At 37.7% G+C, this 72,089-nt stretch overlaps 2 protein-coding genes across 3 annotated transcripts; both read left to right on the top strand.

Moving 5' to 3' along the window:
• The first annotated feature begins 21,429 nt into the window (after positions 1–21,429).
• Positions 21,430–36,272, top strand: LOC114285346 (Amino acid kinase family protein). 2 transcript variants are annotated; one of them, XM_082886449.1, is made up of 7 exons: positions 21,430–21,858; positions 33,592–33,739; positions 33,829–33,882; positions 34,429–34,520; positions 35,058–35,284; positions 35,561–35,737; positions 35,911–36,272. In XM_082886449.1, exons 1-7 carry the CDS (start codon positions 21,623–21,625, stop codon positions 36,018–36,020), a joined length of 1,044 nt encoding a protein of 347 aa, XP_082742575.1. In that variant the 5' UTR covers positions 21,430–21,622; the 3' UTR covers positions 36,021–36,272. The 2 variants fall into 2 exon arrangements, with proteins under 2 accessions (XP_082742575.1, XP_028084197.2); XM_028228396.2 differs by having other exon boundaries at positions 21,441–21,855.
• A 4,476-nt stretch (positions 36,273–40,748) lies between these two features.
• Positions 40,749–55,758, top strand: LOC114285345 (putative Histone-lysine N-methyltransferase ATXR5). The gene is made up of 8 exons (XM_082886441.1): positions 40,749–40,869; positions 42,881–43,114; positions 43,227–46,823; positions 46,956–47,036; positions 54,321–54,550; positions 54,630–54,730; positions 54,851–55,063; positions 55,293–55,758. The coding sequence occupies exons 3-8, from the start codon at positions 46,466–46,468 to the stop codon at positions 55,450–55,452; spliced, it is 1,143 nt and encodes a 380-aa protein (XP_082742567.1). The 5' UTR covers positions 40,749–40,869; positions 42,881–43,114; positions 43,227–46,465; the 3' UTR covers positions 55,453–55,758.
• The last annotated feature ends 16,331 nt before the right edge of the window (positions 55,759–72,089 follow it).

The raw sequence follows: 72,089 nt of genomic DNA, 5'->3' as shown, positions 1-72,089 counted from the left end.
TGGCATCGGCCGTCCCATTGGAATTTCTTTCCTTTCTTCAGGAGACCAAAGAGTGGTTCACAAGTCAAGGTTAATTTTGCAATAAACTGTCTTATGAATTGCACTTTACCGAGAAAGCCTCGCACCTCCTTTTTAGTCCTCGGTGGTGGTATTTCTAAGATGGCCTTGATTTTGGAAAGATCGACCTCGATACCTCTTTGTGTGATCAAGAACCCCAGCATTTTCCCTGCTGTAACACCAAATGTACACTTTTGAGGATTCAGCCGCAACTGATACTCTCTGATCTATTGGAAGAATTTCTGTAAGGCAGTGTAGTGGCCCTCACTTTCCTTGGACTTGACAATCATGTCGTCCACGTGCACCTCAACCTCTTTATGGATTATATCATGCAAAATCATGGTCGCAGCCCGTTGATACGTAGCCCCAGCGTTCTTCTGCCCAAACGACATCACCCTATAACAATAGGTTCTCCACGAGGTGATGCAAGCAGTCTTCTCCCGGTCTTCAGGTGCCATTAACATCTGATTGTAGCCTGAAAACCCACCCATGAACGAGAGCAGCGCATGCCCAGTAGTGAAGTCCATTAATTCGTTGATATGCGGCAGAGGAAAGTCGTCCTTCGGACTAGCTTTGTTCAAATCCCTAAAGTCCACACATACTCGAATTCTGCCATCCTTCTTCGGCACAGAAACTATATTGGCCAACCAAGTTGGGTATTCAGATACCAGTAAGAACCCTGTGTCAATTTGCCTGGTGACCACTTTTTTGATTTTCAGCGCCCAGTCCGGGCGGATCCTTCGGAGTTTCTGCTTAACAGGTCGGGCCTCCAGGTCAAGAGGGATCCGGTGCTGTACAATCTCAGGATCGATTCCAGGCATGTCTTGGTAGGACCACGCGAAAACATCTTTGAAATCTTTTAATAAAGCGACTAAGTGCTCACGCTCCTCCAAAGACAACGTGGACACGATCTGGACCAGCCGCAGGTCCTTCTCAGTACCAACATTAATTGTGGTGATTTCATCAACCAAGGGTTTAACAAACCTCTCCTGCTCTTGATCAAGCAAATATTACAAAACCGGAGGAATTTCTTCCTCGCCGTTTTCATCAAAATTTTGAAAGTCTTTATTAATGTAATAAATTAAAGGCACAGAAAAGTACTCGGAAGCCACAACCGTACCATTCTCATTAATAACATCCAGTCCATCTGATTCCTCTATTACAACAGACTCAAAGGAAAAAGAAAAAGATGACCTGGACAGGACAGTGGCATCCGGGTTGTCACCCCCAAGAATACCGGACTCAGACTCAGACGAGCTGGAACCTGATTCCGACTCCACAAACCCGGTGGAATCAGATTCTGGCTCACTACCTAACCTGGTGCTACTTGACAAAAAGCCCTCCTCGTATTTCCAGACGAGGGAGGGTGCGATGGATGTATCTAGAATGTTTGAAGATGGGCTCGCAGTCGCTTCATTCCCAATCATAGAAACTGAGAAGTTATCCCCCAACCACTCATGTACGATCTGAGGATCTGAGAGTAGACAAGCAGTGATACCCCCATTTCAATCTTTCTGCTCTCGGAATCCTCCTCCTTGCACTGTTCAGCCTCAGTTTGTGGGTCTGTCTGCTCTTCGGCAACATCATCCCCGGACAATTGTAAGTCAAAGAAAATCTCAAATCCTGGCAAGCGCCGCCTCTCTGCATTTAGCCGTGGCTTTGGGAAGCTGCAGAACGGGAAGTCTTCCCCCTCCCGGACAAAGCGTCCGTTCAGGGTACCCTGGATAGGCCGGTGCACCAACTCATAAGGCTTCCGGCTTGCTTTGCTCTGGCTCTTCCAGCCATCTATTTTCCTTTCCTCACTCAGTCCTCCTTGGTAGGCAGATAACCTAAACCGAAGGTATGTGGGTTATGCGGCACTACGGCTGATGCTGCAAAGCCTTTCCAGCTACTTCACTCTAAGCCCATCCCAGGCATGTGTTGTAGCTTGTTCGTAAGGTAGACAAACTGTGCACTGACGTATAGCCCTTCATCAATAGCTAGTATATTCTGTACAACCCGGGCCTCAACTAGGGTGAATCTTGACAAAAACATATCCTCTGCGCCATGCTCGATCTCTAGAACTGGCGTAGAAACCTCTGGCGGCGGATGGATTGAAGAATTTCCAAAAACGATTGCCACCCTCTTCCCGTGGGGGTACTTCAGCATTTGATGCAAGGTGGAAGAGACGGCTTTCACATGGTGCAGCCACGGCCGCCCCAGGAGTAGATTGAAGGTTGCGGGAACGTCCAAGACATGAAACTCAATGTCCCATTGCCCCAGACCAACCTGAGTCCGAATCTGCACAGTCTCCATCACCTCTCGGCTGGTATTATCGTAGGCCCTTATCACCTGGGAAGTAGGCACAAAATCCGTGGGCTTCAACCCAATAGCATATGCCATTCTCGACGGACACACGTTGATAGCAGATCCTGTGTCAACAAGGACCACCGGCACCCATTTCTCTCTACACTCAACAGAGATATAGAGTGGTTTGTTATGATTTGACCCCTTAGGCGGCAGTTCCTTGTCAGTGAAGGTCAACGTTGGGGAAGCTCCTCCTGGAAAAACCAACACTACCAACTGTTCGGGCGTGGTATCGATTGAAAGTTTGGCCTTATCCATTGCAGAAAAGACAGCTTGTCTATGAACTCTTGAGGCCATCAGCAGTCCCCAGATGGAGATGTCTGCTTGGATTTTTTTAAGTTATTTCAATACAGCCTCCTCCTCGAGTAGTTTTTCCTTCTTTCTCCTCTTCTTTGTCCTTTCCGAACGTCTCTGGTTGATCCAAGTGTGGGCGCTTGAAATACCACCCACTCCTGGTCATGTGATCACCCTCCTCCACATACCAGGTATCATCTGGTTGGTTCCGCCCTCAATCGTTGTCGGTGTGGGCAAGACGTAAGTCGTCATCTTCCCACCACATCCCGTTGGCGACCGACAGACAGATGTCCGGTCCCATTGCAACTATTTATGTGCTCACAGCATGTTCCATCCCCTCAGGGGCTTTGGCCTTCCTAGCCCTCTCAAGATCTTCGATCTTTTCCCGCTCAAACTGTTTCAGTGCAGCCTGTTGTTCAGTCTCTTCTGTACTCAAATTGCCTAGATCTTGAGCAAAATTCTTAACACCGGTGCTCTCCGGCGATGTCTGCTGACTCTCAGCCATTCCAGCCACTGCTGATGTTCTCATTCCTGATTGCCCCTGTTCTGGCTGAGGATCTTCAACAACATCCGGCTGGTCACTGAGCCACCCCATATTCTTTGCTGATCCATCTAAGTCGAACCAGTTAAAGTTGACATCCCCGGAGTCCTGCTCTTCAAGGAACTGCAGATCTGCAATGCTCTCTTCCAGCTCTGTTAGGTCATCTAACCCCAGACTAGGTCCATCCCCCCGAACCATATTGATCTCTGTCCCAACCGGCAACTCTACCATCGGCCTAACCTGATCTGTTGATGTGATATAACCACTCGGGTTGTACGCAAAGCTCTCAGACCCCTCGGGCTCTAAATCAACATTCCTATCTACCCCCAAAGTCGACCCAATTCTATCTTCGATAGTCACCACCACCGGTTCAGGTTGGGTTTGGAAAGTGCTCAACATGCACAAGTCTGTGCTGTCCGGGATGAACACCTCAGGCTTGGGGTAGGTGGGAGGGTGTGATATATATGCTAGGGTCGTATGATACAACCCCAGTTTGGATCAGGTTGACACGTTTAGGTGATGGAGCTTGGTTATGTGGTGGGAGAGGGTTGGTTGTGACATTTGGTTTTTCTGGAGGTGTGATCACCCTATTGTCTACGAGATCCTGGATCTCATGACGCAATCTATAGCACTGGTCGGTGTCATGACCATGCTGTTGGTGAAAGGTACAATATTCGGCTGGGTTATGGGAAGCATGAAGTTTGTCTGGTAATGGCCCCGGCTCCAGGGGCTTCAAATGCCCTTTCCTGATCAGAACTCCCAAAGCTTTAGACAGGGGCATGTATAGTGGGGTGAAGGTTCTCTGGCCTCGGGGTGGATATTTAGCTGTTTGCGAGCTACTTCCAGACGCACCGGTGAATGGTGTGGCTGTAAATGTTTTTCGAGGGGTGGTGGTGACCATGCCCACATCTGAAGTCCTAGCAGCTACAGCATTACTCGTGCCTGCATTCGTACTGCAGGAAAATGCCCTCTTGAGCTGCTCTCTCTCATGGTCAATCAGACCCTGCTTCATGGCGTCCTCAATATGTACCCCAATCTCGTGTAAATCCACAAAGGTGGGAAGAGGTAAGACGATCATCTTTTGCATCAGTTTGGGTTAGAGATTGATCACAATCATCCGTATCTGATCCTTGTCGATCGGCTTGGTGGTCATCATAGAAGCTTTAGCCCTCCAACGGGTTACAAAGTCTAAGAAACCCTCTTTTGGCTCCTGTCTAGTTGTCTTGAGATCACGAGTTGTGATCTCGATCTGTGTGTTGTAGGAGTATTGAGCTACAAAGGCCTCAGCCATCTCCTTCCAGCTTCTCTTGACAGAATCTTCCAATTTCGTGTACTAGATGGCGGCAACACCCAACAGGGTTCAGTCAAAGAGTGATAGTTTCTGGAGTCTCGTCAAGCCCATCGGGCGCAAAATATCTGAGAACAACCTCAGATGAACCATAGGGTCCCCAGAACCGTCAAAACGGTCTATGTGTGGCATCTTAAACCGGTCCGGAAACGTCAACGCAGAGTCGGTGTATCCATCCTCTATGTCTGGAATGGAATTCACACCTTGAGCCCTCTTGAATAGCTTTTCAAGCTTACTGACCTTCAGGGCGGTTGGGTTTATCTCAGATTCAAAAGGTGTATCCGTTGAGAAGGCTGGCGTCTTTGAAATCTGTGGTAGAACTGGTGGCGGGACTTGCCTTGTTGGAGTGTCTGTATCATCCTGGACGTTTGTAGTATCCCCGAGTGTTGGAATTCTAGGTGGGGGTAGGGGTGGATGTGAAGCAGATGCTTCGGCTTATTGCGGTTACGGTTGCTGTTGCTGTTGTTACGGAAGTCTGGCAATCAGTTCTGCCTGTTGAGCCATAATCTCTGCCCGACGTGTGGCAGCCTCTACTTGGCGGGCAGCATCCCGCTGCATAGCTTGCATAGTCTCTTGGAGCTAACGCATGATCTCCTCCATAGTTGCCATAAGGTGCTGATCTAACTGAACAACAGGTATATCTTTTTCTGCAGTAGAAACGGAAACTTCAGCCCGACTACTCACTGGAGGGGTAGATAAGGACCACTGATCTGGTAATCGCTGTATTGATGAACTGCGCCTTACTGACCTCCGCCTAGAAACCGGGGGTAATGAAAGCAACACTGGTTGCCCGTCTATCAGATCCTCGGGTCGATGAAGTCTTCGACCTCTGATCCAAAGTGCTTGGGGAATATCTGCGTGGTCGAAAGCAATTATGCTAAACTACCTTGCCAAAAGATAAATAAAGCATAATAAGGAAACAATAAGCAGAAAAATGGACAGCATAACGGCTTAAATTAAGACAACACACAGTTGACATTGGTAAGCTGAACACACTGTTGTTGATACTGATCACTGTCCCCAAATCACTGCCTCGAATCTGATACCCTCAGGTAAAACTGATTCTCCAAAATATTGATGCCCACATGCCTGATACCCAGACTTGCAAACTGATACATGCATTCCTGTAAAGACACATTCTAAAAGCACATAGCAAGCAAGTGAGAGCCAAAACAACCCTCTAGAGGGATAGGGTTTCCCTGTCGTATCTTGTCAGGAGCTGGGGTTTCACTACTCACACAGCGGTTTCAAACAACCTACAATCGGGTAAGTAACCTGTCCTAGTTTGGAATGGTCACTATGGATTCCGATATGCACTAGGTCGAATGGTCAAAAAGGGGCTTCGGTGGAAATAGAGGTTTGTGTTCCCGTCGTGGCAGAGCCCGCAACCGGTCAGCCTTATGGCACGCTTTTCCAAGCAAGCCTCCGGCAAACCATTTAGGAATAGCATACCGCAAACACGATGTCCTAGACGCACCAATGCAAATGCAATGCAAAGAAACACATAAGTGTAAACAAAACAACATATCATGATGTTCGAGTCAAGTTCTCTAACTCCGTAGTAGAGTCGCCAAAAACTGTAGACCGCCCGAACTCCGCGCCGCGTGCGAGGGCTCAAATCGCTATTCTTAGCTACTACAGTTCGGACTCATGTCACGATTTTGAATCTAATCTCACAAAGTGCAATGTGAGACTGATAAATCACCAAAGAGTCCAAATCCGGTAAATCGTTTTGGAAAACAGATTTTTATCAAGAAGTGCCAAACATGGACTGCTTTGCCAGATTTCAGAGTCGCCACCTAAATATTTTGTTTTGTGAAATCTAGGAAACCCTGACTCGTGCCTAAGGCCACGTGTCCGTCATCACCAAAGTTGCCTCGGCTCGGGAATTTGGGTACGAAGAGGGAAGGTCATGAAATGAGCAACCCCGCTCGCCCGATCAAAGGATCGGCCTCTACTAACAAGATATGTTGTTTTAGAAAACACATGTGTTCTTATTTCGATTATTAATCTAGAATTACTATGTGATGCGCACAGCATACAAGTATAGACTAAATCACTCAATTTGGAACAAAACAACTTATGTTTGTTTTTCCAAAATGGTTTGAAGTTGCCACTCGCAAGTAGGCTAAGATGCGGATTTTGCCACCCTCAAGTGGGCTTAGAAAACAACATGATTTGGCACTCTCAAGTGGGCTTAAAACTCACATTCCGATGAATTATTCCAATTCAAGCAATAAAGCCTTCATCCACAGGCATTCAAGCAGTTATAGCAGTTAAGCACATAGCCTCATGGCAAGCATGCTAAACATGGCAACACTTACATGCATGCAAGGATGCTAAAGCATAAAAGCTTACCTAGTACTCCGAGCCAAAACAAAAGCTATGTTAGAAATCAATGCATGATCCAAGCTATGTTAAGAATGCCTAATGCAACACATGCAAAATGCAACTAAGATAGGCTCGGTTATTCTAAGATGGCATATGAATGCAACACTCGATAACATGCTTTGAAACACGTATTCAAGTAAGTATTGAAATTCAATGCAGTTTGTATGATACGCCGAGCCCGGTGCATGCAAGACAGATGAATGATGCACGCATGCGAAGCATAAGTATGCTAATTGAAAATGACCCTAAACTAACCATCAAAAGCGGTTAAGTAAAAGGGAGAAAGAAGTGGGGGTTGGAAGACATGCATCACACACGCGCACACTTATTACAAAATTTGCCCTCTTAACGGAGGGTCCGAATAATAAGCTAACTAGCTAATCTAAACTAATTAAACTAATTATTACAAAACAAAACTAATTAACTAATCCTAGTTAACTAATTAAAACAAGCTAGTCAACTAACAAGTTAACTAACTAGTTATTACAACACAAATTGAATAGCTAAGGGTATTAACTAATTAAGTACAAAACCAAAGCATTAGCTAGCTAAGTAAAGAAACTAAGTAAAGCAGTAAAAGAAGAGGTTCTCAGGGCGAGAAGTGCATGCATGCTCGGTCGCCTCATTCGGAAATCCATCGCGATGCCCCAACTTGCCTCTGTTTGCATTTGTTCTCAGAACACTGTACAAGCTTCCAGATAGCTTATATTCCATCATGGGGACCTCCAGGAGGGTGGCCAACCAGTTGTTGGTGGTGTAGACCACCTGCAGACCACTTACCTTTGTTGTAGACCAGAAAAAGTGGTCGGCCAGCCACTTTTACGGGTCTGCCAACAACTTATTCTGCCACACTTTCAATTTGCTGCAACAGAGAACAAGAAGGGGCATGGCAATGTATTTGCAAGATATGTGTGCACAACCACTCTTCCTATCATTTCATGAGCTCAAGGGAGTGTAGTTCTCGACTCTCGGACCACCAACCGAGCATCACAATGCACGATGGCCGAGAAGCCAAGATTGCACAATCAATATGAATGAATGCACAAAATAATACATAAAAGCCTTAACCTCTATCATGCATGATCAAGAGGGTCGGGCGACCGAGAATTGAGGCACGTTTCATCACTTCAAGTATGAAACGTTCCTCGTTTCTCGTGTTTGGGTCAACGCTCGATCCAAACACATGAAATGCAACATGATCAACTTATCAAAGCTAATGGCATGCAAACAATGCTAATGTAACCTGAGCATGCAAACACTAATGCAATGCAACATGATCAACTTATCAAAGCTAATGGCATGCAAACAATGGTAATGCAACATGAGCATGCAAACACTAATGTAATGTAACAACATGCAAACAACATGCTCTTCTATGAGTGCTAGAATGGCATGCTCAAGATTCTATCATGCAAACAATGCATGCATAGCAAACTTAAAAGCTAAGGCCTCAAGGCAAATAAAGTGCATCATACACGAGGCATGCAAGATAATGCACAAGTGGCCAAACCAAACATGGACAGACCTGAGATACTTCAAAACAGTGGCCAAAACTCAACAAAACCTAGGCACAAAGAGCATGGAATGCACATTCAACTCATGGCTCGCAAGTAAGGCATAAAGGTACAACTTTCAAACACATTGAAGAGTGACATGCATGAGAATATGGAAATGCTACATGCTCTAAAATGAAGTGTTAAATGATGCCAAATCATCCAAACAACACAAATGAGGCATGCTAGAAGGCCTACAGCATAAGACTAGTTAAGAGCAATACTTAAGAAGCATGTAATACTAAGCTTAAACTACTAAACCAGCTTTGGATAGAGCTTAACCGTGCCAAGTTAAGGGTCAAGAACATACTGAAATGGAGCTCAAGAGTTCAGGCAAACATGCATGCACATTGGCTCACAAACAAGGCATGAAGACACAACTTTCAAACACATTGAAGGAGTGAAAAATGTGAGAGTATGGCAATGAAATGTGCTCTGAAATCATGTGAGAACCGAGGCTATATCATGCAAACATCACATTCCAAGCATGCTAGAGACTCCGAAACTCAAAGCTAATGAGCAAGATTGTACCATGGCAATACAAAGCAAGACATGCATGACCCAAAACACTTAAAACATAGCTTAAGCATGGCAAAAAAATAGATAAAATCATGCTGGAGTGTAGTCAAAATAGGCTAGAATGATGGTCCAAAGTATAGAGCATGTTGGGCTAGGAATGAAGAATTACACTATAAGTGTATGAACCACTAAAGAGACAACCAAACCAGCCAAAAACAAAGTCATATCAGGTCCAAAAAGTCACAAAAACAAGCTTAAACAAAGCCACAAAGGAGTGTAAAAACATGCTCATTTGATAGGCCCTCCATGCATACAAACAAGACAAGAGGAGAGGGGACCACCCCCTCTCATTTCAGGCCTCAAAACCACATTTCTACCATTGAAAATCCGCTGGATTTCAGTGTTAAAAGGCCAAGAGAAGATGATCTCAAAGGCTTAAAGAAATGGCTCAAAACAAAGCAAAATAAGGCATAAAAGGGGGTAGACCAACCCCAACACTAAAGAGACCTTAAACAAGCATTTCAAACACTGGAAAATAAATCTTTTTATAGTTGAAAGCTAAGCTCAAAAAGCATGCAAAGATGGCTCGAAGAGTAACCAAAACAAAGCTTAAAAGAGGGGAAAAGGGGTTACCCTTGAAGCACTGCAACAACAGCACCTTCTTCAGCCCAAAACCAGCTTTTATGACCCAAATACCACCTCCAAGAATCTCAGCTCAGAGATGGTGGTGTGTGGCTAGGAGTTGTGGTGCAAAAGTGAAGAAACAACACACTTTAAGGCACAAATATATATATATATATATATGGAGAGAGGAATATAGAGAGGGAGATATATGTAGCTCCAATGAAATTTTTCTGAACCTGGAAAAAGGAGAGAGAGCCTCCCTTTTATAGAACTCCAAGCTTCAAGCTTCTTGGAGAAACTAGAAGCTTGGTGCAATCCCTCCATACACGTGTATGGAGGATGCAATCTGTGCTCTCTAGCTGGCACAGCTGGCATCCACAAACTCTGCAGAAAATGCAGGAAAACTACCGACCACTTGAAATGGTCGACCAGCTACATGCACTGGTCGGGCGAACAGTGAAAGTGGACTCCAAGGAGATAAAGTGGTCGGTGGGGGGGGAGGGAGGGAAGGTGGTCTACACCAAAAAAGCAAGGTGGTGGTATGGTGGCCAACCACTTTTGGTAGTCCAAAGACCACCATGACCAGTTGGCCGACTAGAAAACTGGCTGGCGGGGAAGAAAAGTGGTTTTCAAGGAGAGAAACTGGTCTCCAACCCTCATTCCACCCTCCAAGCAAGGAAAACAAGGTTTGTGCCAAAAAAAAACCAAAAAGGATACAAGACAAGAGTTCGGGATCGTGGCGCGCAGCCGAAAGTCTCGAAAACTAGTCTACGGGTACCAAAAGTGGTCTACGAGGGAAAAGTGGTCTCCAAGACCTCTGTGTCCCTCTAGACCAAGGCAACAAGGCATGGTTCAAAAACCAGGCCAAAAGGAGAACGATAAGCGGTCCCGAGACAAGGCGCGCGGCCGAAGGTTCCGAAATCGGAAACTAGCCTACAGGAGGGAAAAGTGGTCTACAACCACAAAAAGGTGGTCTATAGACCTCTCTCTCCCTCTAGGGAAGGTCAACAAGGCTTGGTCCACGGACCGAGCCAAAACACAAAGAGTTCAGAGGCCCGGAGGCAAGGCACTCAGCCGAAAACTCGAAACGAGCACAAACATGCACAATCACCGAGCGCTCAATCAATGACGTCTGAGTCTTAAGGTCAGTCAAAAATAGGGTGTCTGCAATATGTAAGCCGAAAGTGAAAGGCCGAAGTGGTGGAGTTAAGGTACAATAATTTAATTATGAGTTTATTGTTATAGTGTGAATTGTTTTGATTTGTACATCTTGAAAAATAGTAAACGACCTCGATAAATTATGAAATTTGATCAGAGGCATGTATACATGATTCTAGACAACTTTTGTGTTTTAACTTTTTATTAAAAAGATCAATTAGAACTTATAATCGGATGATCTTGGTTATTGTAGTTTTGATTCATTTTAGCAATGCAGATTTCAGAGGCTGTTTTAACCCACGGAATGAGCTCATTTTTATTGGTTTCGCATAAACTGAAGTAAAAGATTATTCTGAACACTTTTTTTTGTGTTTTAAACTTTTCCGAAAAAAATCATCTTAGAGCAGTTTCTGTTCGTTTTCAGCTTCAGATTTTTTGGTTGAATTTTGTCTAGGTTCTTCTATCAAATTTTTCTCTCAACTTGTTCAGTTTCTACTAAATTCGTTCACATGGTCTTTTAGGAAATTTAATTTTGTACAAATTTTGTTCTTTGAGTTTTGGTCAATTCGAATTATTTAAGCATGAAACGGTACATTTTTATACTTCTTGAGTAAGTTATTTATGATTAAATTATACTAACTTTATTTTTTTGCAGGATAGTGGGTCTTACTAACTTTTTTATGCAGGGCTAACCCACCATATTTTATTTCTATTTTGTTTATTTTATACTCAATTTATATTTCGTTGTATACGGGCAAGAAACTAAATGTCACCGTATCTCGGGAAACTACCCATTCGTCTCGGTATGGTTAGAACTACTTGTCTTGTAACATAACAAGCATTAAATGTATTTTTGTTTGTGTCTGGTGGCCACGTGGGTGTTAAATCTTGTACTCATACCAGTATACCTGTATACTGACTCGTTTTGTCTCTTGGCAACTCGGGTGCGTTCTGTTTGAGAGCAGCTGAGCTTCTTTTGCAGGGTTAGTTGGGGCTACGGTGGTGACGTGGAATAACTATAGTTATTGGACATGTTGTTTGGACTTCTTTTGTTTTCTTGAGCTTAGGATTGATATTAGTTTATGTATTTAATATTTTTTTTTAATGACCTTAGTATTTTGATAATTTGTCATAGTTTGTAACTTTACATTATTTAAGTTGTTTTCACTAGTTATTGTTACTTTAATGTTGGAGGTATTGGATAGTTATGAAATTATGGTAGATGGTTTGGTTGGCATTTAGTTTTTTTGTTTCATTCCTAGGATTTGGATGATGGAATATTGATTGGGGTTTAGTCTTAATTTAATATTTAATTGTCTGAATTTTGGGACGTGACACCAAGCTAGCCATAGTATTTACTAATTTTCTACTCAAAGCATCCGCTACAACATTAGCTTTACCGGGGTGGTAGTGTATTTCAAAGTCATAATCTTCCAAAAACTCTATCCATTACCATTGACGTAGAGTCAAATCTTTCTGGGAGAATAGGTATCTAAGTCTTTTGTGATCGGAGAAGACTTCAAATTTCTCATCATATAAATAATGCCTCCAAAGTTTCAAAGCGAAGACAATGGCGGCAAGTTCTGAATCATGTGTCGGGTAGTTTCTCTTGTGAGTCTTCAATTGGCACGAGCCATACACTACCACCTTTCCCACTTGCATCAAAACACACGCTAACCCCTCTCTAGAGACGTCACAGTACACGGTATACCCCAAGCCACATTCTGGAATGATAAAAATAGGAGGGGTAGTCAATCTAAGCTTTAGTTCTCAGAAAGAGTTCTCACAAGCTTCATTCCAAATAAATTTTCACTCCCTTACGGGTTAATCTAGTCAATGGTGATGCTATAGAAGAAAAGTTCTTTACAAACCGGCGGTAGTAACCGGCTAAACCAAAGAAACTACAAATTTCAGAAGTGTTTTTAGGTTGTTCTACCTTTGAGGAATCCACTATAACCCCGTCTCCCGAAACTACGTGACCCAAAAACTTCACTTCCGAAAGCTAGAACTCACATTTTTCGTATTTCGCATACAGATGGTGTTCTCTGAGAAATTGTAAGATGATGCGAAGATTCTCTTCATGCTCTTCTTCGAAAGACGAATAGATAAGAATGTCATCTACGAAGACGACCACAAATTTTTCAAGAAACTCTTGAAAAATTCGGTTCATTAGGTCTATGAATGTAGCTGGTGCATTAGTTAAGCCAAATGACATGACCAAGAACACGTAATGACCATATCAGGTACGAAAAGTAGTCTTGGGGATATCTTCCTCCCTAACTCGAATTTGGTGGTAACCTGGCCTTAAATCTATCTTCGAAAAACAACATGAACCCTTGAGTTGATAAAAAAGGTCATCTATTCTGGGCAAGGGGTATTTGTTCTTAATCGTAACTTCATTCAATTTGCGGTAATCTATATACAATTTTAATGACCCGTCTTTCTTCTTTGCAAACTAAGCTGAAGTTCCCCAAGGTGATGTGCTAGGGAATATGAAGCCTTTACTTAATAACTCTTGCAATTGTTCTTTCAGGACAACCAATTCAGCTGGAGAAAACTTATATGGAGACAAGGAAATGGGTGATGTACCCGATATTAGATTTATAGTGAACTCAACTTTTCGGTGTGGAGGTAATTTAGTGAGATCTTTAGGAAAGACATCAAGATACTCACATATTACCCTTGGAAACCCATCCCGGATTATACCACCTCTGCATCTATAATGACTACTAAAAGAGAAACAAACTCACCTCGGTCACATGGATGGTATGATCGGAGTAAGGATTTATCATTCCTATCCCCCAGAAATGTGAAACAATCACCGCCTGATATGCATACTGTAACTCTCCTATGATAACAATCTATAATAGCTCGATAAGTAAACAACAAGTCCATGCTGAGAATAACATCAAAACCTAGTATTTCCAACAACACAAAATTAGACAAAAATTGTTGACCCGCCACCTCAATTACACACCCCTAACATCCCTAGGTCAAAGTGACTTTACCCTCGACTGGTGACTCAACAGTGAGTAAAGATCTTAGTTGTTTACTTTCTAACCCCAACAATGATGCAAAAGAAGTTTCCATAAATGAGTGAGATGCCCCAGTGTCAATCAACACACTAGCCTAAGTATTGAAAATGAGAAATGTACCTCTCACAATTGACAGTCCCGAAGTCTGCTTTGAAGTGGTGACGGCATACACCCTTCCTTATGACCTCTGTTCGCCCAAGTCACCACTTTGAGCATAAGTCTGTTGTACAGATTGCGCCGAGGTGGCCCCATGTGCTGCCCTAGACGTTTGGCCTGACTGAGCTGGCTGATAAGACTGTCACTGTCCCTGGCCCATCTGAAAGACTCCAGACTGTTGAGATCCTGCCACACTTGTAGTCCCCGCTCTCTGTTGACAAAACTTCTTCAAATGCCCCGATTGACCACACTAATAACAAGACGGTGACTGACCCCTATTTTAAGATTGGCCCTGTGGATGCGCAGGTTGGGACTATGTTCCACCTTTTTGTCCACACTCTGAAGCTTTGTGACCTACTTGGCCACATCTATAGCAAGCACCGCAGATTCGACCCACACTCCCTGAACTTTCACCCATCGTAGAATCAGAAGATTTGGCCGGTTGTGGGGGTGATTGAAATGATAATGATGAACCCCTAGACTTTTTGGAAGAGCCCGCAGCGCCCTTGGATTCAGAATGCTCCGTCCTCTTCAACTTTTGTCTTGCCTCCCCTGCCTCTACCATGATCTCCACATGGGCTGTTGCTTCAACTCGGTGATCATAATCACGAATCATATTACCTACCACTTTCATCAAAATTTTTGGTCTCATCATCTTTTCAAATTCAAGGCATAGGCGTTCTTCCGTAGCTACTAGTTCGGGCGCAAAGCGAGATAGATTAGTGAATGTGGCTTCAAACTCAGCCACCGATTTATCAAGCTGTAACAGCTCCTCAAACTGTTTTCTTAGTCTCTCCCTAGCAGTGGGGGGGGAGAAACTTTTCTTGAAAAGCTTGCACAATTGCCTCCCATGTGGGTTCAACTCGATTCTTGACGTACTTCCACCATTGTCCATCCTCCCCCTTCAATTGATATGCCGCTAATGCTACCTGCAACTCATTCTTACGGATATCCAAAAATTCAAATGATTGGACAATTTGTTCTAACCATTCATCCTCTTTTATCAGGTTGGGCCCACCGTTGAACTTGGTAGGGTTTGAAAGGAAGAACTCTTTTTTCAAAAAAGAAGCTCTAGTTTCCCTTTCAATCGTCCTAGCCACTCGCTCGGCTCTAAGTATCTCCATAGACTCTCGAAGAGTCCCTACCATCTCCCTGACCAAGGCCCCCATTGCATCTTGGACCGGTGAGGTGGGCAAATTGTTTTGACCCATTCCTTCTTTTTGTGAAAGGATCTTGGGTTGGGCTGGAACATTTCAGCCTCCTCGACGGGGTTTACCGTGACCCCTAACATGCCCAGACATCCTATAAGAAAGAGAGACGATATTAAGTTCAAGACCAACTTTCCACACCTAAGTGCCCAACTCAAAATTTTCATACTTTACACACAGTCCAAACAAGTGCTTACACAAGTACCCACTTTCATGTAGAACAATCCACATAGTCAAACAATCACATGAAGCATATACGAGTCGCCCTCTTAGGATACTAGCTACCTCCATGGCAATCAAGTACCTCCAAATGAAAAGAGCATTGGTCAGGTGCCTTTCCAAAAGCATCTCGATGAATGCAATGAATAAAAGCCATATCATAGAAGTGTAACCCCATACTCATATAACCACATAAATACACAAAACACACAAGGCACCCAAGCGCCCATCCTAGCCTAGGAACCTACGGTGACAGTTGTCACTTCCCACGAGCCCAAGGTATTCAAAAATCTAGTGCTCTGATACCAATTTGTAACGCCCTGCCATTTCTCACATGAATACACCACAACAAGCATAGCAATATACAAAAAAATCATCTTTCTCATTGAACTAAGATTCAAGAAATTACAATTTCAAGGTTACATTTCCAAGATACTTTAGACTTATTCCCAAGTTCAATGAACAAGATGACATTGCCAAAAAGAAAATCCCTAAAGGCATACAAGACAACAACAAAATAAATTTGAGAGTCTTGATACAAAGCTTCAAGCCTACGTAGAAAAATATCTTCGAGCTATCAATCCCAAACTGAATAACAGCATACTTCAAGTCATCACTGTGGTGGTATATCATCATGTCCTGAAAATTTAAATAGGGTTGAGCTATATTGCCACTAGGAATACATTTAACCAAGTATTCAATCATTTGAATAAGCATATAGCACCATTGAGACAAGACAAGATAAGTAATTAATATACATCTACAAACATAGTTAATTATGTAAACGAACGCACAGTTGGATAATCACATTTCCATTTCATACCAATCATTATCATATCAGATAAGAAAGCATACCATGAGTCCTCCATAAGAGTCCGAATCAAAATAAAAGTCACTTTTATTTAAAAACCATCCCCACATTTGTCGACTATTAGACGGCAGGACGTGGGCACCCAAAATCATCCATTTTTTTTCACTTTTACTAGCTACAATACGGCAAGACCAATGGACAACCAAAAACATTTTCCCACATACGTCCGGCGATAAGCTCAGACAATATAATTGGGCACCTTAACTCCCCATGTGGGTACCAACACACACAACCACATCAAAACCGACTCTTAACCTGGACTCATGCTCAATTTGCCAAAATTTAATTCAATCAACAAGTATTCAACATTGTATGAGATGAAATACATACATAACATTCAAGAAGAATCAATTCCCAAGCCTCAATTTCAATACCATAGCATTATTCATATATTTCATCTCTTTATTATTCACAACATCTCAAGAATTCAAAAAAAATTCAATCTTAATACTATGTTCTTCTCAATTTTGGAACTAGGGTTTTATCAAATTTCGGGCTTTCTCCCCATCTTCATAGATAAGTATCTTCTTAACATTAATATACATATGTTGAGAAAAGATTTGGAAAAATGTTAATAAAAGTTGAGTAATATGTTCTCTTTGTATGAAATAAGAGTTTATCTAACCCAATCGGCAAATTAGATTTCAATTCACAATAATACCATAGATACATCTTCAAAACAAAGAAATACTAAGTTAAATGTAACCCTACCTTAAGCTATGTGCAAATAGACCAAGCTTCTAAGAGAATCTTTCGTAAAAGTAGAATCCAATCGGTAAGAAGGAAGATCTCCACTTGTACTTCACTCCTTACAAGTGATTTAGGTTGGATCTTAGAAGAATGAGGAGTATTTTGGGGTAAAAACTTAGGGTTTTTTAGAAGGAGAAATAAGAAGAAGAAGAAGAAGAAGAAGATAGAAAGAAAGAAAGGAGTAAGAAAAAAGATCTAGAATGTCCCTTTTTAAATTGTTGATTTCGTGCATACCGCTTGAACGAACAACACAATTGCGAAATGATCGCTCGAGTGATCATTCCACCGCTCAAGCTAAAAATGAAAATTCTAGGAAGTTTTGCAGAGCCACAATGAAACTACTAAGAGTTCACATTCTGCGCTCGAGCGGTCTTGCTTGCAAACTCGCAAGATACTGGGAGCAACGATTTTCCGCTCGAATGACACTTTCTTCGCTTAAGCAGTCACTTAAAACAAGTTGTCACAGTATTCATTAATCTGTACAAGAAGGTGTCTGCTTATAAAGTAGAGATAAAAAGAAAAACTAACTAAGTCTTAGGAAAAAGAATGGCAAGAATGCCCCAGTCTAATTGGGCATCTACAAGCATGGCTTGGGCCTAATCAAGTCCTGCTTTGATGGCTTGGATGGATGAAGGGCCATTTTCAATTTGTGAAAGCATGGTCCTTACTTTCTGACCAAGTTGGTCCTTTTGTTGTTGCAGTAGAAGTCTTTTCTGCCTGACAATGGCTAGTTTTGCCTTAAGCCTTGACTTCTCAAGTGCCAGCATTTTATCTTGCTCAGAGATATTTAAGGAGGTTTGATGAGTGAGTTTGAAGGAGGAGGATATGGTTTGGGCTTTGGCTAAGAAGTCTTTTTGGGATTGGATGTCCTAGGAGCAGGTTTGAACCATCTCTAAGAAGGTTAGCCATTCATTAATGATTCTGACTAGCAGTTTTAATTGAATGTAGTTGAAAGGATTTGGGGAAACATTTTGGACAGCAATAAGGCAGGCCAAGGCTTCCTCAGGTTAGTTAAGGGCAATTTCTTCAAGAGAAGTGTTGATGAGGTTAATAAAGTTGGTCAAGACTTGTTGGACCTCATATTGGAAGTGGTGAAGCCTCTGGGGAAGGGGTGATATGTGGTCCAAATTTTGTTAAAGAATGGCAATTTCTTCCCATATGTCTTGAGTTATGGTGATGGACTATCAACCGTAAACAGTTAGGACTTAACAAATGATGGGAACTGAAGAAGGTAAGGTTAAGAGTGTTGCATGTTCATTGGTATGAGGTGGAATAGGTGCTGGTGGAGTTATGAGTTCCAGGGGTACGATTTTCCCAATTGTGGAAGCTGAGCTGGCTCAAGATTGGTTGGAGTGAGAGACTCATATGTAGGGGAGTTAATAGTGTCTCCAGTATCTTGGGTTGGGGTTGCTTCTGTGTCTGCAACTTTGGGGTTTGTGACTGGTTCATTAGTTGATGAGGGTGGTTCAATGAGTGTTTATGTCCCTGTAATAATGAGGAAAGGGTTAGTAGAATAAAGTAAAGAAAAGATGCAGAGCAACAGTTTGAATTATACTTACCATGAGTGGTTTGAAGTCCAGGTGGAGGAGACTTAATGGTTTGATCCTTTGAAGAAGTTTGTAGACTAGAAGGAGATATTTGACCATTTGTAGATGGGTCAAGGCCAATCCTCTCTTGTTACATGACGGAGGTTTGAGAATTAGTGGAGTCAGATGTTAATAGATGAGAAAAACACTGAAGGGAAGTTGATAGGCACAGTCTCTCCACGATAGAGGGCTTTCATTGGAAAAGCTCCAAGGGTAACATCCCTAAAGTCAATGGGGGTGGTTCGGAATGAGAAGGTGGAGCAGGTTTTTTGGTGTTTGTATGTTGGGCTTATTGCTGGATAGAGGGATATGAGTCTGATTAGTGGTATTAGAAGAGTTGGTAGGGGTCTCCTCATCATCAACAGTGGTGGATATGAGTATTCTTCTCCTCTTTCTCTGCAAAAGGGGGAAAGATGGGATCAAGTTGCAATGAGAGGAAGTACAATAAGTAGATAACAAGGAAAAGTACTTGATAGAGTTGGTCTGGGGGTTCTGAGTAGCTTGGCCAAGTATTCGACTGAGTGGAATGTCCTACTCATTGGGATTTGCTTCAGGCAAGAAGGCAGCAGAGGGCTCTTGTCTTTTCTTGGTTCTTGTCTCTCTTTCATTGGTAGGAGATCTGGTGGTCCCTTCACCTTTTGTGCCATTTGTGCTTGTGTTTGAAGGGCTGTGATAGAGGCTTCCATCAATTTAGGAGCAGAAAGAGTGACCTCAGGGTTGATAGTTGGGTCCATTGGGTCCTTGGAAGTGAATTTGTTTAAGTTAAAAACATTTGGTATTTATTTAACTTAAACAATGGGGCATTGTTTGTACCCATTTTTGTTGGATTGTGTCGACAGGTACACCAGTCAGGTAATGACATATGGTAGAGTCAAGATAAGGATCTTTATCAATCAGAGGATAACTATCACCAATGAAAGTTGAATCCTGTGTGTAGAGTTGCCTAAGTAGTGGAGCAGTTATTGGCAGAGTCATAGGTTTAATGGGCAACTTGCAAGAGGAGTCATGCACGAAGTAGGTGTTTCTCTTTGTTAAGGAAGGGCTAAAGGTGATAATGGACACGTGGCATCTTGTAGGAGGAGCCATTCGATAGGCAAAATGGAAGATTCAGTGGAGCTTAAAAGGGGCAATTACAGCAGTTATGCAACAACAGTTGCAAACTTGAAGCATAATGGGATCATGAGCTAGAGAAGTAAGGAAAACTATAAAGCTAGAGATTCGCAGATAGAGAAGGAGCATCAACAACTTAACAACACATAGTTTTTAAACTTAGGAGTAGTTTATTGTAATTTAGAAGTAGTTTCTTTTGTAGTTCACAGTTTGCAACTGGGTAAATTTCACTAGTTTGATTCTGGAATTACTTTGTGTTTGCTTTGTTTACTTTTTTACTATCAGTTGTTCCAAAGAAGTTATCATACTTTTGAGACATTTGAACCAATTCCACAATTGTCTGGTTGTTCTTGTTTGATTGTTTAGTTGAAATTGTTATTTAATATTTGTTAATTGGGAGTAAGCATAATTTTTACTAACAGGTATATTTGGAACATTTGATATGTGGAATGAGTAAACAAAAGATAAACAAATTTATAAGTGTGTACACTTGAAAAATAATATATACTGAGAGTAAATGAAGTGTGTAAATACAAATTATCCCCAATTGAGTGATAATTTTTTGTAAAAAGCACTAGCAACATTATCAATTGATTAACACATAGGGATGTAGCAACTTGGTAAGGCCTTAAGGCATAATTCTTGTGGTCCCAAGTTCTTTTCTCTTTAGGGCCAGCCATTTGGGCAATAACACATATGATTGGTAGGATGAACCTTCCAGGCCTGGATGAACTGTACTCAATGTCAGGAGTGTGAGTTCAAATATCTGCCTATGGACGAGTCACTCTTAAGGGTGACCTCTGGGGTGCTTGGGGTCTAACTCTAGAGGTCACTCTTCTGTGCTGCAGTTTTTCAATATCATCAATTGAATCAAATTGACATAAAATTTAAAATTAAAATAAAGATAAATTATAAATACTCCCCTAAAATTTACTTAAAATATGGGTTGCTCCATGTAATTTGAAAAATTATAAATACTCCCTTGTAAGAATTTTATTTAACAAAATTAATTTTAAAAAGGACAAATTACACCGGTAGTCTCTATATTTTAGCCATTGTGCCATTTTAATCCCTTTAATTTCAATTTACCCCACTTTGCCCTTAACTTTTGACTTCTCAATTTAGTTCAATTGATTAAAATTATTAGTATTTTCCTATGAAAAATGTGGACATAAATATGTTTCTAGGAGCAAATTTATAAATGTGATCAATTTAGTGAGTTAATTTTAACCAACTTAGTGATATTTTTCTGTTAAAATCTATAACAACATTATCAATTGGACCAAAGTGATTCAAATATATAAAATTACGGGTCAAAACTGAGTCAATTGAAAGTGGAGGGACCAAAATGATATAAAAGTCAAAATATAAGGATTACAAGTATAATTTGTCCTTCAAAAAATGAAATTCCTAATTGTTCTCCTATATAATAATAAAATTAGTTGAATTATTAATTAAAATATGAATATATTTTTGACATTATTAAAAACTGTTAATTGACTTAAAAATTTACTAATAAAAGAATAATTTATTATAAAATTATAGACTTCAAAGGATGGAATATAATTTCTAAAATTACAAAAAATAATTTATATTTTAAATAAATCTCAAAAAATATATTTATAATTTACATATAAAAATAAAAAATTAATCAATTAAAAATATGTAAAAAACAAAGACGGAAAGGGCAAAACTCAATTTCCTGGGAAAATAGATAGAAAGGGGGAAAAAAACAGGGGAAACGCATTGAATTGAATGAGCTCGGCCGTGGGAATTTGATAACTGGTCTCGCGTCGACTCTGTTAACCCTTTTTGTATTTCAGTTTCAGTTTCAGTTTCAGTTTCAGTTTCAGTTGATGGCATTCTCTATCTCCTTTAGCCGCCCTGTTTTCTCTCTCAACAACACAATCTCTTTTCACCCATCTTCTCCTCCTTCTCTGTGCATCTTCAAATTCCACCACCAGAATAATAATAATGTCTCCAAGACGACGACGGGTTACCAGGGCTTATGTGGTGGGGTGGTGATAAACTGTTCTTCTTCTGAGCTGGGTCCCACCTCCTCTGACCCCATGAATAGCAGCAGCAGCAGCAGGTACCCATTCACCACCACTCTTCATTTTGCTTGTATTCAGACGAGACTAGACTTGTTTTGCATTCGTATCTAGGAAAATGTATTGCGAGCGATAATGGGTTGTTTGCCAACTCTTGGACTAATTATGCCTTTTGGGTGTTTGTTAAATTTTCTGTGAGGAGGGTAGGAATGTTATGGAGGTTTTGCTAAATTTTTAGTGAGGTTTCTCCAGGCTGCTCGCGAATTTTGTGAATGTTTTACACTCCGTTTGGATTGGATGGGATGATTTGGTGAGAAATGATAAGAAAGATTATTCATTTCTCATGTTTGGTTTATAAGTTTCGTGAGAAATGATGAGACAAACAACTTCTTGTCTATTTCATTTCTCACCAAAAGCAGTGAGATTTGGTGAGAAACAAGTTAATTGGTTATAAAATATTTATAATACCAATATTGCCCTTTAAAATACGAAGAAAGGCAAAAAACATCTCACTCATATCTCCTTTTCACATGCTTTGCTTTCTTACTTATCCAAACATGATAGTGAGGAAACACAATCATTTCTTTCTTTCTTTTTTTTTTAATTTTTTTTAATTTATTTTTCTCACCTAGATGAGAGACTACAATAATTTCTTTTCTTTTCTCACCCTTCGATGGTCTTATTAGGTCCAGATAATGAGGAGAGAGTTATGTGTTAAGTAGCTTGATAACTAACATGTAAAATATCCCATGAGATCCTTTATAAACATGAATCCTAATATGAATAATATATGAATATGTGTTAGGATGTTTTCTTGTACAATTGACATGTTGCACATATCGTCAAGTGTTTACAAAAATGTGCAAGGTGGTGAAAAATAAGCAAGGATCCACATGACAAATAAGCAAGCTTTTAAAATAAGTGTTTAAAAAGTATAGGATATGATAGTAAGTTTAGATTAACCATTTGGAATATAAGAATATTAGCTGGTAAGACTATAGAAACATTTTGATAATGTAGTAATCATAACAATTAATATGAAGGTAGAGAGAAGAATTAATGTGATAAGTGCAACATATTAAAGGACAATTTTACAATGAATTAGATGAGCAGATGCCAGAAGTACTTGTAGGAGAAAATATAATTATAGGTGGACATTTCAACGATTATGTAGAAAAAGATAAGGGTACCAGAGGGTACATAGTGGATATGGTTTTAGTGACTGAAAAAAGGTTGGGGGTGGCATCTTAGATTTCACAGTAGTATTTGTTCTTATAAAACTGATGCAGTGAAGCATGTGGAATGGATGGAAAAACACAAGGAAAAGAACAATATATAAAATAAAAATAAAAACTTTTTCTAAATTTTATTACTAACAATAACTGAAAAGCCTTGAAGACTTGCAACTCAATTTGAAGAAAACAAGTATAAGCCCATATTAGTTGTTGTCCCCTTACTTTGACAAATTTGACACATTTGCACAAGTTTTCCTGCATCTCTAGCCATTCCTGAGCAATAATATTCACCTTGGAATAACCCATTTAGATATGCCATTGGCAGTCTTGAAAGCATTTTCCATTCATCACCTGGCCGAATTTGAATTTTATGATAACCACTTTTAAGGTCAATCTTAGAGAAGATTCTTGAATTGGCAGGGCAATCCAAAATTGTCAACCAATCTTGATGATAATCTTGTTGATACATACGCCACGATTCGTCCTTCTTAAGTGCCAAAAGAGTTGGCACATTACAAGGACTAAGACTTGTCCTTATGTACTCCTTTCCCAAAAGTTCTTCCCTTTCCTTTGGAGACATTTGATAGGATGGTTTGTTTGGAAGTGCCAAACCAGGCACCAAATCAATACAACATTGGATATCCTGCATAGGAGGCAATTCAGAAGGAAGCTCTTGCTGAAACACATCAGAATATTCCTCTAAGAGTGTGCTTACAACTGTATTACCCTCAGGTTTCTCAGTTTCATCCATATGTAGCAACAAAACCAACACCAAAAGGACCCTAGATTCCCTACTCGCTTCCAAGAACCCCTTAAAGGCAAATTTATCCACACAAAAAAATAAAAATAAAAATAAAAAATAAAAAATAAAAAAAGAACCCCTTAGAGGCAAGGGAAGTGTTGGAAGGCAATTTTGTAGTGACCTTTGCCCTCATGGGTAGCAATGTACAGTGTTTCTCATCCTTGAGAATGGTGTAGGTATTATGTTTGCCATCATGCAAATTTGTCTATTATATTGCCATGGTCACCCGAGTAGGATATGACAAGCATCCATGGCAACAAATCGCACCAAACCTCAGCAAAATACTTCTTTTGGATAGAAAACTTCATCAAACATCTCTTGGTAACCTTGAACTCATTACCCTTCTTGAACCAAGAGTGTGTGTAAGGATGAGGGCGGTCTTCCATTTTGAGGCTCAACTTGTTAACTACCTCTTGGGAGACCACATTCTCACTGTTTAGCAAGAATGTATTATTTAATTATTATTAAGGGTAGATTAGTTCTTTGCTTATTTTTATGGTTTATCTTTTATTATTTATATTCTTCTCTTGTATTCACTCATGTTAACTTAATAATACGATATCTATTTTTTGTCTTCAAGTTCTCACTCACTACTTCCACATTCACTATCAATGATCATGTTGCAAACATGGTCTCCAATGTTGCAAGTAGTGTACAAAATGTTGATACGCAATTAATCCTCTTCATAAACCCTGTGAAGTTTGCAGACTTCACAAAACTTTGTATGGTCTCAAACAAACTCCTCGGGCTTGGTTTGAGAAATTTTCTATGGTGGTTTACGCATTGGGTTTTCGTATAAGTGATCATGATTCGACTCTTTTTTTTTTTTTTTTTTTTTTTGGCTGAACTTTTGCAGGGGAAATTATTCTTTCCTTATATGTTAATGAAATGAAATGATCATTACAGGCGATGTTTTTAAAGTGTTCTCAACAGTTCAATTGAACCATCACTTTGAAATGAAGGATCTTGGTTCACTTCTTTAAGTTTTGGGGATTGAAGTGGCTTCCTCTCTTAAGGGGTATCTTCTTTCTCAATCCAAATATGCAACTAAGAGTGGACATTGGTCTATTGGCCCCGCCCAATCCAACCCTATTTTTTTAGGGCTTGAGAAGGTTGTTTTTGCCCATAGGGTCGAGCTAACATTTTTAGCCCAATATATTAATAGGCTGGGCTTGGGATTTATACTTCCAACCCGGCCCGGCCTGGCCTACTCTAGCCTGTTATTAAATTAATTAATTAATGATAATAAATTAAAAAATATATTCTTTGTTAAGATCTGTACTTTATCTTTGTTGATTTTATTGAAATTTACATTTGTGGTGATGCGTGATTGAATTTATTTAAGAAATCTTTCAATTTATACACAAAATCCTTCAATTTATAATGATCTCAGTATATTTATTCAAGAAGTATAATGTATGATTGAATTTAATTACGGAATGTTTTATTTGTTTTTTTAACATATAGCTCGATGGGTGGGTTTGGGATTTATAATTATTTTTTGGGCTGGGCTTGGGCAAATGAAGATGTCCGACGTTCGGGTTAGGCCGGGCCTAACTTGGCTTGGGTAGACACAAAACCCTTATTATGTAGTGACGGCCTAGCCCGGCCCAAACCCTAACCCAGTCCAATGAATGTCCACCCCTATATGCAATTGATGTTATTCAGAGGGTTGTGTTGACAAATTTCAAGGCCGTTGACACTCTTGTGGAACTTTGAGGGAGTTCCTTGGTGCTTAGGAAGTGATTTTAATATTTCTAGGTACCTTGTTGAGATGGCATGCACGTCTCTAGACCTATGAAGGGGTTCTCAAACTTCAGTAATGATTTAGATATGACGGATCGACAAGTTCGGGTAATACTTTACATGGTTCAATAATCATGAGGCTTCTTCAATGTCTCGGGTTTACAAGTTCTTGGCTTTTGTAGATTTTAGGAGTACGTTTTTGTTGTGATGTAGAGCCTTCTTCCTTGTGGATTGGAGGAGCAATTTCCTGCTGCGGTGTAGAACCTTATTCCAAGGATGGTTTCAGATCATTCTTCTATTATGTTGGATTGTAGCCGCATAAGGAAGGGTTAGGATCCCTTTCAGATTTGAGAATATGTGGCTTCATGCAGAAGGGAGAAGAAGTTTCAAAGTGGGTTCGCAAAGATGTAATAGGGAAGAGTTTGCATTTTGGGAGTTTAGAAGGCGAGGGTCTTGGAGGATATTTTCATTCTAGACGAGTTGGAGGAAAATAGGGGTTTGATAGAGGAGGAATGATAACAAATAGCTAAAAAAATGAGGAATTCAAGAGAATTGCAAAGATGGAGGAAATTAGTTGAAGGCATAAATTTGGACAATTATGGCTCAAAGAAGGGGGTGTGAATACTAGATTTGTTTATAAGATGGCTATTGTTCATTGACGATGTAACCTTATAGTGAAAATTCGGAAAGGTGATAGGCTCTTGTTAGTAGAGGAGGATATTAGGAGTGGCATTGCTGGCGTTTTTGAGTTGTATTCTTACTCCGTAGGGTGGCGTCCTAGATTGGATGGTATAATCTTCAGAGATTTCAGTAGAGGACGGAATTTGTCTCAAGTGTCCTTTTTCAAAGATGGAGATGGTGGCGGTGGGTTTGAAGTCCCTTAATAGGGACAAGGCTCAAGGTCAGATGACTTCACATTAGCTTTTCTCCTATGGTACTGGGATGTTGTTGGGGAGGAGGTTATGGGCTTATTTTATTCGTTCTTTGTGTCTGTTTGGAGAAGAGTTTGAATGTTTCGTTTGAGGCCTTAATCCCTGAAAAAAGTGGATAAAGGGTATTAGGGATTTCAGACCTATCCGTCTTCTTGGAGAGGGGTGCACAAACTGATGGTCAAGGTTTTTGCCTTGTGCTTAAAGAAATATATATATTTTTTTGATAACCGGGTGTCTGGGCTAGTTTACGTGCAACTAATTGTGCTTAAAGAATTCTTGCCTAGGGTGGTTTCCAATTTTAAATAATGCCATTATTTATTTATGTATTTATCATTTTGGGTGGATGTTAAAATTGATGTATTATTGATTGATGTTTGATTGATAGATTACAAGATTGATATTATTCTGTATATTACAATTCCTATATATAGAGGAGAAGATGGTAGTGGAGTGTGTGATAGTGGAGGTGGATGGTAGTGGAGTGTGTGATAGTGGAGGTGGTAGGTGTGGAGAAAGATAGTGGAGGTAGTAGGTGAGTGGTAAATTCTAACAGCCCCCCGCAAACTCAAGGAGGATAGAAACTAACCAACTTGAGTTTGAAGAGAGGAACAAAACAAGAAAATACATAAAAATAAAAAAAAGATAGGAGACACTGGATGGTCGTGTCAGACCGTTGATGAAGACACTGAAAGGTGGTGCCATAATGTGGTAGAGGACACTGTATGGTGGTGTCAGACCGATGTAGAAGACAGTTTATGGGGTCATGTCGGACCGTTGTAGAAGACAGTTTATGGGGTCATGTCGGACCGTTGTAGAAGACAATGTTGTGACAGTTTACGGAGTCTTGCTGGACCCTTGTAGAAACTAACCGGAATCAATGTCGGGACAGTTTACAGAGTCTTGTCGGACCCATAAAGGAGCTAACCGGAATCAATGTCGGGACAGTTTACAGAGTCTTGTCGGACCCATAAAGGAGCTAACCGGAAGCAATGTCGGGACAGTTTACAGAGTCTTGTCGGACCCTTAAAAAATCGCATCCTCAAAAGGTGCGCTCAATTTGTTAAAAAGGCGTGCCATCAAAAGGCGTGCCATCAAAAGACGTGTCCACTTTATCAAAAGATGTGCCATGAAAAGGCGTGCCATCAAAAGGCGTGCCAGGTTGTCGGCGTCAAAAGGCGCGCGATGCGCGTGGCTGCCTCTGTGTCATGGTCTTTATAAACCGAAGCGGAGGAGGCAGAAACTGAGACAGAAAAACTGAGAGAAACCTCTGAAAAATTCTTCGTTCTGCTTAGAAAGAGAGGTTTTGCTGAGAAGAAACTCTGTAACACTCTCTATAACACTCTGTTGCCCAGAAAAAATGGCTTCGTCTTCCCGCGGGCTGCTCACCCTCTTTCCCGACCTCAACGAGTCCACAGGAGAGAGAACTGGTGCGGTGGCCAGTGAACCTCAACCAAATACCGCTGGGTATACTCCGTTGAACTTTCCGATGCGGTCTGTGGAGCAAAGAATGGCAGGGCTGTCGGATGTGGAGGCCAATCAGTATACTTTGAAGGCATGTGTGGAAAGCATGACGGCGGTCACAAATTTGTCGAACCGGCTGCAGAGTAGGACAAATGAGGTGCAGCATTTAAACTCCCAGCTGGCTCTGCTCCAACGCATGTATAAGGATGCGCGAGCAGAGATAAGCGTGCTAAGGGCAGAAAACAAGGAGCTGAAGCGGAAGGCCACTGTGATGTTCCGATTTGGAGGTCCGCCGTATGCTGCAGTGGAGGAGTATGGAGGAGTGAACGTGCTCGGCGGCGTAGGAAACATGGAGGCAGCACCGTCAAGGGCCGCCCAGGACGGAGGCAAGAAGAAGAGACCGGCGGCAGAGTAGATAAGAAAAACAAATCCCGCCTGGGAATGTGTTTGTTTGGTTTTTTTTTTTTTTTTTTTTTTTTTTTTTTTGTGTAAAAGTGTAATCGGGGTTGATCCCTGAGATGAATAAAATATGGTTGGTTGTGCAAATTTGTAAAATGGGTGCAATGGGGTTTGGTATTTTTTTTTTTTTTTTTTTTTTTTTTTTTTTAAGAATAATAATAATAATAATAATAATAAAAAAAAAAAAAAAGAAAAGTGGGTGGAACCAGCACATGGTGTTGATTGTAGGGTGCATGATGGTAATATAGAAAAATAAAAGAAAAGTGTGAAATGGTGCTGTTAAAAAATAAATAAATAAAGAAAGTGAAAGGAGATAAGAACAGCATGATTGCTGTCATGGGCGGTGCATTTTTTTTTTTTTTTTTTTTTTTTTTTTTTTTTTTTTGAAAAGAAGAAAAAAAATAATAATAATAATAATAAATAAATAAATAAACAAAGTAGTAAAACTCTTCTCTCTCTCAACATCACGTGGGTGGTGTAAAGAGAGTGGTTGTATTGGAAAGACAAAAGGCAGTGGAGAAAAATATTAAAAGAAAAAGAAAGTTGCGTGGGGTTGTGTGCGCTGTGTCGAGGGTTTTGGAAGGGAGTGAGAGATAGTGGGTTGATTAAAAAAACAAGAATGTGGGTGGCATTTCCTTGTGGCTATGTGGACAGCTGTATTACCCTTCTTATCACGTTCATTCAGTATTAAGTGATCAGCAAGCAATAAATCCTCAACTACCGAAGTATCCTGACCCTTTACAGCCATATGGAGTGCTGTTTGGCCTTTCTTATCTTTGACAGAGAGAATTCCTGGATCTCTGCTTATAAGTGCTTCTACAATTCGAAGAAGGCCATATCTTGCAGCTGTGTGTAATGCAGTTTTCCCATTTTTCCTCACTATCCGCATTGAGCTGGCATCTGCATCTAATATAGCATTCACTACATCCAAGTGATCCTGCACAGCAGCTGAATAGAGGGGGGTAGTGTTTGAGGAGTCACATACCCTACAAAGTTCAGGCCACATGCCCAGAAGTTCCTTCACAATCCCCAAGTGACCGCGCTTAGCGGCGACATGAAAAGGGTGAAAATCGGACTTGGACCTGATCATGGCGGTCTGTAGATCGCAGAATTTGAGCAAATAACTGAACATCTCTTGCAAGTTGTTCTCGGCAGCGATGTAGAGAGCTGTCTCGCCCGAATCGTTCTGCAGAGCCATAAGAGATGGATGATCAGACCCTTCATCCTCGATGAATCGCTTCAGCGATTCGAGGTCGCCTGATCGGACGGCCGAGAAGAATGATTGGTGGGTTATGAAACGCAGAGACTTGGAGTCCATGTAGTAGGGTTTCAAAATTCTTGGGGCTTTGTCCTCTTTCTGTGTGTGTGTGTGTATCGAGAGAGAAGCAGCTTTTGAACATTGTTTACATACCATGCAGAGTAGTAACGTCATCAAACAAAGACAGACTTGTAGAGAGAGAGAGAGAGAGAGAGCATGTGTAGAGGTCCGGCGGGCGGCCAAGGCGAGGCTGCCGCCCGCCGGTGAAGCAGAATTACTAGCTTCTTAACCTTGCTCTGATACCATGTTAAAATTGATGTATTATTGATTGATGTTTGATTGATAGATTACAAGATTGATATTATTCTGTATATTACAATTCCTATATATAGAGGAGAAGATGGTAGTGGAGTGTGTGATAGTGGAGGTGGATGGTAGTGGAGTGTGTGATAGTGGAGGTGGATGGTAGTGGAGTGTGTGATAGTGGAGGTGGTAGGTGTGGAGAAAGATAGTGGAGGTAGTAGGTGAGTGGTAAATTCTAACAGTGGAGTAGAAGGTCGGGTTGATATGTAAGCTTGACGTAAAAAAAGGCTTATGATAATATCAATTAAGAGTTGCTTTTGTATTGCTTGGATAGGTTGGAGTTTGGCCTAAAATGGAGAAATTAGATTCTATTTTGCATATGTACTATACGACTCTCAATTCTTGGCAATGACTCTCCAACTTTCTTTTTACAGATTTTGAGTGGTTTGCATAAGGGGGAACCTCTGTCTCCCCTATTTTTCATTTGGTCATGGAGTTTTTGACTAGAATGTTGGATAGGGGCATATAGGACGTTTCCTTGAAGTATTTGAGGTTGGAAGAGTTGATTGGTCAGTTTTGGTTGTCTCACTTGTTCTATGTAGATGGCACCATTATTTTTTGTGGGGCAGATACTCGACAGTGAGGATATCTTCAAGTGTTCTCATTAGTTTTGAGGTAAAATCTAGGTTGAAGGTGAATCTTGGGAAATTAATTTTGATTCTGAGAAGAAGCATTATCTAAATGAGGGGCTTACATCCATCGAAAGTTCTTTATTGAGCTTTGCCTATATCCTTTATGCCCTTGTTACCGTAAAAAATTCTTGAAGAAAAGATGTATTATATTTTTAATAATGATTACATGACTACTGAATCTCTTAAATAGAGATGCAGAAAATCGATATAGAAAAACTACTAAATAGGAAACTTCTAACCTAAATTACAATAAGAAAGATACCAAAAATACAATATACGTTTTACACCCCTCAAACTTATAAGGTGAGCCCCAAGAGCATTGAGAGTTTGCTAAGCAGAAACTGGAAGTGGGCAAAGTTTGAGTATTAGTAAAGAATTTAGCAAGCCGCAAGGCGGAAGGGATAGTGCCAAATTAAAGATGGTGATGCACAAAGTGGCAGTCAATCTCGATATGTTTAGTTCACTCATGGAATATTGAATTGTGTGCAATTTGAATGGCACTCTGGTTATCACAATAAAGAGGAGTTGGAGAAGGCTAAGAACTCCCAAGTCAGCGAGAAGCCAATGAATTCAGCAGTAGCATGGGTCATAGCGTGATACTCGACCTCAACAATAAACTAAGCAATAACAGTTTGCTTCTTGCTCTTCCAAAAGATAAGTGAATCACCACCAAAAAAAAAAAAAAAAAACAAAACAAAACACACACACACACACACAAAGGCCAGTGGTTGAATTGCGATTAGAAACTTCACCAGTTCAATTAGCATCAGCATAGGCATAGGCATAGAGGCCTGAAGAGTTAGAGAAGAGGTAGAAGACAAGAGTAAACAACAATAACTCGAATCAAAGCAGCCCAATGAGTAGTGCTTGGAGCAGAAACAAACAAACTAACCACATTCATGACATAGACAATATCAGGACAAGTCACAGTGAGGTAGACCAAACAACCAACCAACTCCCAATATAAAGTAGGATCCTCAAGAGGAGCACTATTAGTAGTGAAGAACTTGGCATGAAGTTCAATCAAAGGTTTAGTTGTCTTCGTATTAGTGAGACATGCAGGATGGACAACCTCATTGGCATACTTAACTTGGGATAGAAAATAACCTTTTGGAGAAGATGCTAGTTCAATACCAAGAAAGTATCGTATAGGACCCAAATTATGTATTTCAAAAGTCCAAAACAAATGTGTAACCATGGTAATGGTAGGGGTGTAAATCTGGCCCGGCTCATGTCGGGCCTCGCGGGCTCCCATCAAAATTCGGGCCGGCCCACGGGCCAAAAACTTAAGCCCGGGCTCAGGCCCAAGCCTAGGGGTATTCAGGCATTGGGCGGGCTAGTGGGCCGGCCCAATGGGCTTGGGCGGGCCTAACTTTTTTTTTTCTACCAAACTTTTATTATTTTTAATTAAAAAATACATCAGGACTTGGTGGGCCCGGCCCTAAGTGGGCCTTAAGCGGGGCTGATGGGCTGGGCCGGGCCGGGCCGGGCTTCAAAACAATGGCCCAATCCCTAGCCCAGGGACTCGGGTTGGGCTCAGGCCTGGGCCCAAACGGGCCGGGTCCATCTCGAGCAGCGAGCTGGCTTCGGGCCACCCACAGACCGCGGGTCATTTTTACACCCCTAGGTAATGGATGAAGAATCAAACCCAATGATGATCATATCATCAACATATCAGAGAGATATGTTGATGACTCATGACTCACAAACCAGAGAGATGGAATCACCAATCACAAACAACGATGTGCATTTACTGACATGTCACAATCTAGAGAGATGAACCAAAGATTGAGGAGGGAGATGACTTAGAGTAAGCAAATAGCTTCTAGCATTTCGGCGGTGGTGGCTTTGATACCATATAAGAATTCTGGAAGAAAAGATGTATTATTTCTTAATAAAGATTATGCAGCTATTGAATCATTTCAGTAGAGATGCACAAAATCGAAATAGGAAAACACTAAATAGGAAACTTCTAATTTAAATTACAATAAGAAAGATACAAAATATATAATACACGTTTCATAGTTATCATCCCACTTATGTGCCAAAGAGGCTTGAGTATCCGTAGAGAGATTCCATTTTAGGAGGAATTAGAGAAGAATTCAAGTGCCATTTGGTGGATTGGAGCACAGGTTGCTCTCCTATCAGGATGTCTTGGTGTGCAAAGACTTGAAATCTTTAACCAAGCTCTTTTGGGGAATTTGTTTTGGAGGTTTCCTTGTGAAAGGGATAGGCATTGGAGGAGGGTGGTGGAGTTGAAGTATGGAGGTATGTGAGGGGATTGGTCTTCATCGGAGGTGTCCATATCTTTGAAGTGTATTCAAACTGGGTGGACTATGTTTTTGAGCCAAGCTCAATGCATTGGTGGGAGTGGGCACAAGATTCTTTTTTGAAGTCATCATTGGAGTGGAGAAGAGGATTTGGAGCTCTCTTTGCCTTTTCGTTCTAGTATTACGACTAAAAGAAATGCTTCCATTAGTGATTATTTTAGAAGTGAGGGAAATCAAGTTTCTTCAGATGTGGCTTTCCCTGGGAGTTGATGGAATTGATGAGGATTTTTTGTCTTTTTATATACAACTGCCTCTCTGCTCTATGTGGAGGGAGAGGACATACTGAGTTTTTGTTGGTTCTAGGGTGTTGTTGAACAGTCCTTGAACCAATTTTTGGATTTTGTAGTCATTGGAGTAGGTTGATGTTTAGGTGACTGTTGTTCCTTTTTCTTAGCCTCTGTAGACTGATGGCATCCCCTTGCTGCCTTTCTGATTTTTTTTTATTATAGACTCTTCTCTTATAAAAAATAAACAAACATAAAAATAAAATGTTGCTTTTTATGCCCGTCATCTTAGCATTTGGTATCCTCTTTGTTAACTTCGTCTTTTTCAACAGGAAACCTCAAATACCTTCTATGGCCCCTTTTAATGGCAGAATGAATGAAGTTGGCATGTCGAATTCGTCATATAAATGGCGTAGGGTTTTGCTTAAAGTAAGCGGAGAAGCACTTGCAGGAGATCAAACACAAAACATTGACCCAAAGGTTGCTTATGAAAGGCATGCTGCTTAGTATGTTGTAATACCTTTATTTTCGTGACGGAATTAGAACATGATATTAGTGTTGTAATGTAGGTTACAATGTCCATTGCAAGAGAGGTTGCAGCTGTAACTCGGCTTGGCATTGAGGTAAATTTGACACCTGCTTGTGTATATATCTGATTCAAATGCTTGTTCAATTATGGAGCATATATTTTTGGAGTTTTGGAGTTTTATTGGTAATTAATAATACATTTTATAAATTTTGTAGTAAATTCATATTTAATCATTATTAAGGGCTTAAAATTACTTTGGTTTTGTGTTTAATTGGAAGATATTACAATGGCTTCGATTGACTTAAATAATGAAGTTTGTATTTATTTATTTATTTTTCCAAAGAGGACTTGATGTTTGTTAAAAATTAGACTTAGGAAATGGTAGGTTGTCGATCTAGAACCCATTCGGAATAAATATGTTAAGCAATTCAGGAATTTTTATTTTAGTTTATTTTATCTTATTTTTTTAATACCATATTAGCTAATTCTTTGATCATTCTATTGCTTGGGAGAATTTTGGTTAGTTGTAACTTTAGTTGTAGTGATTAAAAAAATGAAATCAGATATCTACTCAAGAATCTGAAGGTTCTGATTAGCTTTCAAAGAATGGTGTCTGAGTTATTATTGGCTTGTGTTTCAGGTCGCAATTGTTGTTGGTGGGGGAAATATCTTCCGTGGGTCCTCTTGGGCAGGAAGTAGTGGCCTCGACCGCTCATCTGCTGATTACATTGGGTATTCATCTTAGCTAGATTTTATTTATTTATTTATTTTTCTCACTTTCCTAGTGTTCTTGTGGAGTGTGTTTGGTTTGAATTTTTTGGATTAAGTTTTTTGAAAGCTGAGTTTTTTGGTTTTCGTATTCTTTTGTTTTTAGTGAATATTTTTTAAATTTTAAACATTTTTTTTGCTGTTTTAGATGCACCTTAGTTAGAGGTATCTAAAAAGTAAAAAATTTGTGAAAAAATATTTTAAAAAATTAATAAATACATAGAAATACAAAAAATGTACTGAATTCTTGTGTTTTTTTTGTATTTTTGGTATTTAGTGAATTTTTAAAAGATTTTTTTTACATTTTTTTTACTTTTTAGGTGTATTTATGTTAGGTGTGTTTAAAAAGTAAAAAAATTGCTTAAAATATTAAAAAAATTCAGTAAAAACAAAAAAACACGGAAAATAAGAAAGTAGAATTTTCTGAAAAGTGTTTTGGAAAACTGGTAACCAAGCACTGTTTTTCAAGTCATCTGCTAGTGATTGGATTGGCTGATTCAGGATGTTGGCAACTGTTATGAATGCCATGTTTTTGCAATCAACAATGGAGAGCATTGGCATCCCGACACGAGTCCAGACTGCATTTCGAATGTCTGAAGTTGCCGAACCATACATACGTAGAAGGGCTGTTAGGCATTTAGAGAAAGGGAGAGTTGTGATTTTTGCTGCAGGAACTGGAAACCCATTCTTCACTACAGACACTGCTGCAGCCCTTCGTTGTGCAGAAAGTAAGCCTGTATTTGCTATATTTTAAAACTGCTACCTTAGCATTGTAATGCGTTGTATCCTTCAATTTTATAGGGAAAATGCGATTTAACTCACTATTTATATGGAAGACTTCCTGAAACCCAAATTCTTATTAAGGAGCCTCCTAAACTATGTATATATTCCTGACCTATTCACTTCATAGTATTATCAAGATAGATTCTGAAAGCTATGAATACTTTCCTAACCTATTCACGGTATTTCTGAGCTCAGTATTGGATTCAATTGTTTATATCCAGTTAATGCGGAGGTGGTGCTGAAAGCTACGAATGTTGATGGGGTCTATGACGATAATCCCAGGCATAATCCAAATGCTTCTCTTCTGGAAACTCTAACTTATCAAGATGTGATGTCAAGGGACCTTTCAGTGATGGACATGACTGCTATTACGTTGTGCCATGAGAACAACATTCCTGGTATGGCTACATTGGCTATATTTGATTTTTTTTATTTTTATTTTTCAGAATCATTCGTACTTTCTACTTATGGCTAGATAAAAGTTAATTTGGCACTATGAAGTTTGTGCCATTTTTGTTATGGATAAGAAGGGGTGTACATATTGCAGTGACTTATTTTTTCTGTGATATAGTTGTCGTCTTCAATCTTAACAAACCGGGTAACATCTCAAAAGCCATTATGGGAGAAAGGGTTGGAACATTGATTGGAGGGACAAAGGATTCAGCACCAGTAAGGCCATAAGCAGGACGGTTTGTAATCTCTACTGCTATTGAATTTGGGCCTTAACATTTGAGGACATTTCAGTTTTGTTACAACTAGTGTCTGAGTTTTGGCACAGAAAAGCATTTAGCTCTTTACCTTTGGGGATCGAAGAGAATTTATGAATTTAGAAGTACCAATCTTGAGCATTCATATGCTCGCTCCAATGATTATGTGTATTGATGCTGACACTGTAAATATTATTGTGGAATGTAGGACTTCAATTATGCAGAACTTTGGTTAATTAACCTTTGTTAGATATTTTGTGGCAGGGCGAATAGCATCTAGCTCAAATGAAGCAAAGCATGAATCTTAGTCCATAACTTGGTAGCCTTTAGGCTGAGATGAGTATAGAATGGCTGAATGTGCAACGACTGCAAGGGCAACTGGGATGAATGGGTTAGCCCGACCCGATTGCCATTGGAGAAGTTGATAGGCTTCATCTGTGTATAGGGTAAGGCTACAAACGAACCGAATTGTTCATGAACAACTCAAGCTCGGCTGTTTAAAGTTCATTTGAGCTCGATTCGTTTACTAAGCCTTCGTTTGGCATGCCAGGCTTTTTGGCTATTTTAGCCACAAAAAGACAAAATAGGTTTTTTAACCTAATAAGACAAAATATCACATTCAACTTATAATCAATTTATTTTTTCTCTCACAAAAGTCAAAAAGCCTATTCCAAACGAGACTTTTTAGCCCCAGGCTAAATAGTCAAAAAATCAACTTACATCCCAAATGAACACAACGAACTCAAGTTTGATTTTTAGGCTCGTTTATTAATCGAGCCGAGTTCGAGTAGCCCTAAGCTCGGCTCGATAAGGCTCGTGAATATAAAAATAAATTAATTAATATTTATTTTTAATAATATATTAAATAAATTTTCAATGATCTATTTTATTTTTGTGTAAATTTACATATTTGAGTGATGAAATTTATTATTAATATAAGTATTATTATATATTTTACTCATAATTTTGCATTTTTTTAATCTTATTAAGTAAATTAATTTAAATTTAATTTCTTTTTAAGCTCGAGCTCAAGCTGAAACTCGGCTCGTTTATATAATCAAGCGAGCTCGAGCCGAGTTCGAATTCAACAAATATTTGACGAGCCGAGCTTGAGTTTGATTTTTGAAGCTCGATTAGAGCTCGGCTTGAGCTCGAGCTCGACTAATTCTTAATAAACGAGTTTAAACATTTAAAAATTCGGTTTGGTTGCAGTCTTAGGTTAGGTTCTTAAGAATATGATTTATCCTTAAGAGGTAGACAGGAGTGGGTTGTGTAGGAGTGGGTTGTGTGTGTGAATGGGAATTGCAAACCCACTATGACTACTAATATAAAAGCCACAAAGTTCATCCAGTAAGGGTAACATAGTTCTAAATACTCGAACTCCAGTGTTTTCCTTGTTATTGATCCTAAAACTAACTTCTACATCGAAGGGGTTTTCTTCAACATACACCCGTTGGTGGTTTTTCGAACTCTATTTTATAAATTAAACCGTATTGTTTGTAAGGAACTAAGTTGATCATGAGGTGTTCACGTGTGGAGAAATTCAAGGTCCGTACAGATTCATTCCCACAACTATAGAAATGGAAAGATGAACCCTATCTCAACCAAAGAGAATAAGAGAGTGAAAACCCTACAAATGAAATGCGATCTGCGACAAGGAGGTGGAAGCCCTTGAGAAGGTCACACACTATCGTAAATGCAAAACTAAGGTTCCACAGGGCAACAATGGAGACAAGGAAGAGAGGGAATAGAGGGAATAGAGGAAATAAAAAGAGAGGGAGGCTAGAGGAAAAATGAGTGTTTTAAGATATGAAAGGGGATGTGGGTCACAAGGTGCCATGTTGCCAAAAATTATCTAAGTTGCGACACTCCGCTCGAGGAATGTTTTAGCAATCAAAACCTATGTTTGCAGCCAAAGCTGCTTGGGCGAAATTTATTGGCGCTTGAGTGGAAAATACTTGTTGCAACACCAAATTCTCTGGATTAAATTGTTGGGATGGAGCTCCTCTACCGTTCAGTAGGTTTCCTGAGAAAAATGGAGTAGGTCTAGATTTCAATTGCAAGAGCCAAACTCAATCTCCCTCCTCTAAACCAAGTTACAAATCAAAATCACAACGAAAAGGATTCAATTTAGCTCTACCAACATTATAGAAACGATTAGAACAAATAAACAACCAACTTAAAACATGATAACTCAAAACTGGAAATAAACAACCTAAAACCAAAAATAATTCATTAAGACTCAAATTTAGGTGCTAGAAATACTACAATAATATAATTAAATTATGAGCTCAATGCTTAAAGCCTAAGGCTCCGTTTGATTAGAAATAAATAAATTATGAAAAGTGAAATTGGTAGAAAGTAAAGTGTAAGAAGAAAAAAAAGGAAAATAAGAGATCTTTTCTTGTATGAATTTGATTATGATAAAAATTTTGTAAGAAAATAAGAAGTCTAATTATAAGTAACTACTTTTATAATAAATTTAATTTTTTTTGTATTTTCCTGTATTTTTTGCAAGAAAGTAGAAGCTTTAGTTACCACATTATTATGAGTTGTACAAGAAAATTAATTTTCTTGTAACTTCTATCAATTTCATGCTAAACAAACTTTTTTTTTTCTTTTTTCTTTTTTCCATTTCTTTTACTTTCTATTATTTTCATCCTTACCAAATTGAGCCTAAGGTTTTGTTTGAGAATAGACTATTTTAGTAATTTTTTAACTTTTTGACTAAAATATGAGATGAAAAAATTTAATATATTTGAAATGATTGACTTTTTTACGAAAAAGGCATGCAAAAAGTAGAATAAAAAGAGATTTTTTGATTTTTTTTATATAATTTTTTAGTTTTTTTATTTTTGGGTAAATTACACTAACACCTCTTGAAGTTTCTGTTTAATACAAATTTTTCTCTCACATTTGAAAAATTGCATTTCCTTCTCTGATATTTGTAATCTCATTACAAATTGCTCCCTAAATTGCTGATGTCATACTCTAAAATTTTTAGGGTAAATTACACTGACACCCCTAGAGTTTTGGTCCAATTACACCCATTTCCTAATGTTCTGGAAATTACATTCTCACCTTCTAGTTAATAGTCTCATTTCACAAACCCCTCTACTTATATAAAAGGCAACAACTTCTAATAGAAAAATAGAGAAAATTATATTTTAAAAAAAGTAAAGCAAAGGAAATGAAGAAAAAAAAAAAAAAACAGAGAAAGTAAAGCAAAGGAAGAAAAAAGAAAGTGCGTGAGTCCAATGCCTTCATTTTATCTAAATAATTACAATGACAAGGGGGTTAGTGTAATTTTCCAAACGTTAGAGGGTGATATGTATTAAACCCAAACCTCATAGGGTGTAAGTGTAATTTACCCAATTTTTTAAATGACCATCTTGTCCTTTTTCCTACAACTTCTTCTTCCTATCATTATGATTACCTTTTATAATTTTTTATTATTAAATTCTACCTGAACATATTTTTATTAAGTGATGATATACAAACATAAATTTTATGTAGAATTTTCAAACACAATGATATAACTTAAGGGTGACCTTTCACTTTAAAACAAAACACTCATAAACATGATTTATATTTATAGCAATATCACTATTACAGCATTTTTATGATATTTTTTGTATAAATTTTTATATATGAATATAATTTTTTATTTTTATTTCTATCATTATATCTAGATTAGATCAATTTAATCTAGAAATATTTAAAAATTATATAATTTGTACAATTTTTTTAAAAAAATCCGTTGAATACAACAAAATAAGATAATGTATTGAATTTATATATATATATATATATTTATTTTTTTTTTTTTTGTATTTGGTGAATTTAAAAAAAAAATTACTAAATATTATACTTCTTAAGTATATCTAAATTAGGTGTATCTAAAAAATAAAAAAATTTGCTTAAAATATTAAAAAAATTTAGTAAAAATAATAAAAAAAAACTAAAAATAAAAAAACTCAATTTTTTGTGTGAGTTAAACCAAAAAAGATGATTGTTATTTCTCTTGAAATAGCATGAACAAAATATCTGTATTATTTTATTATTTTATATGTATAACGGCTAAGGGGCAAATATGTCATTTTAATCTAACAAGGAGGTAAGTGTAATTTTTCAAATGTGAGGAGTGGATCTGTATTAAACAAAAATCTTAGGGGGTGTCAGTGTAATTTACCTTGGATTTTTTTAATGACTTTTTGTAGAGACCCTAATTTTTTTTGTCATTACACTTGAAACCCTGAACCTTAGGCTAATAGCATTTTAGCCCTAGTTCTGTAAAAGTCTGCGTAAAGGCCCAAGTAAATAATAACTTCTCTGTGTGTTACCATAATTAAATCATAGAACGCCACTTTATGATTGGAACTATCCTAAAACTTGGTTTTATTTATTTTGCCTCATAATTTCTAAATTAATTCACGCATTTTATTTTATTTATATTTTGTTTTTGTTTTTGTTTTTGTTGTTCTTTCATTTATTATTTATTTGAATGGAATACTATTGTTTATTTGGATATATACATAGTTTAAATATATACATATATATATATATATATATAATATGTTGGTGGAAAAGTGATTGGATAACAACAAACAAAAATAAAATAAAATAACTATCTAGATATTTAGTTCTCTTACCCATTAAGCTACCTTATATTATATAAATTGAGGGCTTGTCCAAATCCACTCCCACGTTTTTCTAAAGCCCAAGGAGAGGGTGAGAGAGGGAGAGTTGGCTCAAGGGAAGGGAGGCAGAGAAGTAAGAAGAAGAAGAAAAAAAAAAAGGGGAAAGAGAAGGAATTCTTGAAGGTAAGAACATACCTCTTCCTTATTTTCTCCAATCCTTTCATCATCTCATTCTATGGTCTAGTATGCCTCTTTTGTTACAAATTGATGGTAAATAGGGTGTTTTTGGTGTGTGTGAAGATGTAGGTATGAAATAGTATCATTGTCTTGCAAACTTGTGAAATTAGGCACTGCTGTAACTTCTCTAATTTAAAAGAAATATCAAATCTATCTAATTCTCAAATCTGAATTTATTGTAGGATATTTTATGTGTTTAGAGCTTGTGAAAATTTTATTAGCTCCTATTGTGTGTTTTTAGGGCTTGGATAATTTGTTGAAAAATCTGGTCCTAAATCTCTGAAAAACAGTCCACTTTTACCAATTTTATAAAATTCTAGAAAAATCATCTTGTGTTGGTTCTTCTGTCAAAATTTAGAACTCTGAGTCCTCTTTCCAACAGATTTTATTTGAGTGAAAACCATCAGGTAGATTGAGAGAAAAGTTAGTTTCCTCAAAGGGTGACAAATCTGGACAGATTTTTGAATATAGTTTGTAGATGAATTTGTGGAGGGGCTGTGCAACTTCTGAAAATTGGAACTGAAACTAGACAGATTGAATATTGTTTTTGTGCAATTTCAGCCCCTAATTTGGCCTAGAAGTATTTTTACCAAAGCGTTCTTGTTAGCCCTGCAGAACTGAACAGTGTTGGAAATTGTGTTATATTATGTTATTTGTCTCTAAATGTTTCAAAGCCTTTTTAATGTTATTTTCTTGCTTTACTATACTTATGTATGATGACCATGGACTATATTTCCTCTAGTATGTTTTTCCCATACTCGTTTAAATGACCGAATTACCGAATATGACTAACTTACCTAGGAAAAGATCTAATAAACGGAAAATGATAAGGGGTTGGCAATGGGTGACGTTTATCTTAGTGTTTTAGAAAAATTTTATATATATGCATGACATGAATTAGGATGAGATTAATACCAAATGAGTTAAGTCTTGCGTAAGCAGTTTAGGCGAGCCCCTAGGTTGACCCGAATGTATTCAGACTCTATACGATGGTTTCAGGGTGTAAGCGAGCCCTAAGCACGAATTGGTATGGTATGTGCAGGGTGTAAGTGAGCCCGTGGCACGATTTGGGTGTAAGCGAGCCCACTTATTGGCCGTCCCTTTTGAGGTCCATCAATGCCACTGACAGGTAAATAACCGGGAGGTGGGCATGGGTGGTAAGGTCTGCAAAGTGGCAAAAGGGGGAGTTCTGAGTAGTCTGGTGTTTAATCTTGTGGTTGGGTAGAAGGATCTCTTTGGGGGGGGGGGATTCTAAATGCCTAGTCTAACTACTAATTTATAAAACCTTAATGGAAGTATGTTATGTTATCTGATTTGTTTTGTGTATGATTGATTGATAGAAGATATGGGGGTGTGTGTGTTTTTATTGGGCATTCCAAGCTCATGGCGTGTCATGCCATGTGAAGAAGGAGCTTACGACGGGGAAAGTGATCCCGAAGACAATCAAGATGAAGTTTTAGAGCCGTAGTTCACTTGAAAACTTGGACTAGCAGTTTGTTTTTGTGTTCTCTCTTTTTTTACCTTTTGGTTTGACAATGTTTGTAAACCTCTAGTGGAACTCAAATCAGTTATCTATGTTATAACTTTGCTTGTATGTGTATATTAACATATTGTGGTTATCTCTTTTATTTGAGTTGTACTTTATATATTTCTCTTGTGGTCTCAAAATTTTGGGGCGTGACACTTTTTCACTTTTTAACTATTATGGTTACTTCCCAAACTTGCGAGGGATTCTAGTTGCACCAAAACAAATATTAAGTGCGTCTAATTTCTCAGTATACTCAATTAACTTATTTAGGTTTATAATTTGACGTGGGTAGGCCCATAAAGGCCATAACCCACTATGAACAACCCAAGCCTACCACTTAGGGCCCAATACATAAACCAACTGATAAGGCCCAGCACAGCTGGAAGTCAACATGACATGAAGGACCAATGATATTCAGACACGTGGCAGGTAAAGGGCAAACCACCTCAGTAGACAAAGATCTGCAAAGTTATTGCCACTGCACATCACTATTAATGCAGCCCCTCACAGCATTTATTACGACAACAGCTCTCCGTCGGGACAGCATGCCTTCACCTTGAACAAGGTAAGCTACAACATAGACTTTTGGCTAAGGTGGCAGGTCGGACGGGATAACGAAATGATTACCAAAGGATATAAGTAGACGTTAAAGACAAGAAAAAGGTTAAGTTCTCTATTTCTAATACATATCTCTACATTCCACTTCCATCTCTCTAGCTTGCTTGTCGGAGGGTTCACTGGGGGATACCCCGTTCCCCGTTGAACTCTTGTGCAGGTTCTCAGGTGGGCTTGACCACTCGGATATTGGCTCGAGAAGCGTGGATCAGTCCGACCCGTTCTACTAGGAACCCGTTGTATCATAACTGTATCATCATAATTTATTCTCTGTACACTCTATGTTCTTTTTCAAATTATCCTTCAAGTTACGTTCAAATAATAAACAAATTAAAAAATCCAAATTAGTTTGAAAAAACCTTTTTGAAACCCTTCCCCCTTGTGAAGCCGAAGATTTCCATTTTTTATATGTTCTATTTCCCTTTGATGCTGAAATTTTTTTTAGGAATTAATTTTTCACATTTAATTTATGAATGAAGATAGCTTCTCTCAAGTCTATATAGTAGAGTAGAGCATATTGTTGAGCCCGTGCAGCTCATCACAGATGCCGTTTCGATGATTTGAATCGTTTAATGTATAGAGGTCATCGAGTACTTTATGCCTATAAAAAAATCATGTTGATTGAATATCGATAATCCTTTAATCGGAATACATTTTTTGTAGGCATAAAATACACAAACTCTACCTATTGAATAATTCAAATTATCGAAATAAGATTCGTAAAAAACTTCACAAATCTAATAATACGCTTCAATCTACTGCATAGATGGAAAAAGCCTCCCCCTTTGTCAATTATGTTGCATCAGACCAAAAACACGCATATAAAGCATTTGAGTTATAGCAGCTTCAATCAAATGTCAATTCTTATGCTGTAGCTGCACTACATTTTCCTGAGTAGTAAAAAAATAAGTGTCGTGTTGCATCAAAACTTCAACAAAACCGAATCACATTGTTTGGACTGTCAAATTCAAACACGGTGACTTTGTTACTGTCAAATAAAGTGAATTTATTTGTATTTAAAAGTTTGAATAGTAATGACATTAAACATATTGAATATTTATTTTTACGTTAAAAAAAACACAAAAATCAAGAATTATATTTTGATAGTAATATGAATACTTATATCTTATTTGATTGGTTGTTTTAAAAAATAATTTTCATTATTATTCTCATTCATTGTTTGATTTTGTTCAAATTTTCTTCTGTTTACAAGAATAAGAAACAATGATATTGATGATAATGGTGAGTTTTAATGGGTGAATTGGAATTTTGGAATGAGGAAGAAGAAAATAAATGATTAAACTTAAGGAAGAAAATGAAGAATACTTATAAATGATTAGGGTGTACCACGAGAAAAAAAAAATTTATATTTAATATGCATTATCATTATTAATAAATCTATATTAAAATACAATAACAACTAAAATTTTAAAATTTTAATTTAACGTATTCGATGATTTTTTTAGGTACAAATAAAATTACTCCAAACTTGCACTAAAAGTGATTAAAAGCTTGGATGCAAAGTCGGCCTAACTCTCTCTCTTGGGCCGACCAAAAGAATCATCCAATGGGCTACTTTTAGTTCATAGGTTCCCAAATTAAACATATTATTAAAATTAAATATGCAAGAAATTAATTAGACATCATAATTATTAATTAATAAAATAAAGAAAATTATTAGGTCTCACATTGTTGAGAATAGCTAAAACAGTGAAAACCACATAAATTTTATCTCTAAAATTTGAGCTATTGAAATTTTAGAAAGGAAAAAAGTTTGAGTTCTATACTTTGGGCTTTTTTCTTTTTTCTTTTTTTTTTGTATGCATTCAATATTTTTATTTTATGTGATCGATCAAGTGCAAAGAAATTTTATTAGGTTTATTATAAAGCACTATGTAATTTATTGTTTGAATACAAAATTGATTATAGAATCCATCACAATCCATTATTAAAGAGAATATTTGACTTCCATTTTTTGATTGGTAATTTTTGTAAATAAATGCTATGATAGATTTGTGTCTTGAACTTGGTTGATTACTAAAATCTCAATAGCACAATTCTTACTCTTGCCATTTCAACAGTCACAAGAATTCTATGTTATAATTTTTATGCACCGCGTCAGCAAATATATATATATATATATATAAAATTATATTTAAACTTGAAATAAATGATAAAAATTTACATACATTTTTTAAATCACATAATTTAAAATAAAAGTATTGTATTTTAATCTTACCATTGAATTGTGGAGAAATCAATGAAAAAGTATTTATCATGATTGAGGTGATTTGAGACTTTCAAATTTTAAAACGGATAATAAGGAGTCAGACTTTATTTACAAATTCATTTGTAAATAAAATAACTATGATTTTTTTTTGAATATGAGACATACTCATTTGAATTATTGTTAACCTACTCCAAAACAAACAAATTATTTTTCTTAGTGATATATTTGAATTATTAAATTGGAAAGAGATTTGAAAAGTAAAAGGAAAAAAAAAATGTGAAAATTATATTTCATTCACATTTTATACATGTTTCTCCTTTCCCCTTTTGCTTTTCAAATCCTTATCCAAATTCGTGAACAGAACACAATCTAAAAATTTCAAACAATTGTAGCCTCTGTTTGGTTTGAAAATCTTGAAAATCGCTTTTTCAGTTTTCTCTCTCTCTCTATATATATATATATTATTTTTATTGATTTTTTAAAATATTTTAATCAATTTGTTTTAATTTTTAAATTCACTTAAAAAATTTATCAAATACAAAAAAAAAATATAAAAATTTAATATATTTTCATATTTTGCTGTATTCAATAATTTCTTTTTATAGATTTTTATACAAATTTTATCCTTTTTAAACATATCTAAATTAAACAGATGTGAAAAATTACAAGAAAAAAAAAATTATATTTTGTTTTATTCAAGAATTTCTTTTTATAGATTTTTATACAAATTTTATCCTTTTTAAACATATCTAAATTAAATAGATACGAAAAATTACAATTAAAAAAAAAAAACGAATTTGATTTTTCAAACACTAGTGACTGGATTAAATACATTTCCTAAAAAGGGCCAAAGACAGCTTATTTGGGGAGCTGGGCACATCGCATTCCGTGCGCACAGTGAGCGCACGGTAGCCCCACCGATGAACTCTCGCCACCTCAGCGTAACGTAGCCACCCTCGCCCGTCCGCACTCTAATTCCCTCTCTCTCTCTCTCTCGCTCTCTCTATCTCTCTCCATTTTCATACATTCATCTTCTGCAAACTCATCACATATACAAACAAATACAATTGAATACACTACCATAATTTATTTTATCATTATTTTTCTTTCCCATTAATTAAATCCGAATCAACACTCCCACCTTTTTAATTTCCTCCCCATAACTCAAAATGGCGCCGTCCAGCTCGCCGGCGGGACGTGTGTTTGCTCTCCGCCGCAAGGAGGTGGTCCGGCGACCATCTCCCCCGCAGTCTCCGCCGCCGAGGAAGTACAGGTCCATGGAAGAGGTTATGAAGTACGCGGCGGCGGCTGTGCTGATCGAGTCCAACGACAACCCCTCCAACGACGAGGAAGACTACAGCGACGTCGTGTGCGAGCAATGCGGCTTCGGCGAACGCCCCGACGAGATACTTCTCTGCGACCGCTGTGACAAGGGCTTCCACATGCTTTGCCTCCGCCCAATCGTTGTTCGCATTCCCATCGGCTCTTGGTACTGCCCTAGCTGCTCAGATCAACCCTCAGTCAAACGTATGAATCAATCGACATTCCCATTCTATGTATCTATACATTTATGTGTCAATGTATGTATCTATGGATTTCGATTGGTATTGGGGGATAATGTATGTATGTATGTATGTGTGTGTGCTTTTTGTTTTTCAGGTTTTCCTCAGACAAAGATCATTGATTTTTTCAGGATTCAGAAATGTGGCGATTCAGCTGGCAAGTGTGCATCTCCTCAAGGTGGTTGTTAATCGTAATCATTCACTAAGATTGCACTACTGCATTGTTTGTTTACAACTTTGTTTTTAATTATATAATAGTTGTCAAAAATTCTAGTCACTTTTATTATTTTGACATTTGCATTAGTCTTCTCTTTGGATCTTTGAAGGCTGTGCTTGGTTAAAGGATTTGGGTAGGTATTTGGAAAGGGAAAGGGAATACCTCTGTGAAACGTAAGAGATTTGAAAATAGAAAGGGAATAAGCCTGTGAAATATAATTATATTTTATTCATATTTCATTACCTTTTCTCTTTTCCTTTCTAAATTCCTACCCATATTCATGAATCAAATACAGCAGAAATAAAATATTAAAATTAGAAATATTTTTATTATATATATATATATTTTTTTTGCAGTTTATACATTCATTAAAAACTCTCCTTGGTGTATGGGTTGCCTTTTTTTTTTCTTCCAAAAAATTAATTATTCTATTAAGTGTTCAAATATGGTTATGAGTTTTTGGGATTGAATTTTTAGTTCAAGTGTCCGATTTTGAAACAGAAGAACAGATCATGGAAAGGATATTGGGGGAACTGCATTTGAGTGTGAAGGACGCAAATCAATTGGTAAAACATGGATGTGCAAGTGAGTCACTATGATGCAAAATAGTCACAGTTTTCACTTGTACTAGAGTGTACACCCATTTCTAGCAAATTAAAATCCATGATGAAAGACTATCTTTATCAGCCAACTCCCCTTTTTCTTTCGCAATTTCCTGAAATCCTCATCGATTCTTCCCCTCGGGGAACACATTAGATAGTTACCTAAATTGGCAGGTCCTTGAGCGAGCTCAATGATTGATCTTCTACGCTAAGGCTAACATCTTATCCCATCTTTCATCCTATTGCTTTGAGCTCTCTTCGGGAAAGTGTAAAAATGTAACCTCTTGCTCCTTGATTTCATAAACAATTGAATGCCTTCTGCTCTTTTTGTTTGATGCAAGAATAGTCACAGTTTTTGCTTGTACTAGAGCATACACCCATTTGCAGCTCCATGTTTTTTCAATTACTTTGAGTTCTTCCCACCAGAATGCAATCTCCCCGAGGATATTTGAGATGATAATTTATTTAAGAGTAAATTACAATGACCTCCTTGAACATTAGGATAAATATAATTGGCCCCACTAGTTTGGGAATTTTACATCGTCCTCCTCTAAATTTTTAAATCATGTCACACTTACACTTAAAGTTTTAAAAGGTGTTGTTGAGGTTCGCTTCGAGACGAGGCTAAGGTGAAATGCATCGATGCTTTCGTTTTCTTCTTAGTTTAATACATGATTTAAACATTAAAAATAAAAAAATAAAGAACCTCTTTTGTGGCTATATTCCATGAAAAAAAACTAGTAAATGACTAATGAAGAAAAAAATACAAAACTAAAGAATGTCGATTTCACCTTCGATAAGGACAAGTTTCCTTCTTGGTGAAATGTTCAATGCCTTGAGCAAAAAATTATCTATATCTTTATTATAATTTTTAATTTTTTTTACTATTTTAAAATAGTTTATTTATTTACTAATTATCAAAATGTGAAATGGTTACGTCTTGCCCTCCTTAGGCCAAATGCCTCACATTACAACCTTTAAAAAGTTTGCCTACACCCATGTTGTTAGTCAACCAAATGGAATTTGATGATGCCATTGATTTTTTTTAACTAAAATACCAATTTTACCCTTGATTCTTTGTTAACTTCATGTTTGTTTTAACATCTTTTAACAATGACAAAAGGAAAAGTAAAGTAATATAGAAAAAAGGTTTCCATTGCAATGGGCTAAAGGAGAAGGGGTCAGTGGGTGATGCGTTTGTGGTGAGGATGGCGGTCAGTGGTATTGTTATGTGGTGCGAGAAACAAGGTAGCACTATAACGGGGAGGATCAATGTGGGTGGGGATAGAGAAGAAAAGGAGGGAGAAAGAAAAAACAAGTATGCTGGTGGTAGCCGTTGTAGAAGAAGAAGATGGGAGAGATTAAAAAGGGGGAGGTTGCAGTGGCTCGTGTGATGGAACCTGATGGCAGCAGATGATGCAATGGAGGATGGTGGCGATTGTTGGCAAGTGGAGATGGTTGGAGGCGCTGGCTGGCAGGTGGTGCAAAGGAGGATTGTGGTGGTTGCCAGAAGGTGGTGATGGCTGGAGGTGGCGGTTGCAAGCACATGGTGATAGATGGAGGTGATGATGAACAAATTAGGGTTAGGAAGTGATGTAGAAGGTGAAGATGATTTGGAATTGTATTATTATCATTTAAATTGGAGTTAGATTTGTAGAGGTAAAAAAATATAGTTTCACATTATATGTTAATACCACTGGCTTTATTGATATAATTGAAAAATTAGGGACTGATATGGGATTTGGAGTAAAGTGCACTCTATATGATATCTTAGATGCTTATTAACCTCAAGGATGTTATGCACTTGCGACATTTGGCTTACAATACATAGTCTAGAATCCATGGGAACTCTAGTTAATGTTGTGTAGACAAGGGAACTGAAATTTAAAGAGTGACTTATTGGAAACTTGGGTTCCTAATGGGTTTGGTGTTTTGTGTTGTACACCTGCTCAAAACAAGTACTTACATTCATTTGAAGTGTCCATGACATGACAGTTATCCAATACAAAAAAATACTTTGGGATGATCACGTCTTAAATCTTCGTACTTAAATTATATGCTTATTTTGATAGTAGACTTGAATTCTGTTATTAGCTCTTAGGGATGCATGATCATTATTGGCCACTAACATGAGCTAGAGAGAGAGAGAGAGAGAGAGAGAGAGAGAGATAGAGAACAATGCCATTGGTGGGGTGGGGCGTTGCACTTAAAAATGGAAAAAGTTAAAGCATGATGATCATTTTTGGAAAATAGGTAGAAGTCGTCAAGACTCGGCGTTGGTTAGGCTTGGCGTTATGCCATAAATGGAGATCGTGTCTGAGGCAATAAATGAGATCTTAGTTTTTAGGGAATTAATTTATATAGAATTTTATGTATTATAGTTTTTCTTATATTAGGTTTTTTCAATTTGATTTATAATAGGATTATTGGAACAACCTATAAATATAGGGTTGGATTGTACTGTGGATTATTAAGATCTCTCTCTCCTTCTTTTGTCTTATTTCTGCTTTTTCTTCATCCTTAATCTCTCTCTCTCTCTCTCTCCCTCTCTCTCTCTCTCTCTCTCTCCATATATCTCTATTATTTTTGTCATCTCGTCTCCTTGACTACTCGTTGGCTTTCTTGCCATCTCTTCTTCTATATTCTGTATATTCTTCTATTTTACTTCCTTATTCTGCCTCTTCTCCCTCTCTGTATCTCAACTTATTCCCTGTTGCTTCCTCTTTACTTCACTGTGCTGCATCAATTTTGGTATCGGACAACATACTTGTTATTTGCTAACAATATTTTGACTTTGATGAGTTTTATTTGTGTATTTAGCATCGCTTTTTGAATGCTGTCAGAAAGTTTTCTAGTTTCATAAATATCACAATCCTTTCCTTTATTGAATTTGATATGTCATATATGTAAATTATAACTTGACATATTTGTATATTTTTGTTTTCTGTTTGGGATTGTTTGGGTGCAACCTAGGGGGGTGTTGGAGATGTTGCGGAGCTGGCGGGGAGCTCGGGTGGGGCATAGACGTAGGCAGGTCTGTTTGTTGGTGCCTTTTTGTTTGATGTGACTGGTTTGGTTGGAGAGGAATCACCGTACGTTCCAAGAGATTTATCATGATGTGTCGTGGCTGGAGAATCGTTTGTTAGTTACTTTGTATAGTTGGTTGGAGAGAAGGGTGGATCTGGATTTATTTGCTTTTTTAGATGTTTTGGATGATGTTATTGGTTAGGTGTTTAGTTGCTTTTTGATCTTTTGCATTCTTGTATTCTTAGCATCGTCTTGATGCTCTTTCAATAAAGTATTCTTATTTATCAAAATATATATATATATATATATATGTATATATATTGTGACCTTGAGGCTGTATGCTGGGGTCAGGAAATTCTTAGATTTTCTGCAAGTAGGATGCCTCAGTCCTTGGTGCAGGAGTTTTTGTTTTTGCTTTTGTATTTTTTTTTCCCCCTTGGGGGTAGGGGGATGCATTGGTTGTATTTTGAAGCCCATGACCCCGAGCGTGGAAGGCTGAATCCTTTCCTGCTGTTTGGTGCATTTCTGTTTAAATAGTTCATGGAAAAAGACAATTCGAGTTCAAGCATTAATTCTACACGTTATTTCAGATTGGTAATAAAACTAACAATATTGAAAAATTCAGTTTTGGGCAGTTGTACCTTATTTATTGACATCATCATGCTTATGATTCCTCAATACACTCCTGCATTAACAGAATCTTATAAGAATCTTTAACCAAGCGTTGATAACCAATCTTATAAGAATCTTATCAAATCTTAGTTACTTCCCTTATACTTTAATAGCCCACAACTGGTCATGAATATCAGAACATAGCACAACAATTTCCCAAATAACTAATTTAGACTGAGTGATCTCTGAAAAATATAACTATCAATTTTTTCCCATATGAAGAAGAGTTATTCTTGCAGTCACAAAATATGCTGGCTTTCTTTCAAATTATTTCCGAAATAATCCATTCGAAACCCCCATTTCTTATAATTAGTAAAATGTTGTTTGGTATTGTGTTGTTGCCATAGCCCCATTAATCACCTTCAGGACATGATTGACTCAATAATGTGTTTAACAACATTACATGGAATCTGAGGCATGCTTGATCAAACTGCATTTTTGTCTGTTTAATTGTCCTATTTAATGGAAGAATATCCACTCTCTTCAGCTCTTGACACGTTTTACGGAAACTATTACCCTCATTACTTTGTTATAAATTCCTTGATACTACTGCATTTTCGTGCTTGCTTTCTTTGAGCACATGCATGACTTCTTGGCATACAATTATGTTTACGTGTACCCATTTCCCTCTTCAGATAGCATTTATTTGACATCCCACTTTCTTATACATCAAGAAGGCCTTATATACAAACCATTTTATGTCACCTTCATCCTTGTTAAATCATAGCCCTTTCCAGGTTATCTCAGATGGCTTACCCTCATTGTCTTTAATTGATCATGTCGGCGTCTTTTTTCTTCTTTTCCTCCTTGAATTTTATTTTATTTTATTTTTAATTTTGGGAACTATCTTTTTTATTTTTTACAATTAATCACAACGGCCTATAGGAATAACAATTTGGCCATGTAGACATCACATAAAATTGTACCTCTATTTGATAACATTTTTCTGATTTTGCAACACTCAAAATTCATTTTTCTATTTGTTTCTTTACTCTTTGATTATATTGGCATAGTCCTAGCCACATCTCAAACCCTATGATACCTGCAGTTTTGTACCCTAATGTTCATAAATAATTTTCCAAAAGTTATGTGCCACTTAGTGCTGCGTAGCTTTGAAACCATTGGGTTCATTTTCATTATCTCCCATTGCTTCACACTATTCATCATTGAACATATTCTTGCTCGATAGGTGTACTTAATTGACACCGTTTTGTAACGTCTATTGTGACATCTTTGTAGAAATTTCCTTATGTTCTTTTCTAAAGTTAACAAGTGTCATTTGGAGTTCCTTTTCTTCCTCCAGACTTTTTATTAAGTTGCTCAAGTAAAATAATTTCCATGCTTAATCATTTAAGCAATGAATAAGTTGGTTTCTCGATATATCTCATTATGTGTTTGTTGTTGCCTCTTTGCTCACTTTGTTCTTGTGAGGTTCCTGTAGTTTGACTTATAAAAGTTTGATAGTTAAATGGTTTGCAATGTTGATTTGCACCTTTTTTTAACAGACTAGCTATCTAAATTCCAAATTCTTCTAAAACTTAAGCCTTTGTGATTTTTTTGATAAACAATAGAAGAAATAACTCTTCACTTGTGTAGGCAAATCCTCCTTCCAATAGTCATATTTAAAAAAAAAAAAAAAAAAATCCTCCTTCCGATAAGCTTCCTTCCTAATCTTTGATTAAGTTCTCTAATAGTCAGTTTTAAGTCTTTCACAAGTTTTAGGTGTCTACTTCCCTGGTAATTTATCTCAACAAGATTGTATATATCGCTGAAATTTCCCCATTGCTACATAAATGCCATGTTTGTAACATGCTCATTTTGCACTGTACACTACTATGCTTCTTTTGATGACAGTTGATTCACCTTTGAATTGTTACAACATTTTTCTCTTCTTTTTTATGATTGTGTGTTTCTATTCATAAATTGGCTTATTGAGCAGGAAATTGAGGCCCTTTATTTATTTTTCTTGGAAGTTGTATATAAAGGCATACCTTGCTAATTATGATTATTTGAATTTAATTAACCATTATTTTGGCAGGTGAGGTGGGTTATTTGATCCTTGCTAGTAAGGTCTGGCTTATGCACCACTACTGTCTCAAAAGGAGCCTTCTCTATATGAAGAGTTACTTAGAACAGTGCTTAACTAAAGATAATTTCTTATATGGGGTAGATGATCCCTGTTAGGGGTGTGAATTAGGTTACTGGAGAATCCATGAATCATCCTCTTCTTCAATATACACCTTCCTTTCTTATTATGAAGTATATTCAAGTTTATGCATAGGTTGATGCATGATTTAGCTAGTTTGCTGCATTTATATATTGTCTCCATCCCACATTGTTAGTCCTTTTTCCCAATTCAGATATCCCAAAATGTTAGTTCTCTTCGAAAAGTGAAAACATAAAATTTTACAATTTTCCCAAACTATCCCTTATAAGTGACTTGAATATATTTAAGAGTGGGAATAAAGGTAATTTGGAACATAATGCCTTTTTATTTGAATTTGAGTGTATTAATTGCATGTCCCCTTTAAAAGTTGTAATTTCCCAAATGGGACTAACATTGTGAAATATGGATAGAGTATTTTTTTTTAACATTTTAATATCTCTTTAGCCTTGAGTCATATTTATACCCTCCTACACTCAAGCCTATCTCCTTTTACATCTAATACCACCATGAATTTTGTGACTTTAGGTTGTCTGTTTTGATATTTGCAATCTTTAAATGTGCTTTAGTTAAAAACCTCGTAGGTAAATCTTTGGTTGACTGTTACTTCTATGTGTTCATCGTTATTCCCATTCAAGGATAGGGCAGACTAGCTTGTATAGAGTGGCTTGTTAATCTTTTTAGAATCCCTTTGAACTTGGTTTTATTTACATGTTATTCCCATTTAATGATGATCTTCAATTGACACATTTAAATTGTTTTATCGGTCTTGACTTCTAGATACTAGAAAACGTCGGAGACGTGCCAGTATGTTGGTTTTTCACAAGAAAAGGAGGAGACTGTTACCATTTACTCCGACAGAAGATCCTGCCCGAAGGCTAGAACAAATGGGTTCCCTTGCTTCTGCTTTAACAGCATTGCATATGGAATTTAGTGATCGGCTCACTTACATGCCTGGCATGGCTCCTAGATCTGCCAATCAAGCCGAGTTTGAAAATCATGGCATGCAGGTATGAATCTGAAACTTTTTGTTTGCTTCCAATTGCCATCTAGAAATATTTTTTTTGGTTTTGATTGGTTCTCTATTAGGTTCTCTCCAAAGAAGATACTGAAACCTTGGAGCACTGTAGAGCTATGTACAAAAGAGGCGAATGCCCTCCCCTTCGTGTAGTTTTCGATTCATGTGAAGGGTACATCATTTTACATCTTTTGAAAAAAAAACTCTTGAACTACTGCTGTGTTATCAAATTTTTATATGGTAATTCTAATTCATATTGAATAAATTTTGTTGTTATTTGTTTGTAATGCAGTTTTACTGTAGAGGCTGATGGGCCTATAAAGGATATGACATTACTCACAGATTATACTGGTGATGTGGATTACATTACAAATCGGGAACATGACGATTGTGATAGTATGATGACCCTTCTTCTAGCAAAGGACCCATCTAACAGCCTTCTTATCTGTCCTGATAAACGTGGAAACATTGCTCGCTTTATTAATGGCATTAACAATCATACTCCGTAAGCTTGTGTATCCTCTCTCATGCTGTCTAGATTCTAGACTCAAAAAATGCTTCCCTGCTTTTATTTTGATGGTGACTTTATCCATTTCATCGACTCTGATGTCTGTACTCCATTTCTTCCAGTGAAGCGACATAACAAAATTCTTTGTTTTTATCGACATCAAAATAAATTTAAAAATTGAGAATATTAAACCTGTTGTTCTTGAAACCTGTCCAATTTTGTGCAGGGAGGGTAGGAAGAAGCAGAATCTTAAATGCGTGAGGTACAGTGTAAATGGTGAATGTCAGGTCCTTTTGGTTGCTACTCGTGATATTGCCAAGGGGGAGAGGCTATATTATGACTATAATGGATATGAGCATGAATACCCAACCCATCATTTTGTCTAAGATCCACATAGATATTCGTCTAACGGGTTTGCATAATTGTCATGCAATTCCAGATTCTGATAGATCCTTCTGATGTATACACATTTTTTTTCTTTTCCTTTTTTTCTTTTTTGTCGCAGCTTACACATTTTTGTTGCAGAGTGTCCACATTTTTCCCCAGTTTTCTAATTGTATCCTCAGCCCATCAATTGTAATTTATCATGTAGTGCTGGCCAAGTATGTGCTGTGAGAGAAATAGTGCAGGCGAGGGAACTTTCTTTGGAATTTAACATAAGAAGGGTTTTAAATAATTACAAATTTGAGTTACATGGCATTGTCTTTATGTACTACAATTTCAATGAGATGCATTACTTTTATCTATGGTTTCCTTTAAGTAGGTCCGAAGATTACTATAATGGACTATTGGAGGGCTTTTCCTCCAACATTTGTTTCTCTTTCCTTATCTTTATTTGAGTTAGATGATATTATCTTTATGTGCTAAAGGTTTCAATGGAAGACACTACTTTTATTAAATGGCTGCCTAATGTTGATCCTAAGATAAACTCTGATAGACTGTTGTGTGTTATTATTATTAATTTTTTCTCCCACTAAAACATATTTCTCGATCTGTTGTTTCTGTTTTGGTTTCTCCTCTCTATAAACATTTCATCATTATTTTTTTAAAATGCTAACCGTCCTCAAGAAAGCACGAAGACAGGAAAATAAAGTAAAATACAAATAAATTCTTTTTGGCTGCCTATTTCTGTATTATTAGGCAACTGTAGCTGGAATACCAGGGACACTGTTTGAACATTCATATTAGACCAGTATCTTCATGACTGGGTCTTTCGAATTTGGATATAGTGCCTTGATGCAGGGAATTTTGTGAATGTGTCATCATCATCCATCACTTCGTGTTGGACATCCACAATTTGCATAATCTCATTATGACTTCTAAGGTGAATCTCTCTCTTTATTTATTTATTTCATGTGAATTCTGATTAGAAAAGTTTTGGATAGATTTCTTTCTTGTAATCTTCCTGAAAGCCCTTATAGGTTTTTATACCATTCACTGAATGCAAAGATTCATACCCAGGTTACATGCTTTAGCTATCTTACCTCAAATATGGAATTCTCTATGTTGTTATATATTTGTGGTCTTGTGTGATAATTTTGTGGATTGATTTGATGGCCCTTCTTTTGTGGAATTAGTTTTAGATCCATGGGCACTGCTTAGTTTCGGAGCATTTTAGCTGTATATTTGTTATATAAACTTGTGATATTGCCTAAATTTTTCATTTATTTGTTTTGAATGCACCTTTGCATCTGATTGTTATTCTGATGCTGGTGCTGGTGTTCCTGCTCCTGCTCCTGCTCCTGCTCCTGCTCCTGCTCCTGCTCCTGTTGCTGTTATTTCTTTTGTCACATTCATCCAACACATTGTTCTTGTTCTTTAAATTTGTCAGTTGCTTTTGACTTTTGTATGAACCCTCAAAACAAAACATGTCGGGATGCCTATTTTTTTGTATCGATTTCTGACTCCTACAGTGGACAGTTGGTGCAGCATGTTGGCTTCCACAACCCAATGCAGTTCCCATGCCATCTAGATACTTACCCAATTCTTGTTCTCATTCGCATCCTATTCTTGTTTCTCACTTTTCTCTCATTCCTTCTGAAAATCATGTATTATGCTTATTTTCCATTTAGTGATGCTTTCATCCTTTCATCTATACCTCATTCTTTTAGTTGCAGTTCACAGAATTCAGCTTTTTTTCCCTTTTGCTTCAGTTGCTTCAGCTGCTTTTGGAAATTAATTGGATTTTGACTCGATGACCATATGAATGCATGTGGTACAAAGATATGGCCAATTAACAATATATTATTTTTTCAGTAAAGAGACTCAACTTAAGATCTCGAAGCTGGCCCCAGAAGAATTGCTAACACTTCATGTTACCACTTCCATTCCACTGAAGAAATGTGTTATTTTTCATTCTTCATAACAGGAAAGTTTAAGGATCAGTGGAGAATGAAGTCTCATGCATGGGGTGCATTGGTAAGAATGTTGGCCTTCAAGGCCTGTGGCATTGAGAAGGTGTGAAGAATTGTGTTTGGCGTTTGTTTGTTATGCATATATGGTTTCTGAAATGAACATAAAGTCTTCTCTTCCAAAGGCCCAATAGTTCTGTGCTTAACTTGGAAGAGCAGAGTCTGCAAGCAATTCAAATTGTTGTTTATCCTAATGTACATGAATACTTTTATGTGTTGTCTATCTGAAGTTTTTTTTCAGGTGTCAACTTTAATGCTATATAGCTGCAGTTTCGGGGCAAGTTGCTTGCTTGTTTGTATATGGATTGGTGGAAGGTTGAGCTGAAGTAGCAGAGAACATGTTGGTTTATATTTAGAAGAATGTAAATAAGAATATGATGATGATGATATGAAGGAATGTGTTTATGTATGAAGGCTGTTATGTCATTAACTTGTCTCAGTATTATCTTTTATAGGAGTAGATAAATTCTCATTGGAAGGAAGGTGGAAGTTTGGGAGAGAATTTTAAGATAGGATTTTACTCTACTATTGGATGCGAGGAAGGGGCAACTTCGTCAATGCTAAACTTGTTTGTTTGGCTTCTAGGTTCTCCGCATCCTCCCGGGCTTCGATTTTTCCCCGGTTTTCCTGCGAAAGAAAGTGCAATTTTGGGTTAAAGAGGATCCTGTTTCTGTTTGTTATGGAAGGAAAGAAAGAAAGCCTTTCTAAAGGGGTCTGTCTCTCTATTAATTATTACACTTGAATTCAATTCAATTGACCTCATGCTATGGTTGTTCTTAAGCATTAGTACACCCAAGGATGGGGCGGTGGGGTGGGGTGTTATGGAGCCTAACATTATGTTCACTTTTTCTGGTGGATGATGGTTCATGGAAGATGAATAATTGGCTTTGTATAGAGTGTTCTGTCTGTTTGCAGATGGCCCACTACTTAGCCAGTTCTCATCTTCTTGCTGCTACTCTTCCTCTTCACTTCAGCTCATTCAGACAAAATTAATGAATGCTCTCTCTCTCTCTCTCTCTCTCTCATATGTACATCTAGCCAGCCAGCCAACCAAATTGTTCATCAACTTACTTTTTGTAGGATTGGTCTCGCACATTTGTTCATCTTATTTGACCCCTAATTTGATTTTTTTAACCTTGTTACAATATCTAAAAGAGAGAAATCTGTATTATATTGAATGAATTTAATGAATAGGTATAAACTCCATCAGACAGGAGAGAAGTTAATTATGGTAATACACAAAATATGGTGTGAAAATATGCTGGGAATATATATTATATATAACACCCCCCTCAAGCTCAAGGTGGTTGTTACGTCCCAATTTTTTTTTTTTATTTTATTTTTTATCATAATAAGGTTTAAAACTAAAAATCATTTTTTCTTAATTAAGAACTTCTAATCATTGGTGTCACTAAGTTTGCTATCAAAATTAAAAGTTCTTAAATTACAATTCCAAAGTAAACTTAAAGTTTCGTCTCAGCACATTCATAAAAAAAAAACACAATTAAAAAAAAAAAAAAAAAAAAAGAGTTAGAGAAAACTAGATAACTCAAAAAAGAGTTTCATGGGATTGGGCACACTTAAAAGCTAACCAAGGTTGAATGTTGCATCCAAGACCTTGGTATTTCCTTCGGTTTCTTCGATACCCGGCATAAAATGTCAGGGCAACGGAAATGCCAATGAACGATGAGTTCAATAAGATGCTACAACCCGAAAATATCTATCCCAATAATAATACTTACAAAGAATGAATACTGTGTAGTAACAGAGTAACAAGTAACGTTTAATAGAATAAGCATAACAGGAATGGTAACAGTTGAAATAACAACAATAGATAATAAGAACAATGACAAGCAGAAACAGTAATTCATTATAAGAAAAATACCAAACTTTTCTTTTGAATTTTCATAGGTTTAGTTTATCAGGTAAGTCTAAGTGCCTCCTCGCAGAGCACTCAACCACTAAGCAATGGCCACGAGCAATTATGACTCCCTCTTGGTCAAATATTCAAATGTTACTTGCTGTAACTACCAATGATGCCCACGCACCAGGGTTACGTACCCGAGTTGTGACACCACGGTCTACCCTAAGGAAACGGTCTATGTTGTGACGTCTGTACCACCAACCTTATATCGCATATACCGATAAGAGACAAAATACATTCCCGTGCCATGTTAGAGTTCGCAATTCACTCGCAAAAGACTCTATATCGGGCTCACCCTATTGCTTTTAACTTTTAATACATCGGTTCAAATTCGTATTTCTTTACTTTGTCAAATTCACATTTTGATACATGCGGGAGTTTTAGTTTGAAAGCCATAGTGACATAAGGTTTATATAGCACGACACAACCATGTATGGTAATCAAAATGAATATTACAGAAATGTCTTAGGAGTCATCACAAAATTTCTTAGAATTTCCAACACTTCTTATTTTCAACATTGAATTAGTGGACTAAAAATAATGAAACTCATACCAAACGAAGTTCGATTATTGCAATATTTTAACTGGTGCTAGGTCATTGAGTTAGGAAAATATTTCAAGAAGAATTCCAAGGCTAAAAATGATTTTAAGATGGAAAAATAAAATTTGAAAGAAAAACTGATTTCTGGGACAGTGAACTACAGCAACTTCCAACACAGGTAATCTTTATTTGAAAAAAAAAAGGGCCCTCAAATGATGTCAAAAGGGGGTCACGTTAGAATTTTTTGCTAGATATTTGAGGTGAGAACACATTTATAGGGAGCTTGCAGACTAAAAACGATTGGAAGATAGTCACATAAATTTTGTTAAGAAAATTGGATAGATTCTGTCGCATTTTAGTAAAACTGCAATTTCTCCTCTTAGACTCATTCATTTTCTATGAAATCAGAGGAAAATGAAAGATAACTCATATATCTAACTATCCCAAGTGGTCGTGCAGAAAAATACTGTTTGCAGAGAAAATGGGACTTGTTTGAATTCACTGTTTCTACTGTGTTGTAAGCAACACTTAGGACAAATATTTATTTTGGTAAGAAAATGGTGTCCAATGATTTTATAAAAATTTTACATGTGTATAGAACACCTATATCTACACCCAGTACAAACAGATTTTAAACAAAATTTATTTTCAATTTATTAGAGCATTTTTCAACTGATAAAATTTGAAACAATGAAGAAAATATAAGTTTCAAGTAAAAGTGAAATAACCTTATTTGATTTCACCCTCATACAAGGTTATTTCATAGCAATGGAGAATATTTGAACACATAAGAAGATAAAATCAGTGGCTAAATCATTTAATCTATGCATGCAAAAAAGGAATAGAAATCATATAGTCATGAAATTCTCATTCTATCAAAATGTGGACATGCATTGAGCTATTTTAATCACACTTGCTATGTATGTATTAATAATGCATGCTCTAGCACATATATAATATATAAATTTAGTTAAGAATATCTAAGAAAGGATAGAGGTAAAGTATTCTTACCTCAAGAGTTTTTACAAACTATCCTCAAGATTAGCTTCAAAATGGTGACCACCAAGCACCCTCTCCTCCCTCCCTCATTTTCTTTTCTTTTCTCTTCTTTCTTTTTCCCTTACTCAACCGTATACATCTGAAGGTGGCTAAAGATGGGGTCCTTATGTAGGGATTGTGGAAGATAAATGGGTGTTTAAATTGTTTTTGTTTATTTTATTATTTTACTTTATTTTATCTTCAGCAAAATTTGTTGTTGGTTTGAATTGCCATTCTATAGGCATGCTTGTCCACCTTTGATGAGGTTGTGTGTGTTGTTGGAGAAGCATGCTCTTACATATACATGCACAACAAAGCCTAAGGAAAGACCTTGGGAAGAGGCAACTGGCTATTCTCTCGATTCCCCCCTCCCCCTTTTTGTATATATATGATTTTGACTCACTTTAATATTATAATATTATTAGATGTAACTAAAAGACTTGAGATTGAACTAATTAATCTCCATAGGTAAATTTTCTTGTGCACAAATTATTAATGCAAAACTTTATATAAAACAATTATATAGAATAATATATATCAAGAATTAGATTTGTGTAGTCATGAAATTGACGAGACAATGATGACAACAATAATAATAATATGAAGATAAAAATTGCACTAATTAAATAATTAAAAGTTAATTATAGAATTTCGTCACAAAATGTTGTTGTGGAATTGGACTATGGATGTTGATTACAAAATTTAAGTAGCTAAATATAATTACCTAAATAATTTAATATACAAAAATATAGGTTCTTATAGTAGTAATGCATATATCAACTTAAGCTTGGAAAGTAAATCGGAAAAACATTATAGAGGATGAGCTTTGGTGAAGATGTCAATTGTCTGATTGATAGAGATAACAAAGAGAAGACAAACAGTACCACTCATATCATGCTTCCGTATAAAGTGACAATCAATCTCAATATGCTTGATGCGATCATGGAAGACATCATTATCTGAATGACACTCTAATTGTCATAATAGATGTTGGTGGCAATACGATGAGAAATGCCCATGTCAGAAAAAAGCGAATGAAACTATACAAGCTCTTGAGTAGTATCACCAAGGGCACGATACTCAGCCTCACTACTAGAATGAGCAATAAGAGTTTTCTTCTTGCTACGCCAGGTAATATGAGGGTCACCCAAGAAGAAGCAGAACTCTTAGTAGAACAGCAGTCAGTAGGATCCTTTGCCCAATCTTCACCAAAAAAAGAGTGTAACTGTAAAGAAGAGTGTGTTGTGTAGTAAAGATCATGAAACATAGTTCCTTTAAGATAGCGCAAAATGCGAACCAAAGCATCATAGTGCGGAGATCTAGGAACATCCATGAACTGATTAACAATGTGAACATCATAGGCAATGTTTGGACGAATAACCATGAGACAGACTAGACTGTCAACTAGCTGACGATATAAAGTAGCATCAAACAACAGGTGACTGTCAAGAGGTATGAGACAAGTCTGAGGAACAATTGGGGTAGAAGTAGTCTTGCCATCAGTAAGACCAGCACGAGCCAAGAGATCAGAGGTATACTTGGCATGGATAAGCAAGTAACTAGAATGATCATGAGAAATTTCCAAGCTGAGGAAGTAGCTAAGCAAACTCAAATCTTTCATCTTAAATTAGTAACTAATCCGTTAGAGACTGGAGATACCCACGGTGTTATCCCCAGTGATGATCATATCATCTACATAGAGAAGAAGAATAATAATACTACACTATGTCTTACGTATAAACAGAGCAGAATCATAAACACTAGAGGAGAATCCAAAGTCACGAAAGGTAGAACTGAACTTGGCAAAGCTTGTTTCAAACCATACAAGGCATGTCAAAGGTTGCAGACTTTGGTGGACGAAACTAAGGAACCAATAGCAAGTTGCATATAAACTTTCGCAGTGAGATCACCATTGAGAAAAAATGTTCTTGACATCCATCTGACAAAGACTCCAACGGCAAGCAACAACAACGACAAGGAGGCTGCGAAATAAAATAAGACGGGCAACATGACCAAATGTGTCACGACCCAAACCCGCCCCTATGGGTTTAGCACCGTAACCGGCCAGTAATCCGTGGATTACCAAAGGCCTCTGAACAGATTAACAAATAATAAGGGGTTGCGGAAGCAATAATACAAAATAGGCAAGGTCCAATGAGCTGTGATAACGTACATGGGACGGAACATTTCAAAACTTATATATGTACATAAGCATGCCCGTCAGAGGACACCAATATTTACAAAGTATTACATCCCAAGACCTGTTTTTACAAAACACATACAGAGACTAGCATGAATACAAAAACAACCATGGCTTTAGACTCGATCGGAACCTTCTCGGGAGGCACAACGGTTGGCTGACAAAAACGGAACATAAGGCCGTCAACTCCGACCTTGGTCATGTGCCGGCTCACCTACATACATAATATAAACTGTGAGCGAAAGCCCAGTGAATAATAATAGAGTAAAGGGTTTCAATGAATGAGTTCGTATAGATTCAGAAATCATAATTCAGTTCATATCAAAATCATAGTTTATCCAGATCATAGACAGACATAAATCATGAGTCATGATTAAGTTTACGTGATACATCCATTAGCATTAACAGAACAGAACGTATACACGTGGGGTTATGAATAACCAGTTCCATAAAGGAACCTCCGGATCCGGGTAACAGAACAGAACAGAAGCTGAGCCCCCGTGACAGGGCCTCCGGTACGGGTAACAGAGTGCAGACAGAAATAAGTTCCATAAAGGAACCTCCGATACTGGGTAACAGCTAACAGATATCACATGATACTAAGGATGTCACAAATACATATCAGAAATTGAACAATCATTCATTGTACAGAACATGTCATTTCGAAAAACAGATATTGTTTTATCACACAGAATATAGATACAGTTGAACATAACTTTACTAAATTATTACTCACAGTTGGCCTTGAAACAGACAGACGGAGCAGATTAATCACACAACACGCAGCACGTGACCTACATAACACATAACGGACACACACTTGAAACACACATTCTAATTGCACAAAACTTACGTCGTTGGTTCTTAGTGTGTTTCTAACCTTAAATCCTCACTATAGAGTCTTAAACATGGCCTAGGAATGCCTAGGATGGAATGAGGATGCAAAGATGCCTTGGAAAATATTTTTCAAAACTTGCTGAAAACAGGGGTCTTGCTCGAGCGTAGCTTCCTTCGCTCGAGCGAGCTTGTCAAAACAGAGGGGTCGCTCGAGCGTAGACTCTTTTACTCGAGCGGTCTGTAAAAATGCAAAAGTACTGGTTGTTGAAATTTTACGCTCGATACCCGCTCGATGCACGCTCGAGCGTGAGACACAGCTCTTCGCTCGAGCGTAGGTCTCGTTGCTCGAGCGTGGGTCTCGTTGCTCGAGTGTGCGTCTGCGTGCACCAAAAACCTGAGAGCTTGCAATTTACACAGAGTTACCATTCCTTTGCTCGAGCGGAGCTCTGAACAAACGATGGTCGCTCGAGCGTGGAATCCTTCGCTCGAGCGAGGAAGCCAAATTCTGAAATTTCCAAATTTGCCTCCCAAGCTCAAACCAAGCATTCAACACCTCAAAACTAGACCTCTTGGGCCCATTTTCTGGAAAACACTTGTAAACTCATAGTATAAGATGTTTCAAAGATCAATTTGTAAAATCAAAGCCCAAAGGTGAGTCAATTGAACACAATTTCAAATAAAATATCAAGAACATAACTTAAATGTAACATGCATGAATTCTCATGACTTCTAATGCTCCAAAACATGATCCAAAACAAGATTAAGTTCAAGAATAGGATGAATTCATGGACTATAACAAAAATGTGGACATGCATATGGAAATTCATGAAGAACAACTCCAAAATCCAAGAATATATGCATGCATACATGAAGTCACTCTCAAATCCAACTCTTAAAACCAATTCTAGACTTTAAACTCTAATCTTCCAAGAACCATGCAAGAATTAATCTTAAATTCACAATTGAAAGGGAAATCTCCTACCTTAAACCTTGAATTCCAAGCCTAGAAGCTCAAATATGCAAGCTACTCTTCAATTTTCCTAAGCTCCAAGCCAATCCTTGATGAATTCTATTTTCTCCTAATTCTCCCTCTCTCTAGTCGGTTTTGGGCTAGATGAAATGAACAAAAGATGCAGCACAAGTAAATCAAGACTATACAATTGGTCTAGCAAAGACCACTTAATGGCATTTTGGTAAATAAACCATCTAATGTAATTTAACACTATTTATTCTAATTTAATCATACCAAATCAAATTTTAACTAAATTTATCATAAAACCACATTGACTCTAATTAACACAAAATACTAATCAATTTTGGATTTGGTCGCCGATAAAGCCTTTAATTTGCAGTTTAAAACATAAAACATGAACAGATCATTTTATGGCAAACAGATAAAAACAAAAAGATAATGCAATACATATGCAATTTAATTCTAGATTCCTTCTAAATTACTGTTAGGCATAACTAATCATGGTTTAGCATTAATCGGAGGTCAGGGTTATTACAAAATGTTTCTTTATAGTCAATCTCATATTCTTGAGTAAATCCCCAGACAACATGATGAGCTTTGTAATGCTCAATGGAACTGTCAGAATGAGTTTTGATCTTGTAAACCCATTTGCAACTAACAATACTCTTTTTAAGTGGAAGGTTAACTGCATCCTAGGTATGGGTGTTATCTAAAGCTTACAACTCATCAGTCATAACTTGTTGTCAAAGAGGGTTAAAACAAGCCTCTCGATATGAAGTAGGTTCATATGAAGAAAACACAGTGGAACCAACAATGAAATCATGAAGAATGACAAAATGTTGTGTTACCCGAGTCAAATGACGAAGAGATACCTCTGATGCAGAAGATGATGTAATGGAATCAAGACATGCATGACGCTCACTGTGAGAGGGAACGAAAACAAGAATAGGAGGTGGAGTAGGAGTAAGAGTAGGAGTAAGCTCAGGATCAGGGAGTGAAGCAGCAGAACTAGGAGGCGAAGCAAAATCCTCAAGATAGGCCAGAGTCATCATGTCAGAAGTAGGTTCTGCATCAAGCTCATCAAACAGAAGAGAGGGATCTGTAAAGAATGGTGTAGTTGGGGGAGTGGATAAACGAAACTTAGATATAGAAGAGAACATCTTGTGTTCCCAAAAGGCCACATGACGAAAGACATAGAGATGACGAGAAAGAGGATCATATCAACGATAACATTTATGTTCAATCTCATTCCCCAAGAAACAACACAAACAGGTACGAAGTTCTAATTTGGTACGCTTATATGGCTAAAGAAGAACAAAACAAACACATCCAAATACGCAAAGACTAGTATAGGCAGAATGTGAGCCATACAGGCGCTTATATGGGGTTTGATTGTTGTTAGTAGAAGAAGGGACACGGTTAATAGTACAGATGGTTATGAGAGAAGCTTTGTCCCAAAAACATTCAAGACAAAAAGAAGAGATTAAAATAGCACAGACAATGTCTAAGATATGATGATGTTTGCGCTCAGTACGACCATTTTGTTGGGAGGTACTAGGACAGGAACAGTGAGAAGATGTACCATTCTGACGAAGAAATCTTAAAAAATGAGTTTCTTTGTATTCTTGGGCATTATCAACACAAAAAATTTTGATGGTGAAAGAAAACTGAGTTTTGACCATTTGTGAAAAATCATAGTATATTTAGTGTAACTCGGGGCGAGATTTCATAAGAAATAACCAAGTAAAACGAGTGAAATCATCGACAAATATGACAAAATATTTAGATCCCTCTATAATGGTATTAGGTGAAGGCCCCCAAATATCAAATTGTATGAAATCAAAAGGTGCATGAAACATAAAGGTACTAGTATTAAATGGTAAAGTATGTTGTTTTGCAAGTTGACATGATAGACAATGTGCTTTATCATTTGGAACAACACCTAACTAACCACTTGAACTAGAGATCGTAAACGACCAAAAGACACATCATCTAACTGAGAGTGCCATAAAGTAAGAGGGGAACTAGTAGTGGCAGGAGCAGCAGTCTCGAGTGGAAGGATTGGAAGAGGGAATGCAAAGGTAAATGTGCTTGTATAGACGTCCATGTCTACGACCTATCTCAAGGGTTTGTCTTGTCTTCGGATCCTACACAACACAACTAATTAGAGAAAATAGAACAGTGAGACCAAGATCACAAAGTTGACCAATTGAAATAGGATTAAGTGTAAGATTGGGAATCAGATAAATGTAAGGAAGAGAGACATTAAAAGTGGAAATATGACCGATATGACTAACATGCATTTGAGAGCCATCAACAGTGTGAATGATGGGTAAATTAGAAGAAGATGTAGTAGATGAGAAAAATTGTAGGGTCAGAGGTCATATGGTTGTAACAAGCTAAATCAAAATACCAAAAAGCGATATCTAGAGTGACTGAGATAAGAGTAGAGGATGTACCACTGTCACAACCCAAACCCGCCCCTATGGGTTTAGCACCGTAACTGGCCAGTAATCCGAGATTACTGAAGGCCTGCTTAACAGTAATACAGTAATACAGAGTACAGGGGCTGGCGGAAGCCAATACAGTAATTAAACAATGTCCAATGAGCTGTGACAGTCTATATGCCAAAAAGACTTTTCATTCAAATATATATACAGTCGGGCAAAACAGTATGTACATATATACAATCATTCAGTTCAGGGACCTAATCCCTATTAAACAGTACAGTACCGTAAACAAAACAATTACAGAGACAAAAGAGGGAACTAAAACACCCCTAAGCCATAACTTGACAGGCTCGAAACCTCGCAGTGAGGCACAGTGGTTGGCTTGACAAAACTGGAGCTTAACCCCGACGCTTCTAGCCGCGGTCTGGTGCCTGTACACCTACATATATATATAAGCAGTGAGCTAAAACCTAGTGAATAATGTAATGCGTAAAGGGGTTAAGAATGAATGTCCTTACAGTAATGAAAACGGTTCGTTAATTCAGTATATCAGTCATTCAGTCATATGTGGTACATCCATTAGCATAACAGTACAGTAAACAGTAGGTCTTAAAAGACCAGACAGTAAATGATGGCCATCAATCAGTAAACAGTAGTGGTTCCAACAAGGGAACCGACAGAGATCTCTGTAACAGTAGCAGTAAACAGTAGTTGCTAAGGATGCCACAAAACAATTCAGAATATAGGACACACATTCATTCAATTAACAGTATCAGTTCAGAAAGCAGTACAGTTCAATTGTTCAGAAGATAATCATTTTGAACATATCTTTACACAGTTGTTACTCACAGAGTTTTGGGCTACAGTAAAGCTAGAGCATGTCCCCAGTCGCCAACCCTACACAGTTACAGATTGAACACACACTAAGCTACACAGTTGGGAAAGATAATAACTTAATCCCTAATTTGCCTCGGTGTGTTCTACATCTATATCCTCATTAAGATGTCTTAAACTAGGCCTAAGAATGCCTAGGATGGGATGAGGATGCAAAGATGCACTTTAAAAATATTTTCAGAATTTTCAGAAAACAGGGGTCACGCTCGAGCGTAGGTTACTCCGCTCGAGCGGTCATGTAGACAAAGGTTTCCGCTCGAGCATATACTTACCCGCTCGAGCATTCTGCAAAACAGTCAAAAGTGATGGATAGGTGAAAATCACGCTCGACTGGGCGCTCGACACCCGCTCGAGCATGAGACACAATGTCCCGCTCGAGCGTCAATTATTCCGCTCGAGCGGACATCAAAACAGTGCAGAATACTGGGAGCACGAATTTCACGCTCGAGCGCCAGTCACCCCGCTCGAGCGTGAGTTCAAAATTTGGAATTTCCAGATTTGAACCTCAACCTCAAATTCAACTTTTAAAACATAAATTTCGATCCTCTTGGGCCAATTTTCCAGAAAACATCCCAAAACTCATAGTTTAACATGATTCCAAAGCTCAATTGTAAAATCAAAGCCCAAGGGTGTTTCAAACAACTCAATTTCAAACCAATTTTCAAGAATATGAAAAACATGCAAACATGCATGAACTTAAACCATTTCAAAGCTCAATTTGATGCTCTAGTGAGCCAATTGTTCCCAAAGCAAGATGAAATCATGGACTTAAGCTTAATTATGAACATGCAAGTGACAATTTGCCATGAAAATAACTTAAAATTCATCAATACAACCATGCATGCATGAATTAAGTTATAATTCAACATGTGAAGCTATTTCATGACTTAATCCACTAAATTTGACAAGAATCATGTAAGAACAAGTTCAATTCACAAACAAGAGGGTAATTACACTACCTTAGGTCTTGAATTAGAGGTATGGAGGCTCAATGTTGCAAGTTTCCAACAATATCCTCAAGATTCCAAGCAAATCCCTTAAGAACACATCAACTCTCTCTCACTCTCTATCTTGGTCGGTTGGCTTCTCAAATGTGGCTGAACAAATGTGTGTCTAAGTGTAATAAGGCTCAACATGTTGAGGTAGTGGCCACTAAGGATGGCAAAATGGTAATTAAGTCTAAGTTGTGCAATTTATCAATAATTAACCTAATTTAATCATACCAAATCACATTTTAACTAAATATGCCATAAAATCACATTAATTCTAAGGATCACAAATCATCAATCAATTTCAGATTCGGCCGCCGATAAGGCCTTCAATTCGCAATTTAAACACAAAGGCATGAACAGATAATCATACAGTCAACAGATAGACATACAATTGAACAGATATACTTAATCAATTCAGTTCCAAATTTCAGTCAATTAGTTCAATACTTCAATCAATTCAGTTACCAATCATAATCAGTCTCAGTTTAGCAGTAATCAGTGGTTAATCGGTAAATAGTGACGAGGGTTGTTACAGTCTCCCCTCCTTAAAAAAAGTTTAGTCCTCTAAACTCGAGTTACCTTCGTTTTGGAAGAAAACAGGATTCAGTGGAAACAGTTCAGGATATCTTTTAGCCATGTCATCTTCCCTCTCCCAAGTGGCATACACGCCACCATGGTTTTGCTAGTCAACTTTCACTAACGGGATCTCTTTGTTTTTCAACTTCTTGATCTGTCTGTTTACAATCTGAATAGGCCATTCCTCGTAAGTGTTGTTATCACTTAGCACTACACGAGTAGGCTCTATTACGTGGAAAGGATCCCGGAGGTAGTCTCTCAACATAGAAATGTGGAAGACATTGTGCATATGCTCCATTTCAGGAGGAAGCGCAACTTGATACGCCACCGGATTGATTTTCTCAATAATCTCATACGGTCCGACGTATCTCGGCGCTAACTTGCCTTTGACTCCAAAACGAGTCTGGCCTTTCATCAGTGTCACTTTCACAAACACGTGATCACCCACTTCATATTCTCTATCCCGTCTTCTGACATCAGCATAACTTTTCTGTCTGCTCTGTGCGGTTTTCAGTCTCTGTTGTATCAGTCTCACTTTCTCAGTCGTTTCGTATACAATCTCGGGCCCAAGCAAAGGACCATCTCCAACTTCTGCCCAGCAAATCGGAGATATACATTTTCTGTCATACAATGCCTCGAAAGGCGCCATACTAATACTTGAATGGTAACTGTTGTTGTAGGCCAATTCAGCCAATGGCAAATGGCTTTCCCAGTTTCCCTGAAAATCAAGGACATACATTCTTAGTAAATCCTCCAGAGTCTGGATGGTCCTTTCTGACTGGCCATCGGTCTGAGGATGATAAGCACTACTCAGTCTCAATTCGGTACCCAATGCAGTCTGTAAGCTTTGCCAAAATCTCGATGTAAACTTCGAATCCATGTCAGAAACAATGGACACAGGCACTCTATGCAGTCTAACAATTTCATCAATATAGAGTATAGCCAATTTGTCCGCATTATAAATCGTCTTAACAGGTAAAAAGTGAGCAAATTTAGTCAGTCTATCAACAATAACCCAAATTGAGTCCATACCTTTACTGGAGCGAGGCAATCCCACAATAAAATCCATGGTGATATGTTCCCATTTTCACTCCGGTATGGGTAAGGGCTGCAATAAGCCTGCGGGTCGTTGATGTTCGGCTTTAACTTGTTGGCAATGAAAATATTTTGCCACAAAATCAGCAATCTCTTTCTTCATTCCTGGCCACCAGAAATTCAGTTTCAGGTCTTGGTACATTTTCATATTCCCCGGATGGATAGAAAATTTCGAATTGTGGCCCTCTTGCAGAACTCTTGTTTTCAATTCAGTATCATTTGGTACACACAGTCTTTCTTGAAATTTCAGCACATTACTTTCAAATTTGAAACCCGATCTTGGTTTAGTTTCTCTTTCTTCGATGATCTTCTTCAAGAAGTCATCCAGTTGCTGTTTCTCTTTAATCCCTTCAATCAGTGCTGGTTGAGCAGAAATAGTAGCTAAGGTTCCACCTTGTTCTCGCAAAACGATTTCAATTTTAGATTTTTTAAGGTCACAAAGCAATTCCTTTTGCCCGGTAAGCAAACAGGCTAAATTTCCAATCGATTTCCGGCTCAGTGCATCGACAACGGTATTGGCTTTTCCCGGATGGTACGAAATCTGTAGGTCATAGTCTTTAATCAGTTCTAGCCATCTCCGCTGTCTCATGTTCAGTTCTTTCTGCGTGAAGAAATATTTCAAACTCTTGTGGTCAGTATATACTTCACATGTCACCCCATACAGATAGTGACGCTAGATTTTTAGTGCAAATACTACTGCAGCAAGTTCTAGATCATGGGTCGGGTAGTTCTTTTCGTGCGGTTTCAGTTGTCAGGAAGCATAAGCAATAACTATTCCATTCTGCATTAAAACACATCCCAAACCCTTATGAGAAGCATCACTAAATACAGTAAAACAATCCGTACCTGAAGGTAGGGTAAGAATCGGTGCAGTTACAAGTCGAGTTTTTAACTCTTGGAATACTGATTCCCTTTGGTCAGTCCAGTCAAATGACATCCCCTTCTGAGTTAACTGAGTCAACGGTAAGGGAATTTTGGAGAAATCTTTGACAAATCTTCTGTAATACCCGGCTAGTCCCAAAAAGCTTCGGACTTCTGTCACATTTATTGGTCTAGGCCAGTTTACTACAGCTTCAATTTTCTGTGGATCAA

The sequence above is a fragment of the Camellia sinensis genome, chromosome 1, assembly GCF_055761805.1.
Source record: "Camellia sinensis isolate YWXY chromosome 1, ASM5576180v1, whole genome shotgun sequence".
NCBI lineage: Eukaryota > Viridiplantae > Streptophyta > Magnoliopsida > Ericales > Theaceae > Camellia > Camellia sinensis.
This window is presented reverse-complemented; position numbering and strand designations above follow the sequence as displayed.

Excerpts from the sequence above, each read along its gene's own strand:
- LOC114285346 (XM_082886449.1), top strand. The coding sequence starts at position 21,623 with ATGGCATTCTCTATCTCCTTTAGCCGCCCTGTTTTCTCTCTCAACAAC. Across the intron at positions 33,740-33,828 it reads CACAAAACATTGACCCAAAG|GTTACAATGTCCATTGCAAG; the intron begins GTTGCTTATGAA and ends GTTGTAATGTAG. Across the intron at positions 35,738-35,910 it reads CCATGAGAACAACATTCCTG|TTGTCGTCTTCAATCTTAAC; the intron begins GTATGGCTACAT and ends TCTGTGATATAG.
- LOC114285345 (XM_082886441.1), top strand. The coding sequence starts at position 46,466 with ATGGCGCCGTCCAGCTCGCCGGCGGGACGTGTGTTTGCTCTCCGCCGC. Across the intron at positions 46,824-46,955 it reads AGATCAACCCTCAGTCAAAC|GTTTTCCTCAGACAAAGATC; the intron begins GTATGAATCAAT and ends TTTGTTTTTCAG. Across the intron at positions 47,037-54,320 it reads CAAGTGTGCATCTCCTCAAG|ATACTAGAAAACGTCGGAGA; the intron begins GTGGTTGTTAAT and ends CTTGACTTCTAG.